This window comes from Leiobunum rupestre, chromosome 7, assembly GCF_980474605.1.
Source record: "Leiobunum rupestre chromosome 7, qqLeiRupe1.1.hap1, whole genome shotgun sequence".
Classification (NCBI taxonomy): Eukaryota; Metazoa; Arthropoda; class Arachnida; order Opiliones; family Sclerosomatidae; genus Leiobunum; species Leiobunum rupestre.
The window spans coordinates 59,701,915-59,774,003 of NC_143390.1; positions in this window are offsets into that span (position 1 = coordinate 59,701,915).

A 72,089-nucleotide genomic window follows, 5' to 3' on the forward strand; every position below is an offset into this window, starting at 1 on the left:
GATCATGGAGGAACTCAATGGAAAGTGCATGATTGAATCCCAAAGGGGGTACACTCTCTGCCCCGGTTGCGAAAACGAAAATGTCTTTAAATGAAACTGAACTTTCATTTTCTCCACATCTATTAAGAAGTCCTTCCAATAGCCAACTTCCACATTTTCTTTAGAGTAACGGTTACTACCTCTTTCCGAGAAATTTATTTTAAATGTACGATTAATTTTATCTCTAGATTGAATCATTATTTTTTTTAAATTTTGAGGGCTCATACAAATGGCCTGTAGTACACCTGTGTTTAGTCCTATTTTAAACTGAATTAAATTTGCTAAATGGCGGCCAATTAAAAGATAGGGGCTAATCTCTAAACAAATCTTTTCTTTCTGCGCGAGGGAAGAAACGTGTTAGTTAAAACCAGCCACAGATATTATATCGGCCACTTTTTCAACAGCCAACTCTAGTTCCTCCATGGTTTGCGCTTTTAAAATATCCAATACCCTTTCTCTTTGATCCATGTCGCAGATATTTGTTGGGCATGTAATTACTTTATTTGGATCAGTGTATAAGCATTCGAAGAGGGTATTTGAATAGCAATGTGGCCCTGAACCACCATGTACTAAGGACAACGCGATTGCAGTTCCTGCTAATTTGTATAACCCTTGGTTAACTGCGGTGGAATGCATTGCAAGGTTTTTGGTGTTTGATGGTCCTTCAAAAACTTTACAATGCATAAGTTATTTTAGAAATAACCTAAAAAACTCTCCCTCATCGTTGTTGTCAGTAAAAACTATGCTTACTCTCAAATTTGGCTTTAACGAGTTTCTTTTCAATGCTCTAAAAGCCCCATCTAGAACATTAACTCTATTAACGTTAATATCCACTGTACTGTCTTCATTAATTTGCTGGTGTAAGTTAAGTAAAATCTCTTTTATTTCTAGATGGCTTTCTATCATTGGGATTTCAATTAAAACGTGCTCTTCTAATATATTTTCTTCTATATCCTAATTCTGAAAAACAGATATAAGGTCTAAATTTACCCCAGAGGCTAGCACTTGACTAATCTGTTATTCGGTAGAACTTGGTGGTTCTCTAGCTGATAAACTGCATGATGTTAATGGTTCAAATGTTTGATTAGGACTACACACCACTAATTCAAAAATGAATGTTAAATTCTTACACTTACTAAGTTCCAATAATGTAATTTTGAATAAAAATAACTACCATTTAGGGACGATGAAATGTCTGGGAGTTCTTCGTCGGAAATTACCGTTTCAGGTGCTTCATTTGAAGCTATTTCAGTTTTTAATGAAATTGAAGAACCTTTCAACCTAATATAGAGTGTAGTTTTCCCCCAACAACTGTGAACTTCTTCACCAGTTAGTGTTAAACCTGGTGCCATTTTGGGCACAACCAACGATGTCCCTGAAGCCTTGAGCAATTCAATTCTAAACAATACCACAAAAATAATATCATAATCATAATATTCATTAGTTAAATACTATTAATAACAACAATTGTACTAATAAGAATGGTAAAATATAACCATAATGGGCGCTTTAAAATTGTTTAATGATTTAGGGCCCGTTCCAGAGATATTTTCAAACTTACGACGCAGTGTTTCCACTCTGCGGTAGAGATTTTCACCTATTTTAGGGGCAATTTTACCAGTTTTCGCCGGTTCTATAGTCGATTTTAGCCGCAATTTCCCCCCATACATTTTCCTTAATTTTTTTAGTGAGTGTCACTGCATATTTTACTTATCTTTATTTCCAATCTTAGATTTGGGCAATATTTTTTTATATAAAAAAAATACATTTTATTTCTTCAAATGTTATAAATTTTTTATTGGTATATATAAAAATTGAATGGGTGGACATAGGGGGCAAAATAGAGGGACTACAGAGACGACGATTTTTTAGTTTTTCTGACTGAAAATAACGAAAAATATTTTCGCCGCAATTTGCGCCGTTTTCAATGGTTTTCGCCGCTTTTTCACCGGTTTTAAAATTTATGGTGCCCACCGAGACAGTTTTCGCGGAAAACGCCCTTTTTCGCCGCAAAGTGGAAACACTGTTACGACGCCTTTCACTTTATAACTATAGCCTTAGCTTAATCCTGTTAATCAGTGGTTCTGAATCTTTTTCACATAAACTTCGTTGAAAATGCTCTATCAATAACGGGTTTTAATTAATTAAGGTCCATTTTGAACTTTTGAACTCACAGGGGGTCTTATTTATTTCACCTTTTTAAAGGTTAGGCTTCAACTTCGATTTATTACACTTAGATAGCCCTTTTGGGGGTCACAATTATTTAAGCCTAACCCTTAAAAAGGTGCAACTTCGATTCATTACACTTTAAGATAGCCGTTTTATAGGGGAGATTACCTCTAAGGCGTATTTTATGGAAGACCCTCTCAAAATCTGGTGAAATACTATTCACAAGAACGCTAAGGGGGTACGAATTGTAATCATACGACAACCAAAAAACGTGGAAAATTCTTATTACAGTGTGTAAAATTTCATTAATATCCGTTAAACTATGGTGACATGAGTACTCGAATTGGCGTGGAATGACCCAGAATTTAAAATTATTAGAAAACCACCCACTATATCACTGTGTAAATTCAGGTTTAACCAATTAACATACCTAGAATTTCTTGATCTGCATCTACCAAATTCCATGTAATTGAATTGATTAGCGTTAGAAGAGCTTGATTGACTTTGTGTTCCAGTTGGTCTAGGCGAGCGAAATATTTGTCGCACTTCACTTTGAACAGAACCGAATGAAGTTCTTGAATTTTCTTGCACAGTACTTATAGCCGAATTCTGTGACCGTTCACTTGATACCGGAGAAATTGCATTTGACAATATGCCTAACAGTTGTGGGCTTCTCAAAACATTTAAAGCCTCTCGAATTGTTTGTTCCGATATAGGTTGAAAAGATTTTTCGCCCATTTCAAAAACTAGACTGAGCACCTATCTAATACAACCAACTGTGTACCAACGTAGAAAAAGTAGCTAACTTTCAACGAGCTCAATTCGAAGGATAGCCAAACCTTACCACCGAATCGAGTTTCTTTGCGCGAGAATAATAAAACTTGGTCTTATACAATCCCCCCTTTGGCCATAATAACAATATACCCGGAAATACTGAAACCTTCTTGAAATGACTGTTGAATTGCGATTAGTCAGCAGCCGTCAATTTATCTTTGCAGTGGAAAGAAATCGAAGAATTTGTGAATTGGTAGAAAAAGTGGCCCGATTTTCTTCAAGGTCAGGTCGCTCGTCTCGAAAATAAAAGACGTGGAGAAGCTATATGTGAAGGTCGCTCCCCCACCAAACAGTAAAAGTTATCTCTAAGATGTATGCCAACTTTCGACGCTCTCTCTCTCGTAAAACGTTAAATCTTTCCAGTTTCCCAAAGAAAAGTTCTATAATTGGCGAACTGCATACAAAATGGCGCAGGTGGTATAGTCTGCCAGTCGTCTCCTAGATTTTTGTCCAGTTTGAGAGCTGATGTAGTTCACCAAAATTAGGGTAAAATCAACATATGATTTAATTAAGGTTGAAAAGGAATCAGTTCGTGGTTCTTAACGAAAAAGCCTACATAAACCAATTCTAGCAGACGAAGCATCTACCTAAATTGAGTCAGAGATAATCTGTCGCTTGAGGACTATATTGACATCAGAAACCTCTATTGCCACTTACAGAAGCAACACTGTCTAGCTTTATTTAATTTATACCAAAAAAATATTTTTCACACTAAACTATCATAGAAAATATGAAAAAAATTATTTAAAATTTTATATTGAATGAAAGTTTTAAGTTTAGTGGGAGTCCCAAATTTAACCAGATGCAAGGAGCCACTTAAGTAGTGTGGATTTATTATAAACTACACGTAAGGCAATTTTTGGCCATTTTGGACCCCTTATATCAAACCCGCTTCATGTCTTACGTAACTTACGATAGACTCCCCAATTTTCTAATACGATAAACCAATCAGTGTTTCCACTTTGCGGCGAAAAAGGGCGTTTTCGGCAAAAACTATTGGTGAGCACCAGAAATTTTAAAACCGGCAAAAACGCGAAAAAGCGCGAAAACCATTGAAAACGGCGAAAATATTTTTCGATATTTTCAGTCAGAAAACTAAAAAAATCATGGTCTCTGTAGACCTCCACTGTACCTCCAATGCCCCCCCCCCATCCAATTTTTTGGCAGAGATATGTTTTATCTGATAAAAAATAGTTACCTTTTGTAAAAAATAAATATATTGCCTAAATCTAAGATGCCCAACAACTTTCTCATCGAAACATTTTGTCTGACGCCTACCGGTGAAAAACCAACATATTAAAAACTACGAAACTTTCTTAAATTTTTTTGAAATTTACATTTCACATTATTCCATTACTAATAAACCCTGAAAAATTAGGAATTCTAGATTAAAACGTTTTTGAGAAAAATGGCTTGATCGAGCAAATTGAGACAGCCTTACTTAGCTGTAGCCTACACCGCCAAAAATTCATTCCCACTGCTGTCATTCGCAAAATATTTCCTATGACCATAAAACTGGCTACCGGCTCAAAGGATATTGCCTCGGGACAGGAAAACGAATGTAGACTACAAAAGGTGCGACACACTGCGTCGGCGAGTGCTTGACAGTCTTTAACCCATTTCTAGCTCCCGCTTAATAGCTTTCTAAGAACTCCTCACCCAACCCCTATCTATTCGTCAACCTGTCAAAGTTTACATTCGCGGATTTCTTGGTTGAGTTTGGGAAACCTTCCTTCGTGCCTTTTTTCTGTTTCACGCCATCTATATGAATTTCCTCGAAACGAGTTAAATTATAGTTCTCTATATAAAGTCGATTTCAAAATAACATAAAAAATCAAGCGTTTAATATAAAGCCCCGCACATCTTACACATAAAAGATTTTGCCATTTGAATAACACAAGTAAAAATAGCACTCCGAATAAAAGTAAATTAAGTTAAAGACCTCCGGCTCCCGATAGTAGTTATTCACGATGGTCCACAATTGTACCCTCCTACGCATTGTAACCCGGCCACCTGAATTTATGGCTTTAAAAGTCGCTTGATGACTTAGGCCTAAGGTGGTGCCTTGGGTTTTTAGCCAAGCTGATTATTATTATTATTTTAATTATGTAGATGAACAATCGTTTTTCGAAATTACCATACGACAAACAGAAAATAACACTTTTCTTCGTTAAAATGTTTAAATGAGGGAGCTTTATAGAACTGCACAGGTGGAGCAATTCTATTGTTTCACCCCCCCCCCCCAAGGAGTTAAATTTTGGCAAAATCCCGCCACACATACAACCCCCCGCCTCGAATGAAACACCACACCACGCATACAACACCCTGCCACGAAGTACAGAGAGAACCAAGATTGAGACACCCCCCTACATAGGCAAGAGACTCCGTTCTTAATTTTGGCCGAAACGGCGTTCCATAGAAGGTCAAAGTACAGTAGAGTGTAAAAAATTTAGAAATGAGAAGAGATAATTTCTTCATAAAAATCGTCGGTGTTTTCATTGCCTAAAAGGGGACCATTACTCCAGAGATTGTTGGTCGATGGTCGAATATGCATGACGTGAATTAAAAGCACTGAAACAGATTTATCATATACACTTGGTTAAAAGGGATAATTAAGAGCTTTGGTGTCCCTTAGCCCAAAATAATTAGGAGCACTTGGAAAACAACACATTTTTTGCTGTGGTAGGTGTTGATCTAGGGCGTGATATAAAACAGGTGAAATAGTGCACCCCAACTTAGCGACAAGACGGCGAAGGGTGGTGCCGACGGCTACGGGACGGATGTCTCCGTCTTTCTTTTTTAGTACGCATAAAGAGGCCCCATAAAGAATGGGACAAAGCTCCGATGGAACTTGGCCAGCGTGCATGAAGTTGCAGAGTCATTGGGCGCGAAAGAGTCTTCCGAGCAGACGACGCGAACTGCGCCGGTGACATCTCCATCGGCGAGCTTAGCGACCAAGACCTTACCAATAGCTCTATTTTGCGTGAAACGTTTTTGGCGCGAGGCTTGTGAATTGCGCGAACGGTAAAGGTTAACTGGACCCTCTTGAAAGCTTTGGTTGTTACTTTTAACCGACGTTGTCAGGGAAACTTGTTGGCCCGCGGACACGAATCGACATTGTTTTTAACGGTTGACAAACCCAATGCCGTCATGTTTCGTGCACCCTTTGGAATATGACGAATAACGCACCGGGTGGACTTCAGATTAGCGAGTAAACCGACGAGGTCACCATACACTTCGCCAGATGAGGAGTCCGGGAGGACTACAGACGCTGCGGAAGGCTTAAAGCATGTCGAGGAACGACCATAATGACCGTTCAAACTTTTAAAACATTTCCCGCACTCAGGGCAAGGCAAGAAAACGGCCTGGGAAGACATATTAGTTACTTTAGTCCATGAGACAAGGGGAAAAAAGAACAAGTGAGTCCAGCGGTACCGATGTGCGAGATACAATTTGCTAACAATCGAACATTTGGAAATAACATAACCATAATAGGTAAACACAGGATATTAAATCGGAAACAATTTTGACATTTGGTAAGTTTTGGTAACATAAATAAAAATTAAATTTACAATAATTTAGAACAATATTAACATAAGTCGGATAATGGGATAAAATGTGACAGTCAGATAAAACGAAAAGCATACAAAAGTAAAGTGCAACCGAACTCGTCATTAAAACCAACTTAGACTAAGACCTAATTATTCGAAACGTAAATTAGCTAAAAATCGCTAGCTACACTAAACTTGGTGAAACAAAGGGAACATGATACAGAACTGTATAATTAAAACAAGTTGGCAAGCCAAAATATACCTTTCCTCGGAAGAATTGTCCCTATCGGTATTAATTTCTCGAGATGACACTTAAAGATAGATCTCCGCAATTCAGAGTTATTTACTAAAAACGTAATCCATGTTCAATCCCGCCCGGTATAAAATTTTAATTATAATAATTGAGACGAAACAACCGAGTATAATTTATTCAGAATATTTTAAATTAAGTAGTTACAACAATGCACAATTGAATTTAACCCTATTTACGGTACAAGTTTATCAGTTAAATATAATACGAAGCCAATTTTAATGAAATAAATATCTACAGAGGGTATTTGTATTTTTCTCGCTTACGAAATACTTGCCGCATCTTTAACGCTCATTTTATTTCAAATTAAACATCTTAATCAGTCAAAAAAACGTATAAAATAAATTACGAAGTAATGGCGATCCAGTTAAAAACCAGACCAACATAAGTGAAAGCGCTCGATGTATACAACTCGATAAAAATATACGACTAAAAAACGAAATAAAATACAAATAAAACGAAAGATATTTAAATTAAAAAAAACTGATCCTAATAAAACGTGAAAATACCCTCCACGTCACGCACATTCGAAATACTAAGAAGTAACGTTATACTATATCCAGTTTAAAGTATTAGAGTATCAAAAAATAAAAATAACGAATAGAAAAATACACAATAACAACCCAATCAATCAGACTTCAGAAACAAAACTCATAGAAAAATATTATATCGCAGTCAAGCAATCAGACTTCAGAATCAAAATAATTCATAGAAAAATATTATAACGCAGTCAAGCAATAAATTAGTTCAAATACTTAGAAATCAAGCAATAGAAAATATAATATCAAGAAGCGCAACACCTTACCATTCACAAATACGATTTTTCACGTTATAATGAAACCGGATAAGCTTTTGGGCATGACTTACGCTCTTTAAGGTTCCTCTAAGACTGGACGATTTTTCGGGGAAAAGGAAATAAAAAATAGTAGATACAAATATAAGACAGAAAAAACCAACAATACCAAAGATTAGACAAACAAGATTAAATCAACATAATTTCATTCGTAAAAAAACCAGATTACGCCTTCATAAATTCATTCATAAACAAATTCAAGACTTTATTACCTATTATTCTTACGATGAGTGTCTTATTTTCAGTGAAGCTAAGCAGTTATCGGTGGTTCTGTGATAGAGCGCTCGACGGCCAAGCCGAATGGCCTGGGTTCGAAACCTGGGTGGCGCATTTGTTTTAATCAATAGAGAAAACGCTAAATTAGAATTTCTTCGATGCAATAATTTCAATTCCATTTAAATTAAACCAAAATTTCGTACTCTATTAAATACGCTTCCGATAAAGCTGAAGGTCTAATTTTCAATGAAGCGTAACAAGTGTCGGTGGTCCTGTGGTAGAACGTCCGCCTGTCAAGCAGGAGGTCTCGGGTTCAAATCCCGCCCGATGCGATCGCAAATTGATATTAAAACGAATACCGTAAACAATTGGTGGAAACCCTGCCATTGGACGTTGAGAGGTAGCATTACACTCAGCACTCGGTCCCAAAAGTCGATAAGAAGAAGTTGGAGAATACGCAGCCATAACAAACATAGCGACGGTGGGCATTAACGAAAAAAAATATTTAATTAAATATAAGATTAAACCTAAGAACACCCAAAAAATATAATTTCTATATTAAACCCAATGACATTGATCCCCTAAGTAGAATGCAGTTAAATTGTAACAGTTTTGTGAAAAGTGTAGATATCTTTGAGTCCAAGTGACCAAATCTTTTAAAGTTATGGCAACGAATGAAATATTTGATGTATTTTTATTTTTATTTAAATGTTAATCTTTAAACAAAATGAATTTTTTAAATTGTGCATGTATGTTTAGCAAACGGCGTTAAAAGTAAATGGATACGGTATTTTTTGTATATTTATATATTTATTTATCATAGAAATGTAAATTTTGTTTTAATTATTGTAAAGCGTGTAATTCTATGAAAAGTACTCTCATGTATGTTGTTTTGCACGTAATAAATACAAATTATCTATCTATCTATCTATCTATAAGATTAATATAATTTATAAATATTTAATTAAATATAAGATTAATATAATTTATAAATATTTCATTAAATATAAGATTAATATAATTTATAAATATTTCATTAAATATAAGATTAATATAATTTATAAATATTTAATTAAATATAAGATTAATATAATTTATAAATATTTAATTAAATATAAGATTAATATAATTTATAAATATTTCATTAAATATAAGATTAATATAATTTATAAATTTTTAAAATGATGTAGAATAAATTATAGTACCTTACGTTATAACTTTGTAAAGGACATTCGCCAAAGCTGTTTTTTAGAAAAACACCGTAAATTAACGAGCGTTGGTGGCTGAGTGGTTAGAGTACACTCTGTTAAATAAGTCTTCGGCTGTTGGGATTTTGGCACATATTTGCGGTTATCTCAAAAACTATGAATGATAGCAAGTTGAAACCAATTTTTTTTAAATATTTTACTAATATCTTTCATACCTTTATCTTGATTCACGTGTAGCATTTCCATATCCGCCGGAAACGCCAAATATCGTTTTTGACAACTTTTTTAATAATGATGTTACGCTCCTGAAACCTGACTTTTCGGATTCACAAGGGTCGATTCATATTTAGAAAGTGTCATTGTTATCCGGCTACGTCGAACGGCTGCTAAGATATGGCTTATCAAATATTCGGGTCTCATTCGGAAAATTCTAAAATGCTTAATGAATCAATATTATTAATCCGGCATATAACCACAGCGTTCCAACAACTCGTTAAATCAATATATATGTGCTTATTGTGTTACCCGCAATGAAACGACGAAAGCGGTTTTTTTCCTCAACAATAAGATATTATTTCTCGGGTGCCTGGAGCATTTTAGAATTTTCTGAATGAGGCCCGAATGTTCGATAGGCCATATCTTAGCAGCCATTCGACGTAGCCGGATAACAATGACACTTTGTGAATCCAAAAATGCAGGTTTCAGGGGCGTAACATCTTTATTAAAAAAGTTGTCAAAAACGATATTTGGCGTTTCCGGCAGATATTGAAATGCTACACGTGAATCAAGACATAGGTATGAAAGATATTAGTAAAATATTAAAAATAAAATTGGTTTCAACTTGCTATCATTCATAGTTTTTGAGATAATCGCAAATAAGTGTCATTATCTTAACGGCCGAAGACTTATTTAACAGAGTGTACATCTCTTGCACGAAGCACTCGGTCCGTCCCAAAGTCATTCAGAAGAAGTTGGAGAGAAAACGCCCATACAAACACAACAGACACAACACCCACAACCGTCGTAACACGAACTCAACATCCACAACCATCACAACACGAACTCAACATTCACAACCTACACATAAACATTACAATAACGAAATATCCAATCAAAATGAGTTAAAACTGTCGCGACGGTGAGCGTTGACGAAAAAAGACCAACCAAACCAAACCGCAAATCAATCCGTTAACGCTCAGCGTCACACGATGGTTTTGCCAACCCTTCGAGAAACTGCGTACGAAGTGATTACCCTTTGCCCCGAAAATGTGAACGCGTTCGCAGGCCTGACCCACAGACAGACAGACAGACTTTGTCCTCTCGGAGAGGTAAAAAAGGTGTGTATTATGCGATACACACCGAAAAGAGAAACTAAGCCTAAACATTAAAAATTTCAAAACGCGTTGCATATAGCAACGGAAAGCCGAAAAGGGGGAAGGGTGGTGGAGAATAGTATATACGATAAGGTAAGTTGGAAGAAACCACCTATGACCTGTGAGAAAGATGATCAAATAGTTTCTCTTTTCGAATTGATTTGGTACTGATCAGTTCCAAATAGAACGAAACCGGTCTACCGTTGGAATTTCTGGCTATATTTATTTTTAATTATCACTCGAAGATCTATTTGATCCGAGTTTTGCGTTTTTGTTTGCTCGAAGTACTATTGGTACGAGTAATTAGTAAGTTTTTTGAATTTGTTTAGGATTTAGCTATATTTTCCTCTTTTATTATGGACGAATCTACTTTTTCGCGTATTTGATCATCCCTCTCACAGTCCATAGGTGGTTTCTTCCAACCTACCTTACGCAGGCCGATGTTGCCTCCTACTGATTTTAGGGCTAGTAACTTCAGAGATAATCGTCTACGTTCTGAAGAAGAGCATAGGAGTACCTGGTGAGGAATCAATTTATCTGATATCAATACCGGAGACATACATAATCCTTCCGCTTCACAACCTCATTTTCCGATAAAACTCGTAACAGCGCACGTAGACCGACACATCTTCCTATTCCTACTTGAAATGAGCAGTTAGATGATTTAATTGGTGTAATGAGACTGTTTTGATGGTTTACCTGCTAATCTAGCACCATCGCCAAATTTCGTGAAAACGTGTAATTAGGGTTATTGTGGCCGTAGAAGTCGATTCTGAAATTGTGAGGAAAAATGGTTGAGCGGTTGGTCAGATACGGTGTAGTCACATTTTTGAAAATGACCTTGAACCCTACCATTAACCATTTTTTATCTCAGGCTTCTACTTAACCGAAAAATTCGAAAGAGGGCTCATTTTACAGGAATTGAAGAGCGCAATGTAAATAAGCACTTAAGACTATGCTATATATAAGGGAAAATACAATAAATAAAGTTTTAAATAGTTAACCTTTGACCCTGAAAATAGCTCATTTTTAATTTTCAAAATTAATTTTTTTACTGCATTCCCTATACGCGCTTTAGTTGCAGTCAAAAAACTGCGAGGGTAATATTTTTTTTCTTTTTGAGAAAAAAAAAATTATTTTGTATACACCTCCTTAAAAATCATATTGAAATTTAAAAAATATATATTTTAGAGTAATGCAATGTTTTTATTTAGAGACATAGAATAAGCTTGTTCTATATTCGAACTATTTTCTTTTTCAAACAGTATTTACTACCGATTTGGTCGATTAGCGATGGGCATTGTATTTTGCCTTTTACATTTTCAAGTGGAACCTAGCATCGGTCCATTTTTTGGGCCAATACAAATTATTTGATGTATTAGCAGGATACATAAACGTTATGAAGACATCTTCAATTCCATAGAAAAGTCCAACACTTTTCCGATATATAGCACTTTTAGTTGTAAACCACTGCTAAGAACTCTCCTTCCACAAAAGTATCTTTTTCAGTTTCAGTTTCGATTTCTACAATAGCAGTACACATGGAAAAAACTTCCATTTCGTTTATTTCAGACAGATATGAACTAATGTTACCTCTGCGTGCCTTTAATTGTCTTTGTTCGAGAAGATCGTTCTTTCAAGGATTTCATGTCTCTTTGACTTGGCCATCCGAAACACATATGAATTCAATGTTATTGAAAGACTTTTCACAGAAGTTGAAAAAGGAAGATAGTTCGAAAATAGAACAAGCTTATTCTTTGTCTCAAAATAAAAACATGGCATTACTCTAAAATATATATTTTTTTTCTCGAAAACAAAAACCATTACCCTCGCAGTTTTTTGATTGCAACTAAAGCGCGTATAGGGAATGAAAAAAATTAAATTTTGAAAATTAAAAATTAGCTATTTTCAGGGTCAAACGTCAACTATTTATTTAATTGTAATCTCTCTTATATATAGCATGAACTTAAGTGCTTATTTACATTGCGCGTTTCAATTCCTTTAAAATAAGCCCTCTTTCGAATTTTTCGGTTAAGTAGAAGCTGAGATAAAAAATGGTTAATGGTAGTATTCAAGGTCATTTTCAAAAATGTGACTACACCATATCTCAGCAACCGCTGAAAGAATCTTCCTGCCAATTTCAGAATCGACTTCTACGGCCACAGTAACCCTAATTAAAGTTTTCACGAAATTTGGCGATGTTCGGGTGAACAAGTGGGAAAATCTGTCCTGGAATGGCCTCTTAGGCCTAAATTGCCTAATCCTACCTTTAAATTTTCCAAAGATAAAAAGGAAGTCACTGAATTTTTATTCAATATAGAAATGTTTTCAAAATTAAATAGACTAAGAGACGAAGATCTGTTGGCTATTATAACCTCTTGTTTAATAGATAACCCATTAATGTGGTATACACCAAATCAATGTCAATTTATTGATTCGTTACCCCGATTTATAAATATCTTAAGGTCTGCTTTTTTGCCCTAGGTCGAAGAATAAGCCTTAGAAGTATAAATTCTTAGTGCTCAACCGAAACCTAATGAATCAGTGACAAGCTTTATTAATAAAATCAAGAAATTAAACTTAACATTAAGGGAACCTATCAAAGAAGCTAAACTTGTTTATTTTTTGGTTGAAAATATGAAAACTCTTATTAATGTTAATTTAGCTAGAGATTGCCGTTCTATTTCGGAATTGTTACGCTTTGCCGAGCAAATTGAACAAAGACTTACAGCCATAGTCACCAACTCGAATCACATTGCGGATCTTGTCAAAATACTCAGATCACCGTCAAATTTGAGGGCTACTGCTAATTTCGTAGTCATCAGCGTAAAAAGTGACTCGTATCACAGATCAATGTCGAAATATTGACCGACTAGTTAAACCTCCGAATTTGGCGGATTACGATCAAAATCACTTTCTTGACACTAGAAAATAGGAAGTAAAATGGCGGATGGTCTATTGAATTGGGGGTTAGAAGAGCTCGATCTTTTGGACAATTTAGATGAAATCGAAGTGATTAGGCGGCCTAGAAGGATTTTTAACAAAAGGCGCAATGATCTTAATTATATAGACGATTATAAATTTCTACAGCGTTATCGTTTAACAAAAGATACTGTAGTTCAAATAGTAGAAATGGTTAGGACTAGGATAGAATACGCCACTGACCGAAACAACGCATTATCTCCGTCGCTTCAAGTGCTTATTGCATTACAATTCTACGCAACAGGAACATTTCAAATAGTATGTGGTGATTTATAATATAATTTATAATATAACTATATTCATATAACTTTTTAATTATATTCTGGCAAACTGAATTCCTGGGGTGTTGTGAAAATTTACTGTTATTTTTTCCCAAACTTTATAATTTTGGGTGACACTAACCGCGTTGGTTTTCGTGTTCTGTATAATGGCTCGAAGAATATTAAACAGTTATTATTGCTAATATAGCTGAATTATGTAGAGTAAGGCACCAAAACGTAGTTGGATAATTTTAGTTTAATTACAGGAGACGTTCTCGTTGGAAAAACGACTTTCGGCATTTAAAAGATTCATGAAAAAATTACTAAATGTAATTGAAATTTTGTTTATATCTATAACAGCCAAATAAATTTTTATATTTTATACATGGCCCCTACGCGTCAGACTACCCTGGATAGCACCCAGGACACTTCCAATTGAATTTATTATTTAGGTATTATTTATTATCTTTTAAATGGCGAAAAAATTTACAACCAAGGCCTACGTAGTAGGTTTCCGTACCTTTGTTATCTTTTACTAGAGTGACTAGCAATTGTTTTTCAAATTCATTTGAATATTATATCTTGTTGTTTGTATCATAATATGTCTTATCACTGGTTTCTGACACAATGAATATCACGGTAACTATCTAAATAAAAACCGCAGGTGGCAACTTGACAAAAACAAAAGTTTCACTCTAGAACCACTGTTTGTAAAATTAGCTGTTATAGCAGACGATTATGGTTAGCGAATCAAAGCCCCAGCAAACACAAAAACGTCCTTCGGACATCCGATTGACGTCACACTCGGATCTTGCCTTCGTCTTTAAGACATCACAAAATCCGGGGTTGACGTCGGTTGGACGTTAAAATACGACCAAATGTCCAGTTTGTCTAGAGCCGTAATACGTCCCGGGGACGAATTTTCGGACGTCCGACGGCGATTACGGCGGCTCAATAGGGATGAAACTAGGACGTTCATTGGATATCGTATTCTGAACAATTAATTTAAAAAGCCAATCTTGATATTAAAATTTTATTAAAAACATTAATAATACAAGAAAATTCAGCAACAAGTGTACAATTTGATTGTAATAACACGAACACTGCATTAAAATTAGAAATTTATGTTATTACTATTAGGTTATTAAATTTTTACGATAAGTTTTCGAAAGATGGAAACTTTAAAGTATTAGCAGTTAACATATAAATTACAAAACTTAGTTATTTAATTTTTATATAACAAAATAAATTTCGAACAAAACTATTAAAAATAAATTACCTTCCTTATAAAAATGTAAAAGTACAATAAGATTAATTTTTAAATCAGAAACAAAATAAAACTAAGCCATTTAATACCGTTTCTCGAAGCTTCATTTTAATATCTACACAAATATTACTTTTGGAATTACAAATTCACTATATAAAATATAACAGTATGAAATAAAGATTTAGGCGAACCGTTCAGTTCGAGTAATGAATAATAAACTTAAAAAGTAAGATTGAAACATGTACAGGTCCAAAATGAACTTTAAAAACAGCGAACCTTCCGTAACTTTCAGAGAATACACCCAAATCTTACTTTTGGAATTAAAAATTCACTATATAAAATATAACAGTATGAAATAAAGCTTTAGGCGAACGGTTCCGTGAGAGTTAAGTATAATAAACTTTTATAAGTAAAATTGTAACTGTGACGGAATAAAGAAATGGGTATTTTGCTCTCTACAAGACGAATTAGAACTAGCCAAAGAGACTGTTAAGAGAGGAAATAAAATACTTTTTTATTTACATAATATCTTTGAATATGATCTTTGTCGTGATATTTATAAAGACTGGAGTTGCGACCTAAAACATATCCTGAAAGAGAGATAATATTGGGGGTTAGTAGATGGCACAGAAAAGGCGCCAGATTAGGATAAGGCCACTCCTTCCGAGGTTAAACTATTGGAGTATAGAAAAGCAAAGCATGCGATACTTGCTAGGTCCATAGGTGAAGATTGTAGAGGCTTCAGAAACAGTTACTGATGAGGATATTTGGGATACAGTTAGAGACGCATTCCACCCTAAGTTAAGGACACGCATCGCAGCTAGCTTTACGTGAAGATTTCTATACTATTAGCTGGAAATCCGGGGAATCTACCCTGCGTTCATTCGGTGCATATATGAAGTTAGGAAGCAGTTAGTGGAAGCTGGAGAAGTTGTAGAGGATAAGGACATGTCTTACCAGATGATTAACGAATTACCAAAGAGTAACGATGCTATTGTCCAGCAAATTTATCATTATAATGGCAGTCAGTTCACACGCCTCAGATATAAACGTACTTCACTAGCAGAGTATAGCAGGCAGACCCAGAAGGAGGAGGCGCATATCAAGTCTGATGCTATGTCGAGGGAAAGAACAGCGACCGCAGTCCTTAACTCGTATCCCACAGTTCAAAACTTCTTGCTCCTACTGTAACAAGCATGGGCATAGGGCCAGCGAATGTCAAGGTCGGCCCAAGCATTATGATGGTCAAGGGCCGTCCAGTTCAAGGCATAAGAGAAGGCGATACAAGCCAAACGAATCCGCCATGTTCGCATCTGCTCAATGTTCCTCATTACAATAAACTGACTGGATTATTGACTCAGCCGCGACGCAACAGTTCTGCAACAATAAAGATATCTTAATGTTTTGCGATCCAGTCAGCGCTGAAGCAACTTGTGGAGAGGGCAAATCCAAGATTGAAGGGAAAGCCGACGTTCGTCTGCAGATCGGCGGTAAGAATGGAGGATTTCATCTATTGAAGAACGTCCTCTACACACCTGGGTTACGTCGAAACCTCATTTCCGGACGGCTGGTAGACAACGCAGGTTACAAAGCAGTCATCGTCAACTCGAAGTACACTGTTACTAGTCAAGTTTCTTTTTCAAGGTGTTCTGTTTAGTGACAATTTGGTAAAAAGTAGAAAAGCGGTACATAGGCCCATCGGACAGATCCAGAGTAAACGCATTCTTGGGCTCATCCATTCTGATGTCTGGGGTCCAGCACCCGTAAGGTCAATAGGAAGTGCACGTTACTACGTTACTTTCAAAGATGCATAACTACAGTCGACGCATCTGGGTATATCCGATGGCAAGCAAAGGCGATGTGTTCTATAAATTCACAATTTTTCGAAAACATATAGAGAATCAGGCAGGAGAAACCTTCAAAGCTCTACGAACCGAAAATGGCCTCGAATATTGTAATAAAGAGATGACGGTTCATTGTAATGAACACGGAATTCAACACCGACGCACAAATACCTACTCTCCGGAGATGAACGGCGTGGCAGAACGAGTCAACCGTACTCTACTGAACATCACTGGACCATCATCGACGATGCAAAGTTTCCGCTCATCGTATGGCCCGAAGTAATCACGTATGAAGCATTCCTTAATTGAAGACAAAGTTCCGCATAACTACTGGGTTGACAATACCCCAAGTGCTAACCATCTCCGGCGTATTGGCTGTCTTGCTTTCGTCCATGGCGCCAGGCAACAGCGAGGCCATTAATCAACAACAGAGCCAGACCTGGAGTTCTAATTGGTTATGCCCTAAAACACAAAGGCTATTGCATTTACTTTACTTTCGACCGAAGCGTTACCGAATCCCGACACGTACGTATCTAAACAAGTCGATACGCGAAGAAGGGTTAGTATTTCATTGGCCACAGGAAGAAACAGTTGTGGTGCCTCAGTCCACCATACCAGCTACTCCGCCCTCACCACCGCAACCTATCGCCATTCCATTCCCAGCTTGGCCAATATAACATAGCAGGACCAGAATGGATTCTCAGCAAGCAGAAACAGGTGGCACGCATACAACACAATTACCCACTGGATGGAAAAGAGAAGTCAAGATACGCCAGAGTGGCATTACCAAAGGTATGGCTGACATATACTATTATAGTCCTGATGGAGAGAAGTTGCGATCTAAGTCAGAGGTCCAGAGGTATCTGCACAATCATGGTTTGGTGCATGATATTACTGCTTGAGATATTTCAAGACATAACGTGGTTGCTACGCCCCTAAATTCAGTGGAGGATGAAGACATTCCTGAGGTTTGCGAAGCTTTATGTACAGAGATCGTTGCACCAAAGATATATCTACCGGCTATAAAATCCCCACAAGCGGACAAATGGCGATCAGCCATGGATGAAGAGAAGCGGACACTGACGGAAAGAAAGGTTACAGAGATAGAAGAAAAACCACATAATCGTAAGACCGTTGGCTGTAGATAGCTATATATCATTAAGAGATACCATGCTGGGGAGATCATCTGGTATAAGGCCCGCACCGTTTCAAAAGGATTCAGTCAAATAGAGGGCATCGACTACGACAAAACCTTCGGTTGCAAATTTTACCCTTGTACGGTTTTTTATATCTCTCTTTGTCAAGACGTTTGGATGGGCTCACTGTCGCATGGATCTCAAGCATGCCTATCTACATTTACCAAATACCTGGCTACGAAACGAAAGATCCTAACACTCATTGTCTCAAGCTTATTAAAGCTCTTTATGGACTACAACAAAGTGGACGTAATTGGTTTATGGAGCTTGACGGAACATTCAACAGTTTAGGTTTTAAGAAATTTCTAAGTACTAACTGTATTTACTATGTTCCATACCAAGTAATAGTACTTGTCTACGTGGATGACCTGATTGTTTTAACGAAAACAGAAGGCGTCAGTAGAGAGGTCAATACACTACTTTCTCAAAAGTACGAGCTCAATTTCTCGGGACCCATTAGGACTCTTCTTGGAGTTCAGTTTGAAGATACTGAGAATAGGTCGCTAAAACGTCAACAGTCAATATACATTAAGAAACACTATCAACATTCATCTGGAAGAACCTGTCTCCTAGCCAATCAGCGCCGGGGTTGTGATTATTCGAGAAGACTGCCCGTCAACAGAAGTAGAGAAAAAGCGGACGAGTGGAAAACCATACAGATCACTGGTTAGTTGCTTGGTGGTTGTCGCCCAACGCACACGGCCAGATGTTCTGTTATCAGTCACAATGCTGTCTCAGTTCAGCAGCTATCCCGGACTCATTCATTGGCAACATCTGTGTCAGCTCGCAAGATATCTGTTGAGCACAGCGTCATATGGCCTGGTCTACGAGCGACAACAAAATCCTGAGCTGCACATCTACAGCGATAGTGACTGGGCTTCAGATCGGGACACCAGAAAGTCAAACTACGGTTATGTAGCTTTCATCGGGACTGCACCTTTTTCCTGGAGTTCAGCAAAACAGAAGTCAGTGTCAACATCTACATTTGAAGCAGAATACATAGCGATGTCCGAGTCAGTGAGATAACTTTTGTGGCTCAAACCGGTACTTAAAGAACTTGAAACTTTTAATGTCCTTATGCCTATACCAACGATTATTTGTGACAATGAATCGGCAATTGGGTTCGCTGAGAACTCAATTCAAAATATGAGAAACCGACATATAGATATTCTTTATCATTTTATACGTGTTTGAAATTAGATTTGTTTCATTCGAAATGTTTATGTTAATTGATCCTCGGCCCTAACAGAGACCATTCTTCGTAATCAAGCAAAGCAAAGAAGATTTTATAATCTACGTCGTGAAGACGCTCTATTAGAAACTGGAATGTTAGTCTGGAAAGAAAATCATCCCTTATCTAGAGCGGAAATACCTTATTCAGCAAAATTAGCTCGAAAATGTCTTGGACCCTATAAAGTAATCAATAATCATTTAGTATATGAATTGAAAGAGGTGGGAACTGGTATCAGAAGCATGGCCAATCTTAATCAACTTAAATTATTTAATACTGTGGGAGTGCTGGAGGACACTTCTGAAGAGTCGGATTCCTCATCCGAAAGAGCTGAGGAAGAGGACCTTGCTGAAGTGTCCGAGGGGGAAGATAGCAGTTATTTAACTCCTGACAAACATCCGACTACCAATCCTACTGACCCAGAGGATATTAATCAATTAATTCCTGACACGACTGAAACTGCTGATACGGCTGACTTACATCAAGATGTAGACACCTCCCTACATCATGAGCAGCAATTACCAATTCCTAGTAATACTACCCGACAAGCCTTACCTTACTGTTGAAATTTAACTAAATTAACTGAACAGACTATAGCACCATTTGAACAAGGATTTATCCGGGAAGTAGAATATAGTAAGACCGTTCAACCTGGTGGTCCTGATAGGGATATCTATTATCATGCCCCACCATCATTTAGGGAAAAATTAAGGTCAATAGTACATGCTCAAACCTACTTAATTGAACATTGAGATTTATTCCCCAATCTGGATTTAACTTGTTTTAATTTTGGAAGGGAGGATATAATATATGCACCTCCTTGGGAAGTAATACGCAATGTAACTGAAAACTGTAATTAATGTTTATTTTCTTTTTCCTCTAAATCGTTTTCTAGCTTCCTATTGTTAAACCAAAGAATATAAAGCCCCGGGAATAAAAGGATTGATATTATTGGCCGCGTGTTTTGGCTGCGCTAGAAACGTCCAACAAAGCAAATCAGAGTAACCGGAAACGGTTACCGCAACCCGGTCTCTCTTTAAAAACGAGAGGCGCAAAAGTTCCACTAGACGGAGCTACACCTTCCATTCCTGGGGCTTTTTATTCTTTGATTAAAGACAACGTTACTGTAGAGGGAAACAGAGATGAGTTAATCCCGTTATCCATATTGAATCTAGTACCATATTCATTCGTACCAATGGGAGCTGTTTGTAAATCCCATAAAATTTCAATATCAGGTGAAAATGTACATAGATTTGTACCTCGTTTGAATCAGATTTGGCCTTCCTTTCAAATGAAGCACTCGATAACCGGCCATATACAAAAGGTATCTATCTACTTAGATGACCAGCCCCTCCAGTTTATGGCGCTGGTTTTAGCCGATCCTAACCCTATGGTAATAATCAATCGGGAGGATATCAAAATGAATAAAATAAATTATTGCATTCGCGATAATTGTCATATACACGGAAGGCTGAGTAGCACCGACCCACATCCTAAAGTGGACACTTTTTCTATAGTTCCCCATCATGAATATCCTCCTCCGGCTCTTTTCATTTCACCACCCTTACGGAGTGAACTGGATTCGGATGACGACACGGTGTCTGGATCGCTTGCACAGGAATATCCTGAAGAGTAATTATTGTGAAGTGAATGTTAATTAGGGTTTTCGCGCTATTTATCTAATTTCAAAATGGTTAGATTGCAGTGCAAGTTTTATTTTTGTTGCAACACTGAAGAATCTATCAAGACTTGCCAACTCAAAATAAAATTCTTTCCACTTCCTCGGCCAAAAAAGAATTAAGAACCATGTCAACGTTGGATTAAAGCTAGCGTTCGTGATGATTGAAATATATCAAAAATTACCGAATATACCCATTATGTGTGCTCGGAGCATTTCTTTGATCGTCAAGGTCCAACAACAGATTATCCTGATCCTCTGCCTTTTGATCAAACTTTTGATACAGTTTCGATTGCAGTTATTGAGGATCGTGAACCCGAACCAACTTTTGATACTGAAAGTCGGAGTAATATATCAATAAATTTTTAAATATGTTATTTATTTGCCAGAAGGATAACGTATTACTCAGCGATACTTTGGATTCCTTAAATCATGAATCAACAACTACAATAGTTGACAACCATGATCCTGGACCAACTTTGTTAACAGTTAGTCAAAGTAGCATAAATACATCAATAAGACTTTTTATATGAGTGAAATTTTACTACCAGAATAGTAACATATTACTTGGTGAAACCTTAACTTATGAAGAAGCCCCTGATATTATGCGTACCAGGCTGTAGTACACTATTACGATCTAACCATGACCTACCGAAAATTGCCTTTCGATTGATCGCAGACAAATCTTGCCATCGTGAAATGAACTGTCCCATAAGTCAAAACATAAACGTTGAGAGAGATTCCAATATATCATCGATTCAAATAGAAGAAAGCTCCAGTCTTATTAAAACCACTTCTCACTCCGTTCATCCTTCCATTCACGGAGAAGAACTTACAGACCTAACAAAATATACTCATTTTCTGCAGCCACTACTAGCAGGGGTACCTCTACCAATAGGATGGAATGCATCAGTGATAGATAATTCTGCAATTTTTTCAAAACTTAATTTGGAAGGTGGCTGTATTATAAAATCATTGGAGATCAAAGATGAAGAACCAAGTTGAATCCTGCGCTTTTACGGGAAAAGTATGACTGACGACAGCTTTAGTATTCAAGCCCTTCCTGAAATTACAGATGATAAATCATTGCTTAAATTATTATAAATAATTGACTCTTTCGAATGTCTAGTAGCTATTTAGTGGAATATTTTGACAATATATTTAATCCAAAAGGAGTTATAAATATTTTTACCATTTGAAGCTATACATGCCAGAAACTCTGACATTTGTATGCGAACTTTTAGAAAACCAAACCACAAAAATCCGCAAACGATGAAGATGTGCAACAGCTGCTCCAATTACAGGAAATCATTGATTATTGGTGCATCTCATAATAAACAAAACAGCAGGGAATCTAGGCACAGATTTAAGGCAAGAGCTCAACTACATAAGAAATTGGAAGATAAAAAAAGCCAATACTAAATTAATAAGAAAGCTGAAAAGAGCGAAGGCTAAACTGCGCAATCAACTGAATATAAATGGAGAGACGGTAAGCGATGAAGACAATGTTTATTTTTCTGCGATCCTTGAAAAACAAAAAGATAAGCTCCCAAAAAAATAGTTTCAAAAGACTATTTCTCGAACAGCAACTAGCCGCTTCGAGAGCGAAAACCAAACGTTTGAGAAGATGGGACCCCAAAGTGTTACAATTTTGTATTCATCCCTACCGCAAATCTCCGGTATCGTATATATCGCTATCGTCTAGTGGAGTCTTGGAATTGCCTTCAAAAAGAACACTATACAAGCATAGTTCTCATATTGGGTTGAAATCTGGATTCCAAAACATCTCATTTCAGATGGCCAAAACTATGTTGGTTGCATCTTGCCCACTTTGCCCAGAATAATATCAACGCTATGTAGCCTTAATACTAGACGAGATAAATGGTTAATTTATCGTCCATGGACATGTTATTCTCAAAAACGATTAATTTAACTAAGCTTTGTAAAACCACCCTTTGGCCTGTTATGGCGTACTTGATATTTTGCTGACCTCATTATCTAAGTGAAAAATTGTTCGTTTGTGATCGAACAAACGTTATTTGTAGGCTTTCAAGTATGTTCTACAACTTAATCGTTGAAAATTGTTCCCTAGCACCTAGCGATCAAAAAATAAATAAAAAACGTGGAAACGAATTCGAGTTTTCTACTATTTGAAATTCAAAGCATTCCGAACTAAATACACATACCCTGAAAATTTCTAAATTTTATCTCAATTAGTTTTCATCAACAAGCTAGGTCAGAGCAAATCGAGCCACCCTAAAGATGTTTTTTAGATTAATATGTAACATACAGGGTGTTACGGATAAGAGTACCGAAACTTTCTATATGCATTCTATGGGTCTCTATGAGTAAAAAATGACTTATAAACATGGGTCCTAAAGGGCTTCGTTTCAGAGATATGGGCTCCCAAAAAAACTGCCCCAAAAACCGGACACAGCCTTAAATCTGGCAAACAATATTCTTCCTTGAACCAAATTGTTTTCTTTAAACTATCAATTGTTTTATCCGTTAGGCAGAAACTTTATTAACAAGTGGCAAAAGTTCATTTATTTCCTTTTAGAAGTAAAATGAGTTTGAAGACAAATTCATCGTTCCGAATTAAGATACGCAGCAGTAATAAATCCAACGGAAAGGAAGGGGTTTATAAAGCCTCCATCGACAAACCCGAAAGTCCTCTCATCTCATTAATCAATAAAATAGCAAATTTTGACTGACCAGTCCGATATGAGGTGAGATTTCATAAATAGCTCGCCTGTTTTTCTTAACAAGATACTGTTTTTTGACATTTTTTCTTAACAGTTGTGTGGAGGGTGAGGAAGATTAAGAAAAAATTGTCATATTGCACAACATTGTGTAATTTGTTTGATTGTTTCTATCGGGCTTTAAAGCAAGGTCTACAATTTAAAATAAAACATTTTGCTTTATTAAGAGTTAATATTTTTCGTATACTCATTGAAATTATATTTTGCGATGTTCATTTACATTTAATTTTTCCTAGCGTAATTAACGCTTTATAAACAGTGGTCATAATGGTTCTTAAATAAATCAGACGGTTTTTAAAACAGCAACCAACGGTATATTAACCGTAGTGACTCTGCTAAAAGTCTGTCAATAAACCGCTTAGAAAACCGCTGTTAACGCTTTTCGAAAAGTATAATCGTCATTAAAAGCATCGCAAGTGACTGTTAATAAAACAGTAACTAACTCTATATAAACAGTGGGCATAATGGATAAAAATACATCAATGAACTGTTTAAGAAACAGTTACTAAACCCTTTACCGACAGTAAGGTCATCTGTAGAAACCGCGGTCATCTGACTGCGGGGTCATTCCATGACAAAACGCCTAACGTAGAACACCTGACCTATTTCGAGTTCACCCCAATTTTGCACATACGGTGTTTTAGGCATAAGAAAACGATTGTGAAAGTTTCTTAACTATTGATAAAGCCGTTTACGAGATATAGCATGCGATTTTTTCAAAAGTACGCCTTGTCCCCCTAAATGTTTCCCCTATATCTTTTGAAGTAATAATCACAAAATCCCATTTAATATCTCAATTTAAAGATAATGCGCACGATTTAATGAATCTGTAATCAGAATTGTATTGTGCCGTAAATTTCATTAAAATCTGAGTCTTTAAATACTTGGACCTTTGACCTCGGCCAGACACCTCAATCATAGATCAACGATTTTAGCATTGTTTTAATCCTCGCTAACGAATACAAAATAATAACTCAAAATCTCAAAGTATTATTTGTAGTTTTCGAGATATTACTTTTGGAAATTTACCCCACCAATTAATGAAAATGCTATTTTATACTTGTAACTAGTTCACCTAGTACTAAATAAATTAATATTATCATTATTTTAGTAATTTAGAGTTTAGAATATTAAAAACTCTTATTCTTACATTACGTTTAGTTATTTATATTAATATTTTGGTTTTTCATGTTATCTTTAGACAGAAGATATAACTAAATTGCTTGTCTGGGCGTTCAATATTATTTTATCGTATCTTACTGCACCCTAAAATTCAAGAAATGTGCTAGATATCACAAGAAAACCCGAAGGAGCGCATACTTGCCATCTCAGTATACATAAAGATTAGGTTTTTAATTATGTAAAAATAAGTCTCATTTACTTTTTAATATATGAAAGCTATAATTGAATTGTGAAATATCCCAGCAAACACAAATCGTCCCTGTGACGTCCCAGCATGGTCCACAGAGCCCAACTTGGTCCCGTCCAAAATTCGTCCTACGGGACGAATAACGGACGTCCCATTTTAGTCCTCGTAGTACCAATTTCGCGACATCCGATATTCAGCCCAATCGACGTCGCATGGATCTCCACTATTCGTCCGAAATGTTTCGTCCATCAATGCTATCTAGAGGCGCGTTTATCAGCAATTAATTTTAATTTGTTTCACCTGTATTTGTATTTGAGCTGATAATGATTAATGAACCACAAAATATTAATTTTATTATGAATATTATTATTTAAATTTGCGAGTTTATTTAACGTGAATTAATGAAATTACGTGTTCAATCAAAACTACTTAATTATTTAATTAATTTTATCTGTTCTTAATTTTTATATTTTTTTATATTATAATTTTCTTAATTTTTATTTCCATTATTTACATTTGATGAATTATTTCTACAATCACAGCCAATTACTGCGAAAAAGCTGATCTAAGTTGGCCGCGCTAAAGTCCTTTTAAAATATCTGGTAGCCCAGTTTGTAGTTTCTATATTACGACGCCATTACTCGATAGTTTGGAATCGGTCACCATAAAGTCCATAATGCGTTCTACACAAACGTTAAAGATTATAACATAGTTATCTCTAGTATCGCTGATAATATATCGTAAGAGTGAGTATTTTATAAAAAAAAACTGTTTGATTTGTTTAATGATTTTAATTCGATTTTTTTAATGTGTCTTTTACAGAGGTAGGAAGAAAATATGTTTGATCAAAGTCTATTTTGACTCGTTACCTTTATGGAGTATTCATCTTCACTCTCACTGAATGGTGGACTTATAGCTCAAATGTGTTCCGTGAATATAGTTTAGTGAATTTGTATTTCCAAAAGTAAAATTTGCATTGTATTCTCCGAAAGTTAGGGAAGGTTCGCTGTTTTAAGTTCATTTTGGACCTGTACATGTTTCAATTAAACTTTTTAAGTTTATTATTCATTACTCTCACTGAACGGTTCGCCTAAAGCTTTATTTCATACTGTTATATTTTATATATTGAATTTGGAATTCCAAAAGTAAGATTTGCGTTGAATTCTCCGAAAGTTAGGGAAGGTTCGCTGTTTTTAAAGTTCATTTTGGACCTGTACCATTATTAACCTAAACTGAAGCGTCCTTCATTAATAATGATAAAATAATAGTGTAATATCTCTATCGTGAAGAGTGTTCATTACATAATGGTGGCCCATCGGGGGATGCCTCTGTAAATTAAAGTAATTTATAATATCTTACTTACGGAGTAGAAAACTCTCCCTTACGAGGTTATATAAGGTAAAACAACGGTAGACTGGATTTTGATCAAGTCGCCATATTGTTTCTACGCTGCCGTTTTTCGCGCCAAAATATGAGCACGTGACCTTCCTGCGCCAATCCTGTTGGGGAAGAAGCTCCTTTGTACAAAACAACGGCCGCGTCGCCATTTTGTCGAAGCATTCAGTCCCGTGTAATACGCCACGACATTCACTCCTTTTTGAAGAACGGTTAAAAACATCGTAAGCTCGTTTTGCATTTATTTTTAACTAATTAAATTAATCTAAATAACTTTTTAATTAATAATCTCACGATTTTTATATCATTAATAATTTTGGATATAAACATATATCTGGGACGTTATGGAATCTGTTGAACAGTTGAATAATATTATGTACATTTTGTTTGTTCAGCTAAAAGATTATGTTGCTGATAGCTGGTTGTTTATTTTCTGGCTGTACCGTAGTGTAGCATGGGGTCTTTATTTGGTCCTTGGCCTTTACCTTTTGATTTTCTGGGGATTAATCTACGCATGCTTTTGGCTATGGTTATGGAAGTGGCCTAGTTCTTATATAATAAGAGGGACAAAATCGCTGTGGATGTTAATACCTATTTTAATCTCCTGCGTGTTAATAGGAGTGTGGAGAATATTAACCTTTCTGAGTAGAATAGGTCTAAAGTATGGCCAACAAGCGGAAGACTTTGGATATAAGTTGGGACGAAATCTCCTAGATTGGGGTAATACTTAGCCAACATCACCTCCACCAACTGCGGCCACTGGCACACAAGACCAGAGCTCTACAGAGACAACGACTACTACTGTGGACGAAGCAAATAGATCCCTGGAAAGCAGAGAACTATCACAACTACGACAACAGATGGTTGAATTACAAACCAGTATGGCCGAGTTACTAAACCATGTTACTTCTGGAGCCGAACTCCCACCTAACAATGGGACGAGACCAATTAATGGGTTGCACTCAACCGAACTTCCAACGCCACGACGGACAGTACACTTTCCGGATATGGGTAATGTCGAAGATCCGCACCGCTTATCCTTTGGGTCGAGTATGGGACCTGACCCGTGTAACAATAGCAGCGTGCATTTTCCTAATTTGGGTAAAGTAAAACTAAACATTCCTATGTTTTCTGCTGGTAAGGAAAACCCGCGTAGCTTCTTACGATAATTAAAACTGTATGCTGAGGCTAACCAACTAAACATGCAGGGTATTGCTGCTATATCCCGTAGTGTTTTCAGAGGTGAAGCCCGAGTCTGGTGTGAAGGGTATGAACTGGAGACAGAACCGCTGGGTTGGAGCTGGTCAGGCTTTGTGCAGGCGTTCGAACGACACTATCTGACCGCAGAACGAGAACATCGGATCAAGGCCGAGATTGAGTTGTCTAAACAAGGAGACCAGGAGTCTGTAGGAGCTTACGTAATTCGAATACAACAACAGAACCTGTCGTTGCCGAAAGAAAAACTGGTGAAGTGTATGATTAAAAATGTTCTGCCGATTTACACTCCACACTTAAGTAGATATAACTGCCACGATCTTGAAAGTTTTCGAGTGAAGGTTACCGAGATGGAACAAATGTTCGGACCGAATGCTAACCATACCCCAGTGATTCAATTTAATCAACCTCGATTAAATTACAGTCCCGTCCTGCAAACCAGTTCGAATTATGGAAGATCTCGAGGAGAAAAGCGTCGGGGCCAACCTCGTTACACCACCAACCAAAACAACATAACCCACGAAGACACTTCGAAGAAGGAAAACGAAAGTCGAGACTGAGCAAGGCAGGGACTCAGCCTATTTTACTATGAATAACACTACCCAACTGGCATGTGTCGATACGGGTGCCGAAGCAAGCTTTTTAACTAAAACCTTTTTAACATCTTTAGGACTAATCAAATCATTAAAAAAGTCTAACCAGATATATTTTCAAGCAAGTGGAGAAACTATACCAATATTTGGAACAATTCCACTACAGACAGCTATCGATGGTAACTCTACAGGTTGTTTACACTTTAATGTTGTAGGGTCGTTGCCTTGTCCCGTAGTCTTGGGAACAGATTATCTGACCCGTATAGGTGCAGTTATCAATTTCAGTCCGTACAAGCTTACTTGGGACAATTATTCAACGCAATTACATCGCATGGACAATGAACAAAAGGCCAAAGAAGAAGTTATACCAGACCTTGTTATGGCCGATGTAAATAAAGCCATAAGTGGAGAAAACACCACCAAGCAACAGCAAGGTGAATTGGTTGACTTAATTAAAGAATTTCCTACAGTGGTAACAGATCGTGTTGGTCAAACCGATTGGGTGTACCATAACATCAAACTCAAACCTGGAGCCAAGGTGGTCCAGAGTAAGCCAAGACGATTTACAAGACAAGAAAATGCTGTTGTAGAGGAGGAGGTCCAGTCGATGTTAAGGGACGGAGTTTTAGTACCATCTGATACTCCGTATACCTGTCCCGTCAGAATTATAGGAAAGAAGGATGGAGGAAGGTTTATTGTAGATTATAGAAGACTTAACGATGAAATCGAAGACGATCCTTACCCCTATCCTTGAATTAATGATATACTAGATTCTATCCAACAGCCAAATTACATTACTAAGCTGGACTTAAGAGCTGGATTCTGGGGGTGGCCTGGTATTTAGATGACATCATAATCGCCAGCCGCACTTGGGCCGATCATATAAAAGCACTTCGATACGCACTTTCACAGTTGCAGAAAGCCGGCTTAACTTTGAAAATATCAAAGTGCGCCTTTGCCTGTTCAGAAGTCAAGGTCTTGGGACATGCTGTCAACACCGAAGAACTCAGCATTGATCACACTAAAGCTCAAGCCATTCAGGAGTACTAAATTCCTAAGACTCAAGTGGAACTAGCTACATTCCTGGGTATGGTAACTTATCATATACGTTTCATAACAGATTTTGCAGAAGTTGTAGCACCACTGCAGCGACTAAAGAAGAAAGGGGCAAAGTGGAGGTGGACCGAGATAGTAAGTATGGCATTCGAAAGGATCAAAGAGCTCATTGAAAAAGCGGTTATTTTACATATACCTAACCCAGAATACCCGTTCATCGTCACCACAGATGCAAGCGACCTCGCCATCGGCGCGATGCTCTCACAGATTCATGGGGTCGAGGTGCCATTAGCCTATACTAGCCGAGCTTTTAGAAGAGCTGAGAGGAACTATGCAATCCCAGAGAAAGAATGCCTAGCAATCGTATACGCCATTGAAAAGTTCCGTTATCATCTACATGGTCAACATTTCACTGTGGTCACAGACCACCAAGCCTTAACATGGCTATTTAACCAGAAAAAGCCAAAAAGTAAGTTGGTCCGATGGGCTATTCAACTACAAGAATATAGCTTTAATGTCATTTACAAACCGGGTAAAAGTAACCGAGTAGCGGACGCGCTATCTCGCTCTGTCGAAGACCTAGGTGTAGACAAAGTCATTCCGTTGAAAAGTTTAATGACAGTTTATTTAGCTGCTGGTGATCAAATGCTTGATCCTGTAACACTTCAAGATGTCAAACAGACTCAAGAAGCTGACGATGAGTGGACCGGAGTTCTGGACCGTCTGTTGAAGGGAAAAGAACATGATCTATACGAGTTGCGCAATGGTATAATCTTCAGGAAGTCTACTGCTTTCAGACCCGCTCGAGTTTTGGCACCGAAAGCTATCCATCAACGTCTCATAGACATGTACCATAATCATCCCACATCTGGAAGAAGGGTTACGGAGTTGAAAATCACTAAGAAATATTTCTATCCTGGTTTCCGGAAGATCATATATCAAAACCTCAAGAACTGCATTATATGTCATCAATACAAGGCAAGTAATAACAAACCTATTGGTTAAATGATTTCTAATACATCTACAGATGGACCTGCCCAATTGGTCGGTATAGACATGATGGGACCCTTGCTGCCAACTCAACGTCAGAACAGGTATATCGTTGACTACTTTACCAAGTATGTGGAGCTGTTCGCTATCCGCAACATAACAGCGCATACAGTGGCCAGCGTATATCTCTCGACATGGCTGTCCTGAGCGTGTTTTGTCCGACAATGATACACAGTTCACATCTGCGGTCTGAGACCAATCTCAGAGAACGAGTCAATCGAGTATTAGGAGAACAGCTTAGTATGTATGTCGGCAGTACACACAATAAATGGGATCTTGGATTAGAACTACATCAGTTAGCGATCAACTCAGTTCACCATACCACTATTAATAACTCTCCATTTTTCCTTACGTATGGTAGAGAAGTACGTTTACCCTGGGAAGTAGATAACATCCATGAAGTGGCAGAAGAAGTGGACTTGTCTGTTTTACACGAGTACGAGAAACGACCACTCACAGAACTACAAAATGCCTTAGAAGAAGCGCATAAATACTCCCGTATTGCCCAGGAGAAACAAAAATATTATTACGACCAACGTTATAGCGAAAGTAAACTGGAAGTTGGACAGCTGGTATGGAAGAGAAATCATAAATTATCTAACGCCGCCGCAGGAGTGATGGCCAAACTAATGCCTAAATGGGAAGGACCGTTGCAGGTTATTAAAAAACACGAGCTTAAAGATTGCAAAACTAGTAAACAGGTTGGAAAATGGCACGTTAATCAATTAAAATTTTATATGGAGCAGGACGAAGGAGATCAGTACGAGGAAGTTCATGGAGTAGACGTCGATAACCTAGTGGAAATTCTAAATCCATCCAGTGAGACATCTCTAGACGAAGCTACTGATATCAGTCCTGAGGTACCTACAGAAACTGACTTTTAAACTAGCCTGATAGAGCCTGAGCCGATAGCAGAAGTACCGAACAACCTAGAGGACGTAATTATCTGCAACCTGGAGTTGGTGGAACCAGGAGCACAATATGAAACCGAGAAAGGACCTGCCGAACCTGGAAATCTTTTGGAAGACGACGAAGAATCTCCATATCTTGAACCACTCAAGAAGGGTTGGCTAAGAGAAATAGTAATCCGTAAAAAACCACCGCAAGGTAACTTAAAAAGGCGAATCGGGGACGTATATTATTATTCTCCAGTCCCGTTTAAAAAACAAATCCGGTCGAAGAGAGAGTTGGAGAGAATGTGGGAACCCTTATTGGATCTTGGACTAGTACAGGACCTAAATAGTGGGATGTTTTTTTTTAGTCCCGAACCAATCCCTGGGGCAACCATAGATCAGGAATGGTTGCGCAGTGCTCATTGAAAAACCATTAATTTTATAAACATTTCAGATGGAATCAACCAATTCTGACTAATAGACCCCAAAACTGCATACGAATTGATGTTTTCATATGATTATCAAGTCCACCCCGCAGAGTATACAGTTAGCACTGAGCCAGAACCTATCCCCGGAAAATCCACATCTCAAGCTGGAACCATTACAAAAACCCACGAACCCAGTACCGAACCGAAACAAGTAGTACGTTTTAATGGTAAATTCAGACTGTCAACACCAAGCCCAGAAAGACGGGTGATCTTGATTGAGAAGACACATAAGAAGCCAAAAAGGTATTCGAATTCAAGACCTCCACTGCGAGAAAGACGAGAGACACCAAGGGTACCAGCCGTGCCTGTTCCAGTACAACATTCACACCGACGATGCTACCGTTGTGGACACCCCCACTTAGTAAAGTATTGTCATACAGAGCGAAGGGTACCGCGAAGCTACGAACAGCGACAGAGTCACCGTCTACCTCATTTAAGCAGACGACAAATGCCATATTCATATAGAGACGTGCGCAATCTACAGTAGAAGAAGAAAAGATTGAAGAACTTTAGTAAAGCTTATAAAAAGTTCTTATCTGTCTAAAGAAAATAATTTACTTAATATTTTGTTCTTTTGTAATATTAATCTATTTTTGTAACTACAAAGCAATCCTTTCAACTAAAGGGGGGGGGGAGATGTAAGGCACTCGATAGAGGGCGCCCGTTGGAAAGAATAAATCCCCTGGTGGCGAAAGTATAGTCACAATCATATATAAAGAGAGCCCCTGTAAGAGACGAAATGAGAGAGCTAGATGTCCCGTCGGAGGTAGATGCAAGGATTGCTTTAAAGGAAGTACCGTGAGTTGGAAATAAATACCATTATTAACCTAAACTGAAGCGTCCCTCATTAATAATGATAAAATAATAGTGTAATATCTCTATCGTGAAGAGTGTTCATTACAATGTCTCAATTTAACTTTTTAAATTTATTATTCATTACTCTCACTGAATGGTTCGCCTAAAGCTTTATTTCATACTGTTATATTTTATATATTGAATTTGGAATTCCAAAAGTAAGATTTGCAGTGTATTCTCCGAACGTTAGGGAAGGTTCGCTGGTTTTAAAGTTCATTTAGGATCTGTACATGTTTCAATTTACCTTTTTAAGTGTATTATTCATTACTCTCACTGAACGGTTTGCCTAAAGCTTTATTTCATACTGTGATATTTTATATCGTTAAATTGTAATTCCAAAAGTAAGATTTGGATAGATATTAAAATTAAGCTTCGAGAAACAGCAATTTCTCGAGTACATTTTTCATCCGATAGTCTTAATTTTTTTTAAGGAATAGTATTAAAAGGCTTAGTTATATTTTAATTCTAATTTGAAAATTAATTTTATTGTTTTTCCACATTTGTATAAGGAAGGTTATTTAAGTTTTTAATAGTTTAGTTCGAAATTTATTTTGTTATATAAAAATTAAATAACTATATAAGTTTTGTAATTTATATGTTAACTGCTAATACTTGCAGAGTTCGTGTTATTACAATCAAATTGTACACTTGTTGCTGGATTTTTTCCATTATCTTGTATTTTAATGTTTTGAATAAAATTTTAATATCAAGTTTGGCTTTTAAAATTATTTGTTCAGAATACGATATCCAATGAACGTCCTAGTTTCATCCCTATTGAGCCATGATTGAACCAAATTAAAGGCCCAAAGACATCTCTAGGTTGTATAGAAAGACATCCAGGGGACGACCGCCGTAATCGCCGTTGGACGTCCGAAAACTCGTCCCCGGGACGTACTACGGCTATAGACAAACCGGACATTTGGACGTCCGTCCAACCGACGTCAACCCCGGATTTGGGATGTCCTTCGGACAAAGGGAAAATCCGAGTATGACGTCTATCGGATGTCCAAAGGACGTTTTTGTGTTTGCTGGGATATTTAACAGTAATAATTGAGAAGCGAAATAGATTTTATCTAAATGGATATTCTTGAACAAAGCCCTGAAATGGATCGAAATTGTTCGTTTTGGACAGACCGCTCGGGACAGACAGTAGTAAATGTCCTTTACAAACACTTTCGAAAACAGTTGGTATCAACATCCATCTATCCGAAGATGATAAATTACTTCTTAGCAGCCGAACATCTATACCCATGTCCAAAATAAGAAACATATGTCGTCACCTTGAATAACTTTTTATGAAAAGGTATTCAACGAGACAAACGAAGTGTATGAATCCTTTTGGGACTCACGATGCTGAAAGAAAGAAAGGACTAAATACCATTTCATTGGATTTGTTCAAAAAACTAAAGCTGCAAGGAATTGGAGTTATAGCTGGAAATAAGTTATGCAGCCTGTGTTTTATGTCTCCTGAAAAAAAGTAAAGGATGAACCCCACATACAGCTGGACGTTTCAGAAATTCAAACCAGTGTACAAGAATCACAAGAAAGCGATTCTTTTTCATTTAGTCAACCTTGTTCATCGGCAGATGCGACGTAACACCGCAAAGATATAGCTTTTGTGGCAGTTAACGAAACTCTAATAAACTTGGGAGAATCTCCTGTTAAAAGAAGTTAGAATTATATTCGATTTCAAAGAATTTATGTATATATAATTTTTTAAATTTTTGTACAGAAGGCGTGTCATCTCGCCAAAAACCCATTCTGAGCAAGACTAAGTTAAACGCTGTGAACAAATCATTGAAACGCAAATTAGAAGAGTCAATGGAAATTTCTCTTGATGAAACAGATGATAATAAGGGTTATGGACGATGTGTTTAGAAAGCTCGAAGAACATCGATTGTATGAGAATGTTTTAAACGAACTGAAAGATAAATTCAATAACTCAAAGACATCATACGGCGAAAATCTTCAAATCCTAACCTTGTCACCTTTTGGAATACAACGCACAATGGAGGAATTCGGAGCAATATAATACATGGTCAAACGAAGCCGGAATCTTAAAACTAGTCAGTGAATTCTTTCACTACCAGAGAAACAATCGAAGGGATTAGTATTGACCGAAGCCATTAAATCAAAGGTCATTGAATTTTACGTAAATGACGATAACAGTCGTATTACACCTGGGCAAAAGGAGTTTGCGTCATTTAGGAACCACGAGACAGGTCAAAAAGAACATCATCAAAAGAGGCTTGTACTGCTGAACTTGAGAGAGCTCTATAACAAATTCAAGGAAGAGCATGATTTTTCGTTAGGGTTTTCGTCATTTTCTTATCTAAGACAACCTTGGTGTGTACTAGCAGGTCCGTCAGGTACACATTCGGTGTTGGTCTGCACCTACCCACTAAATATCAAGCTAATGATATCAGCTCTACCTTCTCCTTGTCAACTAAAATGCGATATCGATTTCATGGCGCTCACCGTGTGTGACACTCAATACAGGAATTGTGTGATGAAAGTATGCAAGGACTGTCCTGGGAAAAATGGCCTACTTGACGAAACTTTTAGAAGATTTTGAAAACATAAGGTTCATGCAGTGGGTGGCAACTGAGAGCACAAAGCTAGTGACTTTGACTGAGAGTGTTGAAAACTTTATCGACTGCTTTGCCATTAAACTACTTGAACTAACGCGCCATCATTACACATCTAAATCGCAATCTAACTATCTTAAAAATCTCAAAGAAACTCTAAAACCTGGTGACGTAATTGTTCTCGGTGATTTTGCGGAGAACTATTCCTTCGTAATTCGAAGGAATAGCACAAGGGTTTCATTGGGACAATTCTCAAGCGACGGTGCATCCCTTCGTTATCCCTTCACGGTAGTTGAAAACGGAGAACTTAACCACTTAAGTTTTTGTATTATCAGTGATACCAGAACACATTCAACCGATACTTTTCTCACTTTTTTAACCTATCTAATTTCAAATATAAAAACACATGTCCCTAATGTTTGAAAGCTCATTTACTTTACGGATGGATGTGCTGGACAACATAAAAACAAATATAACTTTTCTAATCTCTGTCGCCACAAGGAAGATTTTGGGTTGGAGGCCGAATGGCATTTTTTTGCCACATCTCATGGCAAGGGACCTTGTGATGGAATTGGAGGAACCGTGAAGCGTAAAACAGCAAGAGCCAGTCTTCAGCGACCAGTGACTGGACAGATTTTAACTCCAACAGACATGTTTAATTTCTGCCTATCAGCCTTTGAAAATATCAAGTTCATCTTTGTTAAAAACGAAGAAATTCAACGACAAAAGCTGTTTTGTGTAACCTAGAAATTGATTCGTGTGTAACATAAGAATATATAGTTTTGATATTTCATTTTGTGTGTGGTTTGGTAAATTTCCAAAATTAATATCTCGAAAACTACAAATATTACTTTGGGATTTTGAGTGATTTTTAAAATGCTAAGATCGTTGATCTACGATTGAGGTGTCTGGCCGAGGTCAAAGGTCAAATTATTTAAAGCCCCGATTTTAATAACATTTATCGCACATAACATTTCTTATGAAATATTCGTATTAGGGTGCGCATTATCTTTAAAATGAGATATTACATGTGATTTTGCGATAATTACTGCATAAGATATATGATAAAACATTTACGGGTCAAGGCGTACTTTTGAAAAAAGCGCATGCTGTATCTAGTAAACGGCTCTATCCATCGTTATGAAACTTTCAAAATCGTTTTCCAAGGCCCAAACCCCATGTGCAAATTTTGGGCGAAAACGAAATGGGTTGGGTGCTAAAATTAAAAAAAAAATCGCCGTTTTGTCATGGAATGACCCAGCTTTAAAAACCGCAAATATCAATTAAAATTGTTAAAACATTGTAGGTTTTTAAAAGTATCATGTTAGTCCGAAAACCGCTAAATTAATTTCAATAAAACGGTAAGTGCTGCTATTTTAACCGAGTTTTTCCGATGTTTAATTTACTGCTGTTGCTGGCATCCACGAACGCCAGTAACTGCTGTTATTTTAACGGCGTTTTTTCCCAGAGTGTATCAGGTCAAAAGGGAGATGTGTCCCCCTTTTTCTTTTAATGATAGCTACAATACTAAATAAATTATTCTATTTGAGGAATAAAAATAATTTTTATTATAGTGGAGCATATGTTAAAAAACCAAGGTGTGATACAAAAAATAATTGGCTGTTGAAGTTTACACTGTGAATGATTTTACAAACACCCAACTTGATGATAATTCACCGTCTTTCCAAAACATATACAGCACATGATTATGAGGATCTGCAATAAGATTATTTTATTCAAAAAATTTCTCCAAAAGTGACAAATTATATATATATTAAAACGAAAAGATCGTTCCTTCTTCGTTTCGTTTGATTATCAATTAAAAATAGTGGTAAAGGAATTCTTACTTACGTAACAAAATCTATGGGGCGTCCTTTGATTCGGGCCTTGGCCATTCCTATTTGTAGCTCAATAAACGCGGTTTCAGGCATATGTAGGATTGGTAGTGCCAAAAATCATTTTTTTTTATTTAATTCATAGTATTGGGACATGTTGTCAGAATTTATAGCCCGGTGTACTGGTAAGAAAAGAACCACACCACCGGAGGCCCATCATCAGAATGCCCTACGCCAGCGTCCACAAGCCCGGGCAGGTGACAAAACCAGCATGGGTAGCAGAACCCTACTACTGATGGTCGCACCCTCGACGCAAGCCGCTCAACCCAGCAGAAGGTGCAACAATGGGACGACCAGCCCGCCACTTCGCACACAGCAGTGGGATAGAGAACGGATGCTCTAGCAACTCCGGCCGACACCCCACCTAGAAAGGCAGGGAGGCAAGCCCTTTGGAAAGAGCTCCTAAAGGGGAACGGCGGGCACACAGCAGCCCGCACAACCCGGCACAGCCGGCACCGGAGATCCCGGTGGATTTCCAAAAGGCCAGGAGATGGGTCCGCCGTGCCCTCATACGGAGGCCCGCAGCCCCACAGCAGGCTATGCAATCCGCCGAGGCGGCCAGTTTGCCCGGCCCCTCTCTATTAGCCTGGGCCGAAGCCCAGTATCGAGCCCACACCTGACCGAAGTCGGAGGTTAGAGATAGGACCCTTTGGACGGAGCTAACATCTCCCAGCGCGCCCCCGCCCTTATGGGTTACAAGATCCGGACCCCGACTCCCCGGTAAAGCCGCCAGTTAGTGCACACTCCGACCCCTTGAGGGCCATAGTATTGGGACACTCATGATGCATTATTTTCAGCGGGATGTCTGTTTCGATGTTGTTTACTCCTGGATTTATCACGTTAGCTCGAAGAAACTCCACCGCCATTTCCAAAAAAAATATTATTTTCGCCTCTTGAGTTCTCGTAAAAATACTAGACTTTTTGTCTTGTTAAAATGTCTCGTATTTCTACTAGACACGCATCTAGCTGTAAATGTCCGTCTATTCCATATACTATCGTCTTGTTTCTTCTGAAATTAAGTCTCCATGGTCTGTGGAACGTGTATATGTCTTGTCGTTTTAAAAATTATATCACGTCGTTTATGGTCACTCGATAGAGACCGCGTACAGTTCATTTACCGTTCGTGATACCAGTTCGCGAAATCAAATAGTAACAAAAACGCCGTAATAACTTTGAGTGATTTTAAGTATGATATCGATAAAGTGGTGATCAACCCAGATGGAGTAGGATCGATGCCACCTTCCATGTTGAGGTGAAATTCGTGAATGAAAGAACTGAAATCTGATATTGGATTATTTTCTTCATTTCAAATTTATCCAACTCAAAAATCCATAGACACATAGATTCGGGACTTGGGAGAAAATTATTTAAATTATCCTACACCTTTGATGAATCGTTAGAAATAAAAGGCGCCATATCCGAGAAAAGTTTCAACACAGATTATTTTTCAAATTATTCTAAATCCGTTTATAGTAGAAAGAGAAATGATACTTTTTACGAAAATTCAAAAAACGGAAATTTAAAGAATTTGAAGAATTATTCGACCCAGCTAGGCTTAAAAAACCTAAAACAATGCCTTTTCAACCAATAGATATATGAGAAATTCGAACGCGGGGAATTGCTTCATTTCAAAACCGGTTTCGGTTTCAAAATCAGACAAACGTGGCAAATGGATATTAAGATCACGACTTTCATTTCTATCTAACGTATTGAAAATATTTTTTACATCTGTGACTCGTAACATATCCTTTGATTAGACAAGAACAGGCAATATGATCAGAAAAGCTAAAAAATCTCATTCTTCCCGTGCAGAGAACACTCTAACCTCTTAAATTGCATTGTTCCCTTTTAGAATTTTGGAAGGTTGAAAAATCCCGGAAAAGGGAATCTTCCTCTTGTGGAAGCACTGATAATTTTTGCGCTGCGCTGTTATGTAGGGTGTTTCGGTGTATTCAATAGCTTTTCGTAAAGGTTTCGTGTTTTTGTAATTACGTTGGCGGATTTCTAATTGTTATTTGGAAATATTAAGTCAATTAGGCGTTATATTTTTGTAGGTTTCTGTTATTTTTAAGGGAGTTTAACCTCATGGCATTCTAAATACCAAGGCGGAAATGGTATATTGGTAGACTGACCGACCCGATTAAAACGGCAAAGGTTATATATACTCCCTAAGATTATGATCCTGTAGTCTATTTGGCTGAGTTACGCGGTATTTTAATAGTATTTAAGAGAATGATTTTTAAACAGCATTTAATAAAAACAGTTATTGATATTAGAAAAACTAAATAATGACTAATAATTACAAATTTGACAATGAAATGACGTTTATGCTAAAAGAATAATAGTAAAATAATAATCATTATTAACAAATAAGTTATATTTAATGAATATCTAAAAACCAGGTGCCTTTAATATTAAGACTAGTAGCCCCTATTTTCATGCACTTTTTGGATTGTCATTGACTCGTGCAATTTTCACCAAACGCTCGCTTTTGCATTGGCTCCCAGGCATTCGAAACCACTGCCCAAAGCTGATCTTGATTGACGGGTCAATTTGCCATTCTAACTATTATTTTACAAAATTTAAACGATCTTCAATGTTTGGAGGCGATAGCTTATCTTTCTTAACAGCAATTCTACCGTGCAAGTTATCTTGCACGAAAGTTCAGCTCACCGATCGTACTGAAATATCGAGATCAAGATCAAGCTTCAATTGCCCAGCAGTCAGAAATGGGTTGTCTCTCGACGTTCTTGCCAAGCATCGCCGATCATTTGGTGAAAGCTCTGATATATCTGTTATCGACGTCATTATTGAATTCGCCATTTCGGTGCCGATTCACCCACAAAGCCAAGGTGGTTGGATATATATTTAAACGTCGACCAATATACCTATTTTAAAAACCTTCATTGTGCAACTGCACTATTTGATGTCGAACAATAACCAATGAGGTAGAATAAATATAGATCCTAATCCGCCTTCCAGGCCCGACCGTTTCGCGGGACAGTATTTGTTGAGTTAGGCCTAGTAACTAAACTTATTGGAAAACTAATCCGGTTACCTTAATATATTTTGCAAAAGTGTCTGCTTATGGTATTATTTGGAGGGAAATACCTGAAAACGTTTGAAAAACTTGGAATATTATATTTAGTTAAATTTTAATCACTGAAAAATAAACTTCTAGTAAATATATTAAAATTCTATATTTTTTACGATAAAAATAAAAAATACTCCCATTTTGAAGTCATTATTGGCCTGGAACAAAATCAGTTTATTGAGTTTCTTTCTAATGTTTTATCTTTTCATTTAAATTTTTGGATATTTTCCTCATTCCTATATTTGCATAGACTTGAATAATCCTTGAAACCAAGTTGTTAAGATGATGGTTCCATCCAGGCTCATGGTTTTTCAAGTTTAGAAATATATCTTCTTCGTAAAGTGCCGTGCCTTTCCAGATTTTGGCTTCTGATACATTTCTTATTGATTTGGATAATTTATATTACACTGTTTGATGGGTTAATTAAACCTCCATGATCACGAAGAATAATAAAGCCTCTGGGAGTCAAACTATAATCGTGAAAACTATTATTTCTATCACTTGGATTTTCATAGTGGATGATATTATCTCTTAAGAGATAAGATCCATCAAAATTAAAGTCAAGCTCTGATTCATCATCCAAATCTTCTTAAGAAAATGTTGGTATGTTCGAAATTATATACATTGGCAAAATTATTTGACATCTCGCTAAGGTTTGGAACAGTTGAACATAAGCAGATCCTGAAGCTTAAAGCTTTGCCATAAATGTACCGTTATAAGCAGATTTAAACTGTTGAACAGTTGGATTATTGTTCCATCCACATTTTAAACGTAACGTAAAAAGAGTTCCAGGAGATCTTGTGAAAGCTTATACGTTCAATATTACTTTAGTGGTCCATCTGGCCTTATGCATGTATCAGCCAGATACAAAACCTAGAGGGCCTGTTTTTTCTATTTGACTCACAAATAAAATTACCATCATTGTAAGTTAAGTTGAACATTAGGATTGAAGTTAACTTGCACGTTTTGTTTCCTTATTGTTGTTATTAATATGTGACTTAAAGCCTTTACTATGCGGATTTCTAGAATTGAGAATATCAAATGCCCTAAAAATGATTTTAAAAGTAAACAATTGTTGCTAATATCATTCGATAGTTCTTTACATACATATCAGTGGTCTTTATGAAATAAATGGTTCCGTCGTACTTTAGATACTCTTTAACCTTCAAGCTTTTACGAAGCATCAATGCAGATGCCACGGATGCACTTATGGTTTCCAGTTTAACTGCCTTTTTCTGAGTAAGGCACAATAAAACCAACAAAGATCAAAGTATGTCCTAAATATTTATTTGCTTTTTATTTGCTGATTTATGAGCATATTAAATTGCTCCCATAAGTTTCGAATAAGTTTTATCATGTATAAAACATTCAACACAAATGCTACACTTTCAACTGGGTTTGCTTATACATAATGTAATATTCATTACTATTTACATTTTGCAAACGATTTACTAAAAAGTAATTTGTTTTTACCAGGATTTTGGAAAAACGGTTTTATTTCATGGTCGCTCATTACTACTCCAAGCCTCTGTGCCATTAAAATGTTTGATGATAATCCATCGCAAATTAAGGCAAATTGACACCCGTGAACTGCTAATGATGGAAAGCTTCTTTGACAAGGTTGTCCAGCAATCATGCAGGTATTCCATGTACAACAAATACCCTATCGGTAGCTTCCATTAATAGCAACCACCATAAAAACTAAAGCAGAGGTAGCTATTTGATTGTTATTACCGTTGTTCTCCATGCTGATTCCGCAATCAACATATCCGTCAAAATATTTTCCATTCCATCGAACAACTTTACGTATGTTCATTTCATCAAACATTAATGAACAATAGATTGGGTAATTGGACTTTGCCACTTCTTTTTTTTAAGAAATTCGAAGCTCTAGCTCATTTATTTTAGCCGCCCAATATCTGATGGTATTTGGGTGTTGTAAGAAAAAGAAGCGACGTAAATATCTTTATGCTTTTGGACTATAAAAATGCAGAGTCACCGCGAATTCTTTTAAAGTGTTACTCTAAGTTATGTTTCCTTTGATTGACAAACCAGCCACTTTCATTTGTTTGAAAATTTCTTTCGCTGTCGGTGTAAATATTTCTTCAAATTCGACAAGGTTTTCCTCTATCATTGCGACGCTTTGATATTATGTCTTTTAAGCTTCTAATTATTTTATCACACCGAATAACACTCTTTGGGGTTTCGCAGTTTCTTATGAGGCTCTTTTCTTCTTTGTTTCCTTCTGAAGCTGTCTTTTAAGCTTGAAATTGTTATGTCCTTAAATACTTCTCTGAAGTAGTATTTCTTAATCGTCAAAGTTTCAAATAGTTTCACACCTTTTTCATAGGACAAACTGGAATTCTGAAACTAATTCTAAATTGAAATGCATTCTTAAAAAAGTGACTTATTAAAATTACATGATCTTATTCGGTTAAAGGAATTTGCTTTCTGGCATATTTTTTCTTATAAATTTCTATATCTTCAGTCACCTCATTTTGTCTTTCATAATTTTAAGTATATTATAAACTTACATTTTCAATTTCATAATTTGCAAGCTCTAAACATATATCTGTATCTCCTAATGTACCAGCTGTATCTTCAGCGCCGTAACCAGCTGTGAAATTTCAGTAGGGCACTGTTTTTAGTGGCGTAATGTGAGCGAGCGAGAAGCTGTCAAGGAGTCAATGAAAAATAATATATCAATTATAGAGAGACTTAAATTTATGTCAAACAAATTTCTTAATTCACAAGAAGTGAGTGCTCAAGAGTGTTGTTATAGTTGCCTTAGAATTCCTGTGTCTCGTAATAGCCATAAGGTAGTTTACATAAACACTGCTCCTCCAGATGAAAGAGTTCATATATTGAAAACAAAGTCTGAATTGCATGAATTACCTGCTGAAAGCTTAGATGTTTTTGCTGAAGGCTAAATTGAGCATTACATTGCTCGACCGGATGAACTTGAAAATATTGGTTAAGCAAGTTTTGCGGCACGGTAGGAATTTTCCAGGACAAAGAGGTCCAAATCGCAACCAGTTACAGATAAAATGAATTTGACATTAAAGAAGAAACTTTCACTAGCAACTACATAGAGTTGAAGAATTCGTCTGGGTACATTAGAAAACGGGGACAAGCAAAAATTATTAGATTCAGGAATTACAATTTGCAGAAAGATAAAAAAATTCTACCGTGAACTTCGTATGCTATATGTGCCAGTTCGTGATGAAAAGAGAGTTAATAGAGTGCAATCACGAAGATTTGTACAAACAAAATATTGAAGCTATCACCAATCAACGAACGGAATTTGTTTGCGAAAAAAACTTTAATGGCTCTAGAACAAGCAAGACAAGAGTTTAATGAAAATTAAAATACAGGAGAAGAAATAATTCAACCTATGATGGAATATCAAAATGAAAGAGAAAACAATATACTACGGATGACCCTGATTACAACATTCGATATACTCAAGAGATAGTTGGTGATATTGCCCGTGACCTCGACCACTCTACAAGTGACAAAGGAATCAATGTTATAACTGTGCTATTAAATAATGATGAATACTACAGTAATCTAAGGAAACTAAAAGAAAAACAAAGGAAAATATTTCTTTATGTATTAAACCATTTCAAAATTGGAAAAACTAAACAATTGCGCCTTTTTGTCAGTGGAGGTGCTGGTGTGAGAAAAAGTTTATTAATTCAAGCAATATATGAAGCCTTAACCAGATGTTTTAACAGTCAACCTGGAATTGATCCGTCTCAAGTCAGTGTTTTAAAGACCGCATATACTGGCAAAGCTGCTTTTAATATTGAAGGGGCTACTCTTCATTCAGCATTTGGATTGCCTGTAAGCCAATATTCTGAAGTGCTTCGTCAATTAGAATCAGAAACCCGAAAGAGAATGGTTGCTCAGTTTTCCAATTTGAAACTTCTGATTATCGATGAAATATCATTAGTTGGTGCTAAAGTTTTCAAAAATGTGCATATACAGTAAGACTTCAGGACATTTTAGGAAATTCTCAAACTTTTGGTGGATTTCAGTCATTATAGTGGGTGATTTCCACCAACTTCCTCCAGTTTGTGATAACCCAATATTTAAACCTATGCTCAAACGAGATAATCCATATGGTCCTTTAATAGAAAGCCCATTATGGTTCGTATTTAAATTATATGAATTAGATGAAATAATGAGACAAAAGAATAATAAAGTTTTTGCAATGGCCCTGAACAGATTGGCAGTAGGAAACATGACTTCAGATGATGTAGCGCTGTTTAGAAGACGTCAAGTTACTAGTGAACATCTTCTAAATGAAGCCGTTCATTTGTTTACTACAACTAAAGAAGTGGACTCTTTTAATGAAATTAAACTAAAAAAATTCGAAAATGAAGGAGCAGAAAGCATTTGTGCTATGGCATTGCAAATAGTGATGTGAGTGATGGAATAAAAAGATAAGTATTACTTTCGTTAAAGAACTATCAACATAAGAATGTCAAGGTTTGCCAAGGGAGTTAAATTTAACCATTGGCATAGGTTACATGATGACTGTAAATGTAGACACAACAGATGAGTTAGTAAATGAGACAATTGGTAGGTTACGTTATATTGACTATGGCGTAACATCTTATAATAAAAAGTTCCAATACGAGAGTGGATAGGATTTTATCACAATAAAACTGGTCGAGAGACACGATTAAAAAATAAAATCATAGCTCAAAGATATAATGTAAATGAAGCATGGACAGCGGTTGAAAAAGTTGTTAAAACATTTTGTAAACGCAAAAAGGACCAAATGTCAACATATCGAGAAAGCAGTATCGTCTGGTAGTAGCTGAGGCAATAAAAGTCCACAAACGTCAAGCTTTTCATCTTCCTGAAAAAGGTACGATGCGTGGAATATCATGACCTCATTTGTATGTTGCCAGTAGCCGAGCAAAGACAGCTTCGGGGTTGTATATACAGGGTGTTATGGATAAGAGTACCGAAACTTTCTGTATGTGATTTTTCTTTAAATTAGGTTTCTCTAAAAACAAATTATCAGAATCATAAAAAGCATTTTTCGCAATAGAACAAAACTTGATTATCACTTACAATTAAGTTTTCAAAAATTATCATGCTTAAACATATTCAGTAAAAGAAGCTTTATATGAAATCTGACTTGTTATGGCAAATTTTTTATTTTCAATTAAAGGATTTTGATTTGCAACAATAAGACTTGGGCTTTGATGAAATACAACGGGGCTCTTGGTAGGATCTTGTTGCTGTCTTGCACACAGCTTGCACATGACCCCACTGATTGCATTTGTAACATTGAACGTGTTTTTTATACTTAGCTATTGCTATATTTTCCTCCACTCCATACTTGTCTTTAAATATTCTTTCTAGTTGAATTTAATCAAAGGCTGATCCAGTTAATTCAAAGCTATATATTAAACTTATTATTTACCATGGTGAATATTAGTAGAAATTATGTTTAATTCAGAGAAAACGGCATGGTATTAGAAGACAAAACTTATTTTATACAAGACGTTTCGAGCCGAGGCTCTTCTTCAGTCGTTCGTTAGTTTTAATTTGATTTAAAATTTTACCACGCGCCATATTCAAGTTCTAATATCACGCGAGCAGAAGGTCAGCGTGTTAAAAAATAAACAAAAGTTTTACTGATTTTAACAATTTACGTGTGTAATAGAATCAATGTAACCGATAAATCCAAAGTATATGTAAGTCAGTGTGAATTATTAAAATATAAATATAAAATAAAATAAAATTTTAAATCACAATATTACCCCAATTAGTTACTTCTTGACATCCTTTATCTAAATTTAAATTACCTAGTTTACGAATATACAATCCTTCATAGAATTTTCTTTTGTACCAATTGGTTTCCCGTTTTAAAATTTTGTAATCATCCCATTTAATAGAGTGGTTTAACGTAGACCAAATATGTTTTGAAATTCCGTTATTCATATCGCCCTTAGCCACGCAGGATTTATGTTCACGTATCCTGTCTAAAATGGAACGTTTTGTTTCACCAATATACGTTTTTCCACATGAGCAAGGGATTTCATAAATAACGCCTCGAATGGCGGAATCTTCTATTTTAGGTTTTAAATGAGAAATTTGATTTTTTAGTATATTAGTGGTTTTTGATACTAAGTTTATTTTATAATTTTTCAAAATACGTTTAAGTTTCTCTGTGGTTTTAGGTATATAGGGTAAAACTAAAACCTCCTCTTTAGGTTTACTTTTCATATCAGAAGGCATGCTGATTAAGTTTCTGTCAAATATGGTTTCTATAAGTGTTTTTGGATAATCTGATTCAATTAACTGATTTTTTATTTTTAATTTATCCGCAATTGGGTTATCAGATATGGATTCAATATGGTGTTTTAAACCTTTTACGACTGATGTTTTTACATGGTTGGGGTGGTTTGAATTAAAGTTTAAAAAGGTTTTTGAATGAGTAGGCTTTTGGAATAATGAAAAGGTTAGTTTACCATTAACATTTTTAATAAATAGGTCTAAAAAAGGAATTTCGTGGTTAACTTCTAGTTCAAGAGTGAAGTGAATAGAGTTATGTAAATTATTTAAATCATTGTGAAAAGTCGTTAATGAATCCAAGTCTCCCTTCCATACAAAAAATATATCATCCATAAAACGAAGCCAGCAAGCCAAATGATTTTTGTCCATGTCCGACCCAAAAATGGTATCCTCTAGATTTTCCACGAAGAGATTTGCTATAACCGGTGATAATGGATTCCCCATTGCTAGGCCGTCTTTTTGTTTATAAATTTGGGAATTAAAGTCAAAATAAGTACTATTTAAACATAATTCCGAAAGCTTAAGAATTGTATTGATTTTAAGAGGAGATCTTTGTAATAAATTAGGGTCATTTCTCAATTTAGATTCCAATAATTTAAGGGCTTCATTTATAGGGATACTACCATACATATCGGTTATATCAAAACTCCCTAAGACGTCATTCTGGGATAAGACAGGGCAATGGGATTTTAGTTTTTTAATACAATCTTCAGAGTTTTTTAAACAAGAAATATTGTTTCCAATTAAAGGGGAAATTATATTACATAAAATTTTTCCCGTGTTGTACGTTGGGTTTCCATATGAAGCTACTATAGTTCGTAGTGGGTTATTCGGCTTATGAATTTTGGGTTTTCCATAAATATGAGGGGTCTGAACATTGTCATTATAGAATCTAAATCTCTCCTTTTCCGTAATTTCTTTTGATTTCACCGCTTGATTTATAATAATCCTAAGTTTCCTATCAATGTCCTGAGTACAGTCATTTTTTAGCTTTAAGTAATTGTTCTTATCTAAAGACTCAGCCATCTTGTGAACATAATCAAGTCTATCCATAACAACTACTTTTTTACCCTTATCCGCTTCTAAAACAATAATGTCCTTATTTTCTTTAAAGAATTTGAGAGCTGTTCTTTCAATTTTGTTTAGATTTGATGGAGTTAAGTTTTTCACTTGTTTCTCGTGTTTGAACGAATTTTTGATTAGACTCCTTATTTCCTGTTTATCTTGATCGGATTGTTTTGAAGTGCGTAAGAAATTTTCAGTTGTAGCATAGATATCATTGATATTGGGATTGGTTTGAGTTGGTTTGAAGTTAAGACCCTTTTCTAGTAGCGAAGTTTCGCCGGTTGTCAATTGTCGATTAGAAAGGTTGGTGATTATAGAAGGGTTAGATGGATGATCAATGTGATGTCTCGATTTCGGATTACTTGTAGCGTGTCTGAGGCACAGTTCGTTGAATTTTCGGATATGTTTAGATTTAGCTTCTTGGAACTCTTTAGAGTTAGAACGTGAGATAACGTCAAGTAAAATTGATAAAATCTGAGTATCAAGGGTGTTGGAGAGGCGGTTAGAGAGAAATTTAAATTCTTTTTGAAGGTCCGCTTTCTTTCGTCTTAGGGCTAGAATACTATCATGAAGGATGCTACTCTCCAGAGTATAAGTGTCGCGTTGAATTCTTACATTCCCACCCGACGTGGGTGTATAGGATGATCTAATTCGTAATCCATTAGGTATCAAATTCCATGACTTACATTTACTCAAGAAGGTTAGTTGATTCGATACTCTTGCCAAAGTATTGCCAACATGACGAGTCCGATAAAATGATGATACATGTCTCTGATCATGTATATAATCGTATATATTAAACTTATTATTTACCATGGTGAATATTAGTAGAAATTATGTTTAATTCAGAGAAAACGGCATGGTATTAGAAGATAAAACTTATTTTATACAAGACGTTTCGAGCCGAGGCTCTTCTTCAGTCGTTCGTTAGTTTTAATTTGATTTAAAATTTTACCACGCGCCATATTCAAGTTCTAATATCACGCGAGCAGAAGGTCAGCGTGTTAAAAAATAAACAAAAGTTTTACTGATTTTAACAATTTACGTGTGTAATAGAATCAATGTAACCGATAAATCCAAAGTATATGTAAGTCAGTGTGAATTATTAAAATATAAATATAAAATAAAATAAAATTTTAAATCACAATATTACCCCAATTAGTTACTTCTTGACATCCTTTATCTAAATTTAAATTACCTAGTTTACGAATATACAATCCTTCATAGAATTTTCTTTTGTACCAATTGGTTTCCCGTTTTAAAATTTTGTAATCATCCCATTTAATAGAGTGGTTTAACGTAGACCAAATATGTTTTGAAATTCCGTTATTCATATCGCCCTTAGCCACGCAGGATTTATGTTCACGTATCCTGTCTAAAACAAAACGTTCCATTTTAGACAGGATACGTGAACATAAATCCTGCGTGGCTAAGGGCGATATGAATAACGGAATTTCAAAACATATTTGGTCTACGTTAAACCACTCTATTAAATGGGATGATTAAAAAATTTTAAAACGGGAAACCAATTGGTACAAAAGAAAATTCTATGAAGGATTGTATATTCGTAAACTAGGTAATTTAAATTTAGATAAAGGATGTCAAGAAGTAACTAATTGGGGTAATATTGTGATTTAAAATTTTATTTTATTTTATATTTATATTTTAATAATTCACACTGACTTACATATACTTTGGATTTATCGGTTACATTGATTCTATTACACACGTAAATTGTTAAAATCAGTAAAACTTTTGTTTATTTTTTAACACGCTGACCTTCTGCTCGCGTGATATTAGAACTTGAATATGGCGCGTGGTAAAATTTTAAATCAAATTAAAACTAACGAACGACTGAAGAAGAGCCTCGGCTCGAAACGTCTTGTATAAAATAAGTTTTATCTTCTAATACCATGCCGTTTTCTCTGAATTAAACATAATTTCTACTAATATTCACCATGGTAAATAATAAGTTTAATATATACGATTATATACATGATCAGAGACATGTATCATCATTTTATCGGACTCGTCATGTTGGCAATACTTTGGCAAGAGTATCGAATCAACTAACCTTCTTGAGTAAATGTAAGTCATGGAATTTGATACCTAATGGATTACGAATTAGATCATCCTATACACCCACGTCGGGTGGGAATGTAAGAATTCAACGCGACACTTATACTCTGGAGAGTAGCATCCTTCATGATAGTATTCTAGCCCTAAGACGAAAGAAAGCGGACCTTCAAAAAGAATTTAAATTTCTCTCTAACCGCCTCTCCAACACCCTTGATACTCAGATTTTATCAATTTTACTTGACGTTATCTCACGTTCTAACTCTAAAGAGTTCCAAGAAGCTAAATCTAAACATATCCGAAAATTCAACGAACTGTGCCTCAGACACGCTACAAGTAATCCGAAATCGAGACATCACATTGATCATCCATCTAACCCTTCTATAATCACCAACCTTTCTAATCGACAATTGACAACCGGCGAAACTTCGCTACTAGAAAAGGGTCTTAACTTCAAACCAACACAAACCAATCCCAATATCAATGATATCTATGCTACAACTGAAAATTTCTTACGCACTTCAAAACAATCCGATCAAGATAAACAGGAAATAAGGAGTCTAATCAAAAATTCGTTCAAACACGAGAAACAAGTGAAAAACTTAACTCCATCAAATCTAAACAAAATTGAAAGAACAGCTCTCAAATTCTTTAAAGAAAATAAGGACATTATTGTTTTAGAAGCGGATAAGGGTAAAAAAGTAGTTGTTATGGATAGACTTGATTATGTTCACAAGATGGCTGAGTCTTTAGATAAGAACAATTACTTAAAGCTAAAAAATGACTGTACTCAGGACATTGATAGGAAACTTAGGATTATTATAAATCAAGCGGTGAAATCAAAAGAAATTACGGAAAAGGAGAGATTTAGATTCTATAATGACAATGTTCAGACCCCTCATATTTATGGAAAACCCAAAATTCATAAGCCGAATAACCCACTACGAACTATAGTAGCTTCATATGGAAACCCAACGTACAACACGGGAAAAATTTTATGTAATATAATTTCCCCTTTAATTGGAAACAATATTTCTTGTTTAAAAAACTCTGAAGATTGTATTAAAAAACTAAAATCCCATTGCCCTGTCTTATCCCAGAATGACGTCTTAGGGAGTTTTGATATAACCGATATGTATGGTAGTATCCCTATAAATGAAGCCCTTAAATTATTGGAATCTAAATTGAGAAATGACCCTAATTTATTACAAAGATCTCCTCTTAAAATCAATACAATTCTTAAGCTTTCGGAATTATGTTTAAATAGTACTTATTTTGACTTTAATTCCCAAATTTATAAACAAAAAGACGGCCTAGCAATGGGGAATCCATTATCACCGGTTATAGCAAATCTCTTCGTGGAAAATCTAGAGGATACCATTTTTGGGTCGGACATGGACAAAAATCATTTGGCTTGCTGGCTTCGTTTTATGGATGATATATTTTTTGTATGGAAGGGAGACTTGGATTCATTAACGACTTTTCACAATGATTTAAATAATTTACATAACTCTATTCACTTCACTCTTGAACTAGAAGTTAACCACGAAATTCCTTTTTTAGACCTATTTATTAAAAATGTTAATGGTAAACTAACCTTTTCATTATTCCAAAAGCCTACTCATTCAAAAACCTTTTTAAACTTTAATTCAAACCACCCCAACCATGTAAAAACATCAGTCGTAAAAGGTTTAAAACACCATATTGAATCCATATCTGATAACCCAATTGCGGATAAATTAAAAATAAAAAATCAGTTAATTGAATCAGATTATCCAAAAACACTTATAGAAACCATATTTGACAGAAACTTAATCAGCATGCCTTCTGATATGAAAAGTAAACCTAAAGAGGAGGTTTTAGTTTTACCCTATATACCTAAAACCACAGAGAAACTTAAACGTATTTTGAAAAATTATAAAATAAACTTAGTATCAAAAACCACTAATATACTAAAAAATCAAATTTCTCATTTAAAACCTAAAATAGAAGATTCCGCCATTCGAGGCGTTATTTATGAAATCCCTTGCTCATGTGGAAAAACGTATATTGGTGAAACAAAACGTTCCATTTTAGACAGGATACGTGAACATAAATCCTGCGTGGCTAAGGGCGATATGAATAACGGAATTTCAAAACATATTTGGTCTACGTTAAACCACTCTATTAAATGGGATGATTACAAAATTTTAAAACGGGAAACCAATTGGTACAAAAGAAAATTCTATGAAGGATTGTATATTCGTAAACTAGGTAATTTAAATTTAGATAAAGGATGTCAAGAAGTAACTAATTGGGGTAATATTGTGATTTAAAATTTTATTTTATTTTATATTTATATTTTAATAATTCACACTGACTTACATATACTTTGGATTTATCGGTTACATTGATTCTATTACACACGTAAATTGTTAAAATCAGTAAAACTTTTGTTTATTTTTTAACACGCTGACCTTCTGCTCGCGTGATATTAGAACTTGAATATGGCGCGTGGTAAAATTTTATATCAAATTAAAACTAACGAACGACTGAAGAAGAGCCTCGGCTCGAAACGTCTTGTATAAAATAAGTTTTATCTTCTAATACCATGCCGTTTTCTCTGAATTAAACATAATTTCTACTAATTCAAAGCTGTTAAGTCGGTATTTCATAACTACTCCAAATGCAAATAAACTTACAGTCCCCAACGAGAAATGAGGTCCTTTAGCACAAGTAGTAATCAATACCTTGTGATCGTGTAGCATTTGTTTTTCCAATTTCATGGCGATTTTAATGACACCAATGCAGTCAGTCGTGTCCTCATGTGACTGAATAATGTCATTGATTTCTATAATACATGTTGCTGGCAACATCTTAAAAGAGTGAAAATGGTATACGTGAGAAATATCGGTCTGGTCTTACAACAGCTCTACATGGTATTTCTGATACCCCAATTTCAAAACGGAGGAAGTAGGGTGGTTGTTCAGTTCTAAAAAAGTAAAAGAAAAATATAACCAAATATTATAGGAATGCTAATAGAATCTTATTCATTATATAATTTGTCATACTTCAGATAAGCCATTGTCTTCCTTAGGTTTTTTCAATCGAAAACTAAAACTAAAATTTGCTCTGAACGATGAGTCGATCTCAAATCTTTAAATGAAAACTTTCTCGAATATTCATGTGCACCACTTTTTAAATTACTTTTTCCCTCTCCACGGCCAACATTGATTATCTTCTACCATAATAAGTTGGCTGTACCCCAAAAAATATCCAAAACCAAACAGGTCTGGAAAAATACTTCATAGGATTGTTTTACGCGTAGTAAAGGACATACAAATCAAAAGCTTCTAATGAGGTTCTTGAAATGTTTTTAGATAAATGTGCCCCACTGCACAACCATGGCCAACTTCACGCGCTCTCTACGCTCGCACCAGACTGCCTACCCAAAGAATTTCTAATCCATGTATTGGCGCGAAATAAAAGTTTGGTTTTAATTGTCTTCGACGGCCGTCGGGAGCGCCACTTCCGGACCTTAAAGTCGGCTACTCTTAAGATATAAAAAACATGGTTTTCTATGGCGCGAAACTTGACCATAATGAGTACATAGTACTGGAAATTATTTAAATATCACAAAATTGTAGTTATTTTATACTTAGGTTATAATTTAAAAGTTCAATTTCCATATATAACCCCTCAAATACTTCATTACTTAGGTAATTTTTAAATAGTTTGTATGGATAGTTAAGCCTTGTCGGATCTTAGATTTGTCTTTTAAAACAATTTTCGCGGCGGGACATTCGAGACTTGATAATTACTTAATGATGAATGATATTTGATTAATGTAAAAAGATATTTAAAGTTGTTACATATCAACAATTTTTGTAGAAATTACCCAAAAATTCCTTCGTGTTGTGCTCCCTATTGCCCTTCTGTTAAAGACAAAACACCTGCAGTTTCTTTCCATGAGTTTCCTTCTGATGGGGCGTTGAGAGTCATGTGGCTAGGAAATATCTCCCGGGATAATTTTCAAATAAATGACAAATCAGAATCGAGTGTTGTATGTAGTTTACACTTTTGTGAAACAGTAAAGGTCTTAAATTACGAAAGCTTGAAAAAACGGCAATACCTATGGTATTCCCATAGTATCCAACTTATATGATACCAAAACAGCCACGCAAGAGGAAACTTCCTAATCGAAATAAAAATGGTTCAGATCCACCAACTAAAACACTACGCACTGATGCAGATAATTTAACATCGGTAATTAGAATTGTATCTCCTGACAATCAAAGCCAAGCTGCTGGAGACTGTGCTAATCCTGCAATTGAAACACCTACTAGCAGGAACCGGTAAATATAATTCCTATTAATTTGGAAATATTGAAAAGGAATTTGCGTAACCTTCGCACAAAAATATGGCGTTTAAATAACAAATTGCGAGAACAACAAGATAAAATTGATTCTTTAGAAACTAATCTCCAACATTACACTAAAAAAACCTTTTCAAAAACTTACAACTATTATAAATGATGCTGAAGCAGAAGATGACGAGGCCTTTTTTCTGCTTGACTTAGTCAGCAACTACAAGAAAAAGAGACCAGCTTGGAACACCAACACTGTCAGGCTGTGTACACTGTGGTTTATCACTTCACCAAAAAGCTACAGACACCCTCGGACAGCCGGCTACTTAAGATTACCCGCAAAGAGCACTCTCAAGCGATATTTAGGGGGAATCAATGGTGAAACTGGTGTTACAGCGTTATTTAAACAAAGGCTGACCGCTGAAGCCAATAAATTAGATCCAAAGCACAGGATTGTATCATTAATTATTGATGAGATGCCAATCAAACCTCATCTCATTGTTGACAGAAGACTGGATCGTATATTAGGCTTCAAAGATACAACAATACACATTCCCATGAACAACCCTAGTACAAGCAATTCCGAGCCACCTACAGCAAAACCCAAAGATCCGGAAGTAGCCAATCAGCTTTTGACTTTCTTGATAAGTGGTATTTCGAAATCTTTCACCACATTAGCGGCTTTCTTCTTTTCCAAACAGTTAATGGGGAAAGACCTTTACGACCTAACCCTTTCGGTAATTCGAGACGTAGAACAATGTGGCTTTTTCATTTTGCGGGTAGTTACTGACAACCACAAAACAAATGTTGCCATGATGAGAAGGTTATGTGGAACATCCGGAAGAGTCCATATTAGCCTTGAAATTCAACATCCACTAGATGATCAAAGACTACTGTTCCTAAGTTTTTACCCAAGCAACGCCTTGCGTAACAAATTATTAGATGCCAAAAGTCCGGATGATTCTGACGATATTTCTGGGAAATAAGTAAAAAACGTATATGAACTCCAGACGGATGAAAATATCAAGGCAGTCCGAAATCTCACCAGAAAAGGGGTTTTCCTACTAATATTGAGAATCAGAATGTGAAGCGAGCTATGGTTATTTTTTCAGCACATGTAATTGTAGCGCTTGAACACCTTAAAAAACACAGTGGCAGTCATCCAAAGGCCTATTTATTCAAAAATGAAGGACCAACAATTGAATATCTGAAAGCTGTCAAAAAGTGGTTTGACATACATAATATTTGTAATCGTCAGCACAGCATACAATCCCGCAACTTGGACAAAGCACGCTTTCTATCCATGGACGATGAACGTCTTGACTGGCTCCAAAACGATACAATAAACAACCATGCTTTTTCACTACGGAGACATTCCATACTGTCACTCATACCTCCAAATCAACCGCGGCGTGCGTAAACTACCTCCTCCAATCAGATTTCCCATACGTACTGACAAGATGCCTTATACGTGACGCTATTGAAATGTTTTTTAGCATACTTCGTCAGAATGCTGGAGGAAACGACATGTTGGATGCGAAAGCCACAATTTTCAATATAGAAATCATTTTACACAAGGGAACTTTGAAGTTTAAAAAATCTGCATCCGCAAGTGTTACACCCGAGAGTTTCACTGTTATGGACGCTCATGATTTTGGCCAACTAAATGAGGATGAAAGAATCATGCCTGAGAACGTTGTACTACCAGTTAAAGTAACTAGCATACTGGATGCGTTTAGTAAAGAGCCTGACACGCAACGAACCACTTTAAAATTGGCAAGTTCGGCTTAAGTAGCTGGTTTTGTTGTACAGAAAATGGAGCAAGCTGAATTTTGTAGCTCGTGTCTTGAGTGCATTTCCGGACCCTGCTCAAATTCACCACTTTAAGACTTAATTAAAACATCCGACAGAGGTCTTAGTAACCCAAATAAGGATTTTGTAATAGTTCTTTCTGCAGTGCTGAGCTTTATTGAGGTAGCAGTTCCTTATTTACGAGAATCAGCAAGAATTATCGAAAATATTGAAGCTCTCGCATTGTCGAAACTTACCAGGTGTCCAATTTTGCAGTGCAATTTTAATGTCACTCTTTCCTCAATATCTGCCAAATTTATCTGTGACAAAATAATACCACCCGTAGTTGATAACATAACTAGGACAATTTGATTTGAGAAAGTAAAGGAACTAGTTTACAAACCTCAATCGAGAAAACTTCAGAAAATGTAAAGGGCTGTCATTTTCATTATGGATTTTCATATTTTGATCACCAGTGATCCTTCGTTGTTTTCCAGAATTCTTTCATATCTACCATTCATAATTACCAGTTTTCATTCATATCTACCGTTCGTATCTACCAGTATTCATATTTACCAGCGTTCATTCATGTTTTCGTTCATTATCACTATTATTCCAACTATATATGTCTCTAAAATGTAATGAAAAAAAGCAATTATCTTTTACGTCAAACAAATAAAAAGTATTTTTTATGCTCGTTACCCTAAAATTTTAGTTGCATCACTTTAAATATCAGTTTAATAGTTAATCTACTTGTCATCAAATAGTTTAAAATCCAAACCAAAACGTTTGATGAAAAATTCCACATGTCAGTTTGTTTACATTGCATTCTAAGCACGTGATTTTCACTGGCGCCTGAGCGGTGGCATTTTTGGAAATAGTCGATCTCGGCGTGAAAAATGAATTAGGAAATTTTGAAAAGGGTTGGAAATCATGGAAAAGGTTTATTCTACCTCTGACATCGACGAATATATCGAATAGCTTTCAATAAATTCCTTAAAGTAACGAAAAACCATAATCGTTCCATTCGATTCAATGCTAATAGTTAGGTCCGGAGGTAGCAAAAGCGCCTCCGTTGCGGCAAAGAACGAATTTCGCTATTTTTGATCTTTTGGGTAGGCCGCCTGGTGCGAGCGTAGTGAGCGCGCGAAGTTGGCCATGGCACAACACTAGGGGGCTACCCCGCCTTTGCTCTTTATAAACCACGAGACAGCGCGCGCTACTCTTTTTAATTGCACGCGCTGTCTCGTGCGGCGTATTAAATCAAAGCTAATTCCTAGCCCCCTAATGTTGTATAGCGAGACCTTTTATCTAAAAACATTTCAAGAACGTCATTTTAATGGTAAATGACTCCCAACCCAGTTAAATCCACAAAAGTGTCAACCCTTCAGAATATGAAGTTGCTATTTTATTATTAATCGCGACCGAAACTGCTACGCGCCAACGGTTTTCCGCTAAGCGCCAAGTCTTGTTTTTGTATTGAAAATGCATTGAGTTGGGAATATTAATCTAGAGATCCAATCAAATCTGTTCCCCGCGAAACAAGTTTTTGAAAATTACGTCTCCTCTAAAATGACAAGAAAACGTTATCAAATGACCTGCGGCGCCATCTATTATTTTTGAAAAAGAAAATAGGGCTAAACAGACTTTTTCAATTTGTGATAATTTAGCCTATTTAGGACGTAGTTCATGGTTACTTGTATGAGCTTACTTTGAGTTTGTGATTGATTTCATAAAGGTTAGTTCTCTTTCTTATTTTATTTTCCTTTATAACTTAAAGTTCAATTAATAAAAAAGGTGATTCCTTGGCGGAATTTTTTTCGGTTTGGGTATTACCAGAAGTTAGTAATTAACCTACTTCAGGTTTGCGGAGTAGCTAACTACATGTTCTTCTTTAAACAACCTTTTGTCAAGCTTCGACTGGCGGACGTGAACGCCCTAAGGACAACTAAAATTGTGCGTTGAAGAAAAAGAGAGACAAATAAATCTAAGATGAGACGAATCTTGGAATGCTACACAGGATAATGCTACAGAATTATTTTTAGGTGGGCCCTAGTAAATGTGTGGGTGGGCACGGGCCCTTTAATATTCCACTCCCTAGAACCGCGCCTGATGCTACAGATTACACAGATAATTTGACACTGGCTGTTTCAAGACTAACCGGACCCATCTCTTAAATTGGCCCGGGTTAGGTAGGGCTAAGCCCTAGGGCGCCGCGCTCCGGAGGGGCGTCGTTTGGCCGTTTATATTTTTTACATTTATTTGAAAAGTATTCAATAAAGACACAGCCATATTACTATCACAGGGGCGCCTAAAAGGTGAAGACCGCTCTGAGGCTATAACAAAAAGTAAGTTAGCTCTGATTTTTCGGTTTTCCTCCAGTCCTTTTTGTGTGAATGGATGGGAATGGTAGTTTTGAGTTCGGAAACGAATTTCCTATCTTTAATATACAAATGGTAGGGAATGCATTTTCCCATTTGTATTCACGAAATATCCAACTCCAGCGCCTCCTTAAACAGTGTTTCCACTCGACAATCAAGATTTTCCGTATTTTAGTAAAAAATAATATAAAAAACGGTTATGGATGGGAGACGAATATGGAATGGGAAATGGTATTTTTCAACGTGAATGGTAATGTTTCTAAGTGTAGTACCTTAAACAAGAACACCCTTAAGTTACTGAGACAGTAGGATGTATTTTCTAGTCACAATTATTAAGATTAAGCTATTTTGCTATTTGTATTTAAAGAAATAGTAAATAGCTAAATTTAACTTCAATTAAAGTTTCCCATATTAAATTAAGCGTTAAATCGAAGTTTTTCGTGTGCATGTTTTCTCAAAAAATAAAATAATACATTCCAACGAGCGATAATATAAGGCACTATAAAATGGGGAATATCCGTTGAGAGAGACAAGTGTGCTTGGGTAGGTTTCGTTCTGACGTTCTCATTTAAGCACAATAATTTTGTACCTGGGAACTCTGGGTGTGAACTGTTAAAAAAACCTTGTAAATGATCTATATTTACAGCAGTGTTGAGATAATTAGAAATAAAGAATAAAGAAACGTATATTTTTTGTAGGATGAAATTGTTGTTCGAATTAGAATCTTGAAAGTTGAGACTCGGTAATAACCCAATTTGAAAGTTACTTGAAAGAATTAAACATTCACGAATTTTTGAATAAAGAAACCCGACCATTTAAGAGGTATTTAAAATATTTTGTATTATAATTGACTAAATTGGCGTCAAAGACCAAATTGATAGAAGAGATATAGATAGACATATCGCGATCAGTTACTATTTCGCTGACAATGTAAAAATTCAAAGTGTTGTCGATGTGTACTTCGTGGAGTTCAAAAATACAGACGAAACCATTTGCGAGGACTTTCCAATATCATCGGATGATGAGTTTAAGAAAATGAAAATGGATTCCAGAATAAAAAAGGAAAATAAGATGAATTTTTTTCGAAAGCTGGCGGAAGAAAACCAGCTTATCGAAAGAGAACTGGATATGGCCCGAGGTAAGCCTAAGAAACAAAACAAGCGGCAAGCAGCCAAGGCTTCAACTGGTTCGGCTTTATTTGAGGATACACGAGCCAAGATTCTGGCCGAAAAGGTTGGGGACTCGGTTTTGAGTAAGGAAACCTCGAGTGACGAGGTTTTACAATCATTGATCGAAAATGATAGCACTTCTGAAAATGGCCAAATGTCCCTCATCACAAACGGCAAAAAGCCTAACTTAGAAAAGGGTAAAATGTCCCTCATCGAAAACGGCAAAAAGCCTAACGAAGAAAAGGGCAAAGGGGGGGGGGGGAATTGTATGTACATAAATGTCTATGACATCTTGTTACATACTAGATACTGTGATACAAGCGGTGAATTTTCAACCATGATGCGGTGTACACATCCCCGGTTTCATGGGAAATAAGCCCCTATCGAACACTGCCTGCGAATGACCCAGATGAATACTTTTCTCGTAAGGTGTATAGTATAAACTTCTGGTAGCACTATTAATAATAGTTTACACGCGAGAAAACGAGATGGCGCTAGCTCTTTAAGCTTAGCTCTTCCAATTTATAGCCAGTTTGATGATAGGCGCCTTTAATGAAAGTCGGCATTTGTCGATAGCGTCGTTTTCCGTCTTGCCCATAGCTATCGAGAAAATTATTTCTTAGTTTTTACTAAAATTACCAACGACATCAAACGTTTTAGAACACTAGGATTATTTATATAGTTAACTTTTTTAGTACCGATATTTACACTAGCGAAACCCCTTGAACTGACGCCGCTAAAGGCAAAATGCCTGGGCATGATTCACTAACCAGTAACCCCTCTGGCGACGAATTCGAAACGGCTCGAGAGGGAATTGAGAGCGGTGAAAGTGCAGGAACTGCCGCCGCAAAAGGTACAATCCATAGTGTTGAAATATCAATTAGTAAACACGCAACTGGTGACGAACAAGCCCAAGTGGTTTGAACCAAAAAAAACAGTTAAAACATTGGTAAAAAGGGCAAAGTGTCCCTCATCGAAAATGGCACGAAGCCTCTCGTTAAAACTTTAAACAGTGACAGTACTTAAACCAGTAGTTAAAACTCTGGCGAAGAAAAACAAGCCAATATGGTTAAATGATTAAAGCATTAGTAATAATGTGGAAACTGGTAAAACGCCTGAAATTGGAAGCTCAACCAGTGAAAGGTGTTTTCAAGACGGGACTAGTACCCCGTCGTTTGAAACTTTGCTTTCAGAGAATTCCATTACGAATTCACCAGAGAAAACAGTGCTATAACGGGCAATGCAAAATCAAGAGAAATCTAAACCACGCAAATTTTTAAAGTGCAGTATCTAGCAACCAGTTTTTAGGTGCATTTTGAACTAAAATTAGTCGTACATTGTCTCAAAAGCATCTGCAAGAGATTTAAACTTCTACCGAAGATCAATCATTCGAAGAAGGTACCGTTTTTACAACTGCATTGCATAAGCACATTTCTATAAGGGGTGGCGATCTGTTCGCATTTTTGAGTATCGAAAGAGAAATTCGCTATTCGAGCAACAAACCACGAGTAGGAGTAATTGTACATTATCTCGGAGATGAAACCCTTTGCGGTGGTCGTTTTCCAGAGAAAGCCAGCGAAAAGAATCGTTGATAAAAGTTACAAACTACACTACAAAGTGCAAAAAAACAAAGTACAGTTTTCAAATGTTTGATCAAATCATATATTGTATAACATAGGTTATCTCGCGAAAGATCCTCTAAAAGTTATTATTTTACGCGCTGGTATTTGGGACGATTTATTCGTCATTTGGGCAGCTCTCCAATCAATTGTTCTAGCTACAAGATTAATAAAAGCATCTTTTCTTGACCCAAACCTCGAGCAAATGATATCATACGAAACTATTGGTCATTGGGAACTTATTACATATCCGCCGTTTTTGTTCAAAATGATCCATCCTTTCCAGTATTTTTTATATTACACGAAATAGAAACCAAAATATTAACGGTTATCTTTGGTCCTGATTGGATGTTCCTTTACTCGAATTGGATAAATATGGACGAAATATACCAATCATAACGGACATTAATAGAAGCTATCTCTAATAGTCACGAATCAGTGAAAGACAATCTACGGTTGAGCCGCGATTCAATTCTTAATACGGTAAATCTCCATTTCCACAATGGAAAGGCAATGCGGGATGACGAAGAATCATTGCGTAATTTCATCGACCGCATAATAAGTTTAGATTCCGAAGAAGACTTCGAAGTGTATTATAATATCTTGAAAGATAGCTGATCTGAAGAATTTTCTGCGTACGAAGAGTCAAATGTTAAAAGGTATTTACGAAGGGGGGCGAAAAAGCCAGAACTTAAACGTTTGCGGCATTCAACAACAAAATGACAAAGAGGGAACTCTTTAAAAGCTACTTCAAAAGTGAAAACTTGACATCGGCTGACTTATGTAGTTTCATTTTTAGTAGTTACGTCTTGCAAATAGGGTCTTTGAAAGAGTTTAATATTGCCTACGACCTATCAGCTTATCGCGAAAATCTTAAATTGGATATTCCAAATCTTAATGTTGGGCTAGCGAACGAAATAGTTCAAAGCGTTTATAGTGGAATTCCCATTATAAATCCGATAAAGAAATGCGATTAATCCATTTAATACGTGAAAAACTATGGCTTCTTATTGCGTTCAAAATGATTGCGTTAAGAAGTCTGATGATTAACATCGCGTGGGCTACGTAGTTACGAACCCATTTGAATGGATCCGCGAAAAACAGTCTTAAGTCATACCATATGTCGACGTATGCTCTTGTTAATATCGCCACGATCATCATTTGGTCCCATGTTTTCATATTTTAGCGATAAAACGATTCAACTCCGAAAACAAAGCCGCACTTATCCCTTTCTGAATTGCTAGATCGTAGCGTAGATTCACTTAAACTAGTTTTAATACCCCAACATCCCTTAACAAAAAAATAGATTCAACTTTCACTAGTACACTAACTTCGAGTATTCGAAAAAAGCGAAATCTTTAAAGATCAATAACATTTGAAGAGGAATCGACGAATAAAGTTGAAAGAATAGTAAATGTAAAATTTCGCGAAACTGAAGACGATGCTATCGATATTTTGGAACTGGTGGAGGTTTCAGCAGAAACTATCTTATGATAATACAAAAAATATCAAGGGTGGTAATACGAACTTAAAAAAACAATAGAAGGCGCAAATTTGTTAAATGAGTTAAAATACGGTTGGTGATTATAGTATCACTAGCAAAGAGACTTCATCAAAAGTCCATAAAACTCATTTGAGAAGAGCAGTTAAAGGAACTAGAGATAAATTAAAAAGGAGGTGTAAAAACCAGAATGAAACTGGAATTAAAAGGAAAATATTAAAGGGGATTTAAAAAAACTCCAAGAACTTTCACGTCAGGAAATTGGCCGAAACTTTAAAGGGAAACTCGTGCGACAACCCCTTGGTTTTGAAGAAATGCATAAATAATTTAATAAGAAGTCGAGAGTTTGAAAGACAATTATTTTTAATCGACTGTGACAGTTTCCAAAGGTTCTAGAAAGCGCTCAAAAATGCGCAACTAGATAGTCAAAAAGTGTATTTCGACCATTTGATAATTCAATACTCGAATTTCTTGCAAAAGAATGAAGCTGCAAACAAAATTATGGCTTAATTTATTTCAAGACGAAGAAACTTTACATATTGGATGGATTGCACGCGAGTCCGGATAAGTTGCAGCTACAATTCAAAACTTTGTTTTGGGATTCTCGCTTTGCATAGAGCCGGAATATCGGCAGACATTACAGAATGGACGCGCGCTTCCAGCAATGATTCCCCTCGACAATGGTTTGCTGAAAGTGGATTTTTGGAAGGCGGCTCATTCACTGTCTTCTATTTGAACGCTCATAAAACGAGGGTACCAGAAAACTTACGAGAGGGTAGGGAATTATTATGGAACTTATTAGCCGAAAATAAGGAAGTTGAGATCGATACCCCTATTAAAAATACAATTTATAGAGTACTAGAACGATTCCGTGTATCAGCAATAAAAAAAGTCTATTTTGAAAAGCTTGAAAACGTATTTGGAATGCAAATTAGTAAAAACTGAAGAGGAGACCAGTAAATGGCTAAAGGTGCACGTGCACGTGTTAGCGATTTCTGCAGTGCCGGAAAACAAAAATATCTCGCGAAACAGAGCCAACAATCGAATATAAATGGGTATTTTGTGTCATTTGTCGAAGTTGGTTCCACGCGCTGTGTATTAGACCTTCTGGTTTCACAAGGCAAATTCATTATAAATGTGTGAGATGTAACAATAAAAAGTTAAGATAGGTAGCGCAAACCATCGAATTAATTAATATTTTTTAACAATATTATAGAAAGAATACTCGCTAAGTGTTCTTAACAAATTAATATTCTGATGTGTTGGCGCTCTAACAAAATCATTCATAGACCGAAGCGAGCTTTTTTTTAAACAGAAGCTCTTTAATTGTTGAGCCCCTCCTACCGTGTCGATAAACGAAATTATTAGTCCCTTTAGATATTTTTCGTTTCACGCTCCAAATAAAAACCGAATCTTAGATGGCGCTAGGGAACTCGAATCCCGAACTTTTAACCTAACTTTATGAAAATGGACGTCTATTAAATTTTAATTTTAATTAATGATAGAAGAGTATTGGGAGTCTTTCACAAATTTATTAACGCGGAAAGAGGCGTGGTTTGTATAAGCGTCACTAAATTAAATTTATTACAAGAATTTAAATTTTAAATTCAGTTTATTTTAATTTTATTTATTTTTTGTTTATACGGAAGTTGTATTTGGGAGGAAATTTAATTTCATATATCCTTAATTTTCATTTATCTCCCATATGAAAGTTAACTTAGACACCAGTAAATCTCGAGGAAACGGATAAATTAACCGAAAAAATTTCAATTGATCATAAACTAATTAACTGTTTATTTATGAACATTATTCGGAAAATTTCTTATCCGAACGCCGAGCCCTAGCCAACAGTTTCAGTCAAGCGTATATAGCTAAAATAGGCATTTGTATTTTGAATAAGGTTATGGGCAATAAATCAGCAAATATCCATCTCTGAAATGTGGAGTGAAAATGAAGTATCCTTAATCGATATAAGGATGACAACTAACTGAGCCACTGATACATCTATTTTCCATTTAAAATACGTAATTTGGTCGCCGTTCGTCTCAGTTATAAGCGACACTCTGATGACGTTTCACGGTTTCAGTGACGTTTTTTGAATCGACTTCCGACCCCTGACACCTGCATTGAAAGTCCCTTTAAGAAATGTAAATGATACATCAATCGACTAGAAATACTAATCACTCGATATCAATTTACGCGAAAGGACTTCCTAAAAGTCTGTACACCGATTACGGGCATATGGAACCGAGTACCGCCTTTGCGTTTGGTCATTCTAAAGCTTGATTTTCACTGGACATATTTTTCGGCCGAAATTTTACGTTTTTCGTGACGAAAATATTTGGTATTCGGTTTTGTGACGATCTTAAGTTTTCATTAGTAAATTTCCGGCCGGTTTCTAAGACGCAAAAGAAAATGGCTCCCGTGAGGAGGAATGATTTGATACGAGCAAATTTAATTATTTGCAATTTGGCCACAATTTTGTTAACAACAAAAATTTTGAAGAAAAGACAAAAATATAAGAAAAGATTTTGGGTTCGCGAAATATTCCAAACACGAGAAGAACAAGGATATTTTAATAACGTAGTCCTCGAAATGCGGTTTGGTGACCGCGAAAGCTATTTTAGGTAAGCTTTTGATAATTATGTTTATTTATTGTTTATTTCTTGAATCTTTAAAGAAAAATGTCAATTTAGGTTCTTTCGAATGTCGCCGGAGCAGTTTGATAAAATTTTAGGACTGAGAAGAGATATGATTGCAAAGAGAGACACCCGTATGAGGAAAGCCATTACTCCAGAAGAAAGCAGTCACGTTAAGGTTAGAAAATAATATTTTCAACTAAATGCATATTTAAGTATAAATATTTAAACCAATTCACTTTTCTTTTAGATACCTAGCTAGTGGGGATATGCATTTAAGCTTATCATTTGGGTTCCGCCAGGGTACGCCAACCATTTATAATATAATTCGCGAAACTTGTCAAACGCTCTGGTATGTATTGTCACCATTATACGTCAAAATTTCAAAATCTAATGGAGAATGGCGTAAAGTCAGTTATGGATTTCAGAATATGTGGAATATGCCTCATTGATAAGGGGCATTAGATGGCAAACACGTGGTGATTGACTGCCCGCGTAGAAGTGGATCTAAGTATTTCAATTACAAAGGCACGTTCAGTATTGTATTAATGGCCCTGTTTGATTCGCATTATAGATTCACTATGGTTGATATTGGTAGTTTTGGTAGTCAGATTGAGGGAGGGATATTTTCTGAAACTAAATTTGGTGAATACTTACAAAGTGAAGGCAATCGACTTAAGTTAACAGAATCTTCACTTTTGCCCAATAGTGAACTCAAATTCCCTTATTTTTTTCCAAAATAAATTTATAATTATTGTGTTTCCTACTCGTAAATAGAGTGCGAGCTCCAGCCCTTCTTATAACGGATGACTTTCCAGAGCAAACCGCGAGCTCTAGCCCTTCCTCTTAAAAGAGCGTGGGCTCGCCCTCTTGTTCTTAGAGGTCGGTAACGGTTAATCATTATCCATGTTTAAATGGATTTTTTTCGGGGGGAAAATGTAAACAAAGAAATTTACCGGTTAATATTTCGGAAAATGATTAAAAAACATGTATTATTCGTAAAATTTGAGCTTTTTATCGTAAAAAACGTCGTTTTTCCGATTAATTTTACAAATTTATCAAAAAATTAATCGTATAATACAGAAATATAAATTAATTGATCAAAACGTTTTACGTATAATTTTGAGAGCTTTATCTATTGAATAAAAGTTAACCATCCCCGACCTCTACTTGTTCTCAAAGAGAAGAGCGCGAGCACGGGCTCGAACTGCCCACTATGAAAGAGAAGAGCGCGAGCTTGGAAATTTAGTTTTTGTCAATCTCTGTTCTGGTACGGCACATACCGCGAACTGCTCGCCGATTGTTGGGATTTTGGCATTTCTATTTTACCTGTTTAAAAACTCGAGGACGAATGGCCAACAAATCTTTTAGACGAGGTTAGAGAGCAAACAAACAGTAGACTCGTCCAACGTCACCCAAAAAACTCGAGCCCATTCTAAAATATATATACAGTTTCAGTCATTGTGAACAGGCTCTTGGGAGCGAGCGAAAGTGTAGAAACCGTAAAAAATAATTCCGTCCATTCATTCTTGAAAAGAGTTTTCGATCGTGAAAGAGCTATAAACTGGGCCCAAAACTCACCTCTTTTCACGAGTTAAATAGTTCCTGCAATTCAATCTTATCTCGTTTTCTGGTCTCCTAATGCACAGAAAAATATGTAGGGTTGGATGGAACCGTAAACAGGGTGTGCATATTTTCTCAACCATAGTATTTTTTACATGAAATATTTCAGGTTTGTTTTAAATTTTCAAAAATATATTTTTTACATACTCCGATTTTTTTAATGACTGACAAAATGCCCTACGCGAGCAAGGTGAGCACCTTGAATTGTAAAGACTTTTCTCTCTAGCTCTCTACAATAACAAATGTTAATTTCGCTTTCCGAGGCTTAAAATCGTGAACTTGGTTAATACTTTGAAAGTCTAATGGTAAAAGTAACATACTTCGTGAAGTCGGACACGTATGTTCTATTCTATAAATATCGTTAAATTGAACTTTGACCCGTTATAAATAGTCACGTAATTACTGCATTATTTCAAATAATTTTAATCAAGTTTATACGTAATGATGTAATAAAAACGAAATTCCATTTTGGCATCGTTTAACAAATAATCTTTAGATTTCATATAGCCGGGTCTTTATAAAGTGCAAGGTACAGCTATAAGACCTTGGTATTATAACCGTACCTAGCCCAATGGTAGAAATGGGCCTGTTTGAACCAGGAACAATACATTTCACATCGAACCTGTTAAGCTAATAAAGTCGTTCTTAGTGGCTATCGATTAATGTAACATTTACATTTCTTGCCCTATCGGTTTCAGATATACCAAACATGGGGCTTATCATTATCCGCAATTGGTGTACGAGGTTGTAGCTTTGACTATACTCGAGTGATCCGGTACATGATTTCCGATTTAAGCTTGATTTTCACTAGACATAAAACCACGAAAAACGGACGAAAACCTCTCGTGACGAAAATTATTACGGCGGCCGTCACCGAAGTCTCGTTTAGGGTGAACGACAATCCAGTTCTATTTTTTTCGCCCGTAACGTTACCGAACTATTCACGTAGCCAATGACGGCGCTGCAATCCCGTCACTTCAAGTGCGTTTCGAAGTAAAATGGCGAGCGGATCAAAGTGGAAAGCAGTAGACAATGAAAAATTGATAGAACTAGTGAGGAAAAGGCCAGTACTATTTGATACAAGTCACGTAGACTATAAAACAAATCGGTAAAATATAACAACTGGGAAAAGTAGCGGAAGACCTTGGAGTTTCTGGTAAGTGCTAAGCCTAGGCCTGTGCTTAGTTTCCTATGTTTATTGCGCTTTTAGTCAAGGTTTTCTAGGCTTGATTATCATATAACCTGTTTATTATTTTCCATAATAATCTTTTAACGGGTGATGACGCATCCGATAAGTGGGTAGTATTTATTCGAGAGAGGATAAGTTATTTAAACGCTAAGAAAAAAGGTTTCCGAGAGAAAACAGTAGCCCACAGAAAGTACGACCTCTTTAATTATCAAATTAATATTAAAGTAATGTTTTTGTTCTTTAACTTAGCACAACATCTAACATGGATAAAGACATATACACGAATGGTAATAACAATGTTGAAGCGTACAATACAAATTGTGATAATAATCGATGTATTGCGGACAAACTATTGCAATCTATTGGAGAAGTAGAAGAACTTCTTGAAATGAAGTATATTGATAGGTAAGAAATATAAAAATACAGCACGTACAAAATGCAAATCATGTAGCCTCATATTATTATAAGCTTATTTTTACTATTAATTGTGTTTCATGTTTTTCTATTTCAATGTTCAGACAAATGAATTCAATGACCTCAGCTCAATCACCTTCATCATTAGCGCAACCACCACCATCATCAAATCCATACTCTAAAACAGAAGGTACAGACTCCATGGTGAAAAACTCTGGAACCAAAAAGAAAAGAAAAAACGAAGCTGCCCAAAAAGATGTAATTAATATATTAGAGACTGCGACGAACAACTTAGTTACCTTAATGGAGCCAATCAGAAATGCGCCAGCGGAAATAGAAGATGGTAACTACTATTATTTTAAAAGTTTGCATCAAAAATTTATAAAACTCTCTGCAAGCGAACGGGATGAAGCCAGATTAGAATTTGAAACAATTTTGTTCCAAATTATCCAAAGGAAGAAGCCACACGAGTAGAGTTAATAAAACATATATTAATTTGAAAATTGTATTCTGAAATATTATTATAAGTACTTTTCATATTTTAAACAATTTAACTGAAAATATTACCAGGGTAATATTACCCTTTAGAAGCAAATTAAGAATATAATAGTTGTGATAAGAATTAAAAATTATTCCTTCCCCCTGTTCACATATGCTACTTGCCAATCAACTGCACCCTCATTACATAAATAATTAACAAGAGTGTCTCTTAAGTGCCCTGGTGTGCTAGCGTGGCGATTTCCACCTCTTAATTCCAAATCTGTCATCACATTTTCCCCAGCAAGGACCCTAAGCCATGCCCCAGGTAGTAACTCTCCATTAGAATCTTCGGTATCAGTGAAATTATGCGGGTTGTATTGTTTTCGATGAGTTGGTAGACCTAATTCATCTGCCATCATAAAATTATGAAGAGCAACGCAAGCCTTAATGATTCCATCAATATTTTCGGGTTTTCCATTAATGGGTCTACGGAATATTCGCCAACTAGCTGCCATTATACCGAAAGTATTTTCAATAACGCGTCTAGCGCGTGACAATCGGTAGTTGTAAATTTTTTTAGATAAATTTAGATTTTTTAAGAGCCCAGAGCCCGCCGATCTCTGACCAGAACCCGTATAGAAAAAAATATGGTAATTACTTTTAATTTCGTTTTTTATATAACTTGGATGTGATAAACATTATTAAAAATTTGGTTTACTTTTTAACGACACTTCTTCCGATTGCCATTATTTTCAATATAAGTGCACGTTACATACCTAATTAAAAATTTACAGACATTGGCGAAATACATTTAGTGAAATTATTAATAAAATATAAGGCTCTCTACACTCATTAATATTAGTAAAATTTTATTCACAAAAGCCGCCATGCGACTACTTTCTTTTTGTTAAGTTACTTTTATTAATAAAATTATTGGTATTTGAATTGTGCAAATCTAAAATGATGGGGGTTTAGAGTATATGGTAGCTAATGTTAGCATTCAACGTGATGAGGGTTCATTCGGTTGGTCATCTTACCAAACTTTAAGGAATTTTACAGCTTGATTGAGGTTTTCCTTCATAGCCCAAATAACTTTATTTATATAATTAATGAAATTCTTGCTTTTCCAATTGTTTAACACGCTTAAAACTAAAGTGGTTTATGGTGTAATATTGCTCCATAGCTTTGACTATGGCTGCTATCTGCCGCGCTATTTATCTATTGTAGAAATACTTTTAGTATTCAACAAGGAGGTAGTTTATGACTAGACGCGGAGTCAATGCTTCCAGTGGCCTATCTAGGTTAGGTAACGCATCTTGGTATGCATCAACTGGAAACTTCTGATTTCTATAATATGCCGGCCAAGAGGATTCTCCGTTTTGTGTCGGATATTGGACTTTTTAAGTCTTAAGGTTCGGGTTTGCACAATGGACCTCTGGTCGACCTGCGCGAACGGGCATTTCCTAAGCCCTTCACCCCTTCATCAATAATAATAATAATAGGTAACGCCCGGGCGAAAAATTTAGAATGGCGCGAACCTTCTGGATAAAAAGTTTCAACAGAAATTTACCGCATTTTTTGTTTGACAAAAAGGACTCGGATATGATTTCGCCCTCTGCCCCCCCCCCCCCCCCCGGTTGGTACGATTTACGTGGTCATTTAAAAAATTTGCATAGGGAGAATAGGACGCGTCATATGAATAGTTTTTTTGTTAAATGTTTTATCTTAGTTAGCGAGGTTAGCCAACAAAATTCATTTTCCTTAGTATCTTCGGATGAATCAACCTCCAGCACACCAACAATCGACAGCAAAAACATTCCAGGTACTGTTTTTCATAATTACATAGTAATTTCTAAAAGTTACCAATTAGATACGATTGGCTTGGTGGTGAGCCTAAAGAATAGCACGGCGTAACTTATTATGTTTCTTTATCATGGAATTTTTTTTTAAATCAAGTGATAGCAGATATAGACAAACATATTCGATGAATTTTAGTAACGGTTCAAAAAGAGCTCGCACTGTTGCAGGTTTTCCTGATAATCATAATTAGAAATCGTCAATTATTCATTTTTAGTCTTTATACATCAAAAACTACAAAATAAATTTTAATCGGATTTAATCACGCGAAGGTGTCCGAATAATCTAGAAAGTGGTCCGCCCCTCGGTTTACTCTAATTAGTCCATGGTTTAATCGAGGTCTGAGATAGGACTAGCCCTCAGCGGCTAAGCGTACTGGGGCGCCTACTGTGGAAATATGAATTTATTAAAAGTCATGTTTTCGAGCGAACAGGTTCTTATTCCCCCTGGATAAGATTTTGTGTACCATAAATAATAAACACCACGCGATGCACTGACAGAGTTTTAACCCCATCTTTTGGCCGAAATCGTTAATAACATCAAGAACAATTCGAAGTATTAATTGAGTACTATGAAAAAATTAAATACTGGTGCCATGAAGTTAGATTTCTCAATTTTGATGGATTGGCGCGCTGTAGTAGCAACCTTTTCATATAGTGATGTTTGGATTGGCCAGAAGGTGCGCTTCTATGCGGAGAAGTATACGATCATGGCAGCTCTTTTAATTGAGGCGTTCTTGATAACATTATTAACATGCCTTATACGGTGCTATCAGAAGTGTATAATAAACCTCGTTCGTGGGGAAGTATGACTAGCGAATTCCTCAACTTTAAATTCAGAAATAAACTTAAATATGGAAGCTAGGTTGTTCCCGTTATTTAGTTTATTTGAGACTTGTAAGTCAAGCATGGCAAAGATTTATAGCAAAATCTATTGACTACATGTAGGAATATGATATTCGGGTAAAATATCATTCATTTATAAGCATTTTGGTCTCTTAAAATCGTCTGGAACTTTAAGTACGAAAAACTTCTAACTAAAAATGGTCGAAAACAAGGACGAGAGGTTTGTATTATCTTAAATTTAAATATTTTATAAAACTAAAAATATTAATTATTTTTGCATTAAGTAAATATACCATATTTAAGACGCCTTCATTCTTTCTAGTCTCTCCCCTTTGACATTTCTACGTTATAGATAAATCGCGAATTATTGTTGCGGTAATTTCCAGTTAAATAGCTGATTAAATAGGACTCTTTAGCTTTGTTGTTTTATGTGTGCTTGAATATTATTTTCCAATTTTAGACATTAAAAGAAACAGTGCACCGAAAATATTATTCAAATACCATATTATTGGT